The sequence below is a fragment of the Oncorhynchus gorbuscha genome, linkage group LG10 (assembly GCF_021184085.1).
Source record: "Oncorhynchus gorbuscha isolate QuinsamMale2020 ecotype Even-year linkage group LG10, OgorEven_v1.0, whole genome shotgun sequence".
In the NCBI taxonomy this organism is placed as follows: Eukaryota; Metazoa; Chordata; class Actinopteri; order Salmoniformes; family Salmonidae; genus Oncorhynchus; species Oncorhynchus gorbuscha.
This window is the reverse complement of record NC_060182.1, coordinates 59,303,671-59,364,800: the sequence shown is the minus strand read 5'-3', so window position 1 is coordinate 59,364,800 and position 61,130 is coordinate 59,303,671. Positions and strand designations below refer to the sequence as shown.

The window sequence follows — 61,130 nt, the reverse complement described above, 5'->3', positions numbered from 1 at the left end:
AGCTGGCTTGGGTAGCAACCTTAGATTTGTGTCGGGACTATATCTCGTGAAAGGATGAAATAGTATGAATAAATTACATTTTATGACAATAATGTCAATCATCATTTAAACATGTTGGTAACCCATTGTATAAATGTGATAATGCACTTGAAGCCAGTGTTTGGAGGAAGTATTGGCACGGTTTGCCAGCCCTCAGTTTTGTCTCGGGCCTAACATAACCCGTACCAATATATCCTCCAAACACCGGCTTCTAGGGCAATATCACTTAAATAAACTGGTTATCGACGCAATTAAAACAGTAAAGAAGTATATATATATATATATGCCATTTAGCAGACGCTTTTATCCAAAGCGACTTACAGTCATGTGTGCATACATTTTACATATGGGTGGTCCCGGGGATCGAACCCACTACCCTGGCGTTACAAGCGCCATGCTCTACCAACTGAGCTACAGAAGGACCATGGTATATTGTCTGATATACCACAGCTTTCAGCCAACCAGCATCCAGGACCCAAACGCCCTGGTTAATCAATAGCTACTGTGTTGAACTTTTTTTTAAATGACGAATGGCATTTTGCTTTCAGTGTCGATGGCGCATTATGAATACGTAGGATTACCCAACTGAGTACATTTCACTATCAAATGTTCACTCATCAACAGCCTGGTTGGAGATTAAATCATTTTATTTTTCAATTTCTGAATTACAGTTCATATTGATTGGCCTATTATACAATTTAATCAGTGACTGTGTCAAATTCCATTCTGGTCAGGAAATTTATTTCAGAATTGTAGGCCTATTTTTATTTTGTTTTGCTATAGTATGGACCAATATCAATACATGGAAAGAAATGTGTTTATTGTAGGAGAGCACTAACATTGATCAGCATAGCACTAGTATGGAAGGAAATATCTAATGTTTTAGAACAGAAAGAAGAATATGAAGAAAGGAAAAGAAGGAAAGAAAATGAAGCTTTACTTGATGCAGGTATTCAGCTTCAGTAGCAACAGAGGTAAGCCTATAGGTCTGCTTAATATAATAGGTTTCTATCAAGGAACTAACTATTGTCCCATTAAGAATCTCCAGATCTGATGAGACAAAAGTCAATAAATGATTGCAACAGACTGTAGTAAACAGAGACATTATGTCAGTCCCAAGGGAACCCATCCTCATAGTGATCCAGTGAGCAATCTTATCAGGGGTGGGGATTTAAGTTATCCCAATACACATTTACTGCACATTTAGGCTACAGTAGAACTACAACACACTGGGGCAGCAGGTAGCCTAGTGGTTAGAGCATTGGGCCAGTAACCGGAAGGTTGCTAGATTGAATCCCCGAGCTGACAAGGTAAAATTCTGTAATTCTGAACAAGGCAGTCCACTGTTTCTAGGCCGTCATTGTAAATAAGAATTTATTCTTAGCTGACTTGCCTAGTTAAATAAAGGTAAAACCCTCCAAAAATAACATTGACAGCAAACTGAAATGGATGGAGAACAATAGCATATAACTTGAAGCTACAGTAGTTGCCTCTTAAAATTGGAATGGTTGTATGGCAACAAACCTGATCCAGATACTGAAACATCATTCTGTATCATGCAAAGTCATCATTTTGTATTTATTTGAGATACATTATAAACACAGAGCGATGTAACACACTGCAATTCATACATTTCCTACACTTCAATCAAAGTGCTAAATTCCAAATGCTACATGAAAGTGCAAATAAGCATCTTGGTTGGTGAATAGAAAATATAAACAAATTTGGATAACAGGGTATATAAGAAAATTCAAACAAAACAGGGGACACAAAAAGTTATTATTATCTCGTGGGATAGTGAGTGATTAAATAGTTGTCCTTGTAGAGTAGCTGTGTTGTGTAATTTTACTACTAATTAAAGGTACTCAAACGCCTCAACATATAGCAGTAAAAGATTCCAACGTAACTTTTAGAATATCATAAATATTTAAGTGTAAAGTGCAGTTATACAGGCGGAAACAATTTTTTATAAAAAAAACATACAGAAAATACATACAGAAGTGTAGCAATAACTGATTATAATGTGTGGATCACCAATCGAGCCGCATGTCAGCTTTGCTCCACACATATTTCCCTCCTCTCTTTAGGAACATCTTCTCGTCAAAGCCACTGAACTGAATGGCCTCTTCCACGCCAACATCAAGGATGGACTTGGATGGGTCTTTCCTCCCCTCTCGGCAATCCAGGAAACGCATCTAAAAATGCATTAAAAAAAAATCTAATTCATAAGCATTTAGAACACGAAGAATCATTTATAAAGAATTGTATAAGCATTTATAAAGGCTTAATCATGAAAGTTGTTATAAAGTGTTAACAACTGGTCATAGAAGAGCCTCTTGACAATCTAGTCCATTATTGAAATATCAATACTATGAAACCTCATACCTAATACTAATAAATATAAAATATCGACAAAACGGCATCTCATTTCATCCTTCTCAAAGCCTGTAAATCCCCTCTGATCAAGATTGAAGGCACACATTACTCTGGGACTTACTATGTGAAGGTACATGTCTATAAATCTCAATCGATGAGAAGCATTTAGACAGCTGTTCAATAGTTCTGATGGACGAGGACTGTCTCCTTTCAAGGGCATGCTAAGACTTGGAATGTAGAGTGAGTATCATGTAAAATAACAGACTGAAAAAAAGGACTTACATATTCATCCAGAATGAGGTAGGAATCTCTCATCTGACAAGAGAAGACAACAAGGAAACATGTTAATGTCAAAACTATTTTGTATTACAATATTGTCCACAGAGGGTTCTACATGCAAACCAAAGTATTGTTCTACCTGGAACCAAAACGGCTTCTCCTATAGGGACAGCAGAAGAACACGTTTGGAACCCTTTTTTCTAATAGTGTACTTTAAACTTTAGTAGCATTTGGAAACAACTTAAATAGAGTAGTTGTTGTTGAATCATCATAATATACTGTATATAACGGACAATAAAAAAATATAATATTGTGTTCTCTTTGTCTTAAGTCCAGTCCCATACCTTCTGATTGGACTCTGGTACGAGGCAGCTGATGCTGCTGTGCCTTTCCAGGAAGTCCTGAAACTGCTGATCACTGATGAGAAACCTCTCTGCCTCCCTCAGACTGTTCTCCCCAGCGTTCTCGCCATCGATCAGCAGACACTGGAACACCTATACAGCACACAGAGTGAAGTCAAGGCCATACAACTCATTTGTTACATCTATGGTATGAGAAGACACCTCTATTCACAGATACAGCATTACTGGTGTGTAATGTTAATGCATTGGAACACCCTAACCTTCCAGCGTACAGGGTTGAGTTCTGTGATGTTTTCTCTCATGTCTTCATCCACATTGAAGGTGTTGATCACAGAGTTGATTTTGAATGCCACTTTGTACTTCCGGCACCAGTCACGGACCTTGAAGAGGTTGTCCAGGTGGCTCTTCCTGCCCTGGGCTCTGCCAATAGTCTGGTTGGTGTCCTCGTCAAAGCTGTCACATGAAATGGCCAGAATGTCCAGGTATTCGCCTGTGAGGACAAGGAGAGTTTTGGACATCATCTCAAACAATTGTATTTTGAAACCCCAATGTATTGTACATGTATAGATATCCACACATTCATGTGACAGTTTAGATTTATTGAGATAAAATATCAACAAGTCTTTTTTTAAACACTTTGATGATCAAAGCGTGCCTTTTATGATGAGTCCTACATTTTGTAAGGAGTCAACTGTGAAGCTTTTCAAATAAAACGTGTGAAATGCTTCTCTGAGTTTACATTTTGTGACCTTATATCAAAAACTAACCCGGTGCTGACATCTAGTGTCAATCAAATGACCTTTTTTTCCCCCTGACTGCATGAGAATAATAAGGATTGTTTGTTTATGATGGGTGCTTTATGATGTTGGTTGGCCTACCATATTTTATTTTAACACAGAAATGAAAATGAAAACCATCTTACCATATGTTTGGAACCACTTTTCTCTGATCATGCTGCCATTGCTGACAATACTGACACTTGGGAGCTGGAGGTCGTGTTTGCAGTATTGGACTAATTTCCCCAAGAAATCACCCCTGTCGTGTATGAAAGGCTCTCCGCCAGAAAAGTTTATTTTTTCCAGTCCTTTTAAAAAATAATGAAATTCTGAATTGTAAACACTGAATATAACATTAAATGACATAGCAATAGGCTATAATAATACTGTCATAACATATCATGTGAATTTAAATATGGATTTGAAATAGCATAAATATAATATTTGGACAAACTTACCCGATTCCTTTAGAAGCTGTAAACCTCTCTTTGCTTCCTCAATAGGCAGGACAAAAGACGTTTTTGCAGTGTGGAAACAAAAACCGCACTTATAATTGCACTGTCGGGTAAAATGATAATTGACACTGCTTGGAGTTGCCGCAGCTTGAGAAATATCATTGTTCACCACCTTGATTGTAGCTGGGTTGACGTTTTCTGTAGAAGAGAACTGTGATGCGCGGTGCACCTGCTGTCCTCGCACACCGATCCAGGCCAGGACAGTGGCAAAGATGCACTGGAGGAAACGTATGCAGAGCTGTAGGAACATCTTCACAAACACGATTAGGGTAAATAACAATATTACTAGTCTTCACCTGGCCTGTCCAGTTGAAACGTCTGATGCAGGGCTCACTTGACTCTATGTATATGTATACCGCGATACACAACGCGTCGCCTGGCGTTGTAAAGTAACGTACGTTTCATCAAAACATAATCTGGGTTTCTATTTGCTAATAAGGAAACCGAAATGTCCACGTAGTTTCAACCACCCAAAATGTAACGTGATTATGTTGAATCCACGTGGATAACTGATTGGATTTGTAAAACGTGTTTTTGTTGTTGTCGGTTTCACATTTAATTCACGTTTGTTGACAACTCAACCAAATGTAGGCTAAACCAAACTAAACATTGAACTGACACCTGTGCCCAATGGCTACCAACTGTAGGAGTAGTGGTGCAATTAGGCATAATGGCCATCACTGCAGTGCTCTAAAAACGTGAAAATAAAAGTATGCCTTGATTAAAATTCAGTCCTATTACACGCCAACATGCTTAAGCGCTTTGAATAGGCCTTCATACCCTAGTAGTGCCATGCAAATTAGCTGACTCATTAGCGTAATGTAGGTGAGGACATGGGACAGGAGGTAACAGCCATAGTATGATAGGCCCACCGCTGCATTCCAAACGCTTAAAAGACACCCTATCCCCGCAGCCCTCAAATTAAGTGAAAACTTCTGATGACGTTTCATGACGTCTGACGAGAATACAGTACACTTGCAGGGCGAGAGAGGAAGGAAGTAAATATTGTGAAATGGACCGCCCTTGCATGGAAATTTAGCCACAGGTAGCTTGTGCGTGCTTTATATGCGCTACAGTCAATTATGATTGCATGTCTACTTATATTAACTATATAATGATTAATATACGCCTACTGTGTGATAGCTAGCAAATTAATTAGCTACCTAACGTTAGCCTGTCTGGCTGGAACTTCTGAAGAAGGAACATTTTTTATTTCTACAATTTCCAAAAGCTAACCAAACAAAAACATAATTACTTTTACAAGACTGTTTGTGCCATCGTTTGCATTAGTAGCACAATTTCTAAACTTTTTACGTTCGTTATTTTTAATTACACTTGTATATTGACTTATACATATTGATGTTAAGGTTTTATGTTTCGGCTGACTTTTCTCAGTAGATGTACAATCATCATGAATTGAATTATGGGCTGTTTCAGGCCCGAAGTTAGGCTGAGGAGCTTACATTGCGAACTTCCCTTGTTTGGCTAATCGTTTGGACCGATGTCCAAGATGGTGACAGGGATTCCCCCAATTGCATAAGGCGAGGGTAAGTGGACGAGGGTGTGTATTTACGAGATTGAAACGCAGCCCTTGTTCTCAGACAGTCAGGTGCACATTGCATCACTTTCGTTTTTGGTAATATGGCTCAAGTTTTGGTTTGCTTGTCAAGTGCGCCATAAGTTTCGTTTTCTCCTCAGTTTCCCAAATCAGGCGTGCTATTTTGTGATTTTAAACCTACATTGAACCACACTGCTAACCGTATGCCTATTTTATTTAAATTCTGACGAAAAAGCTCATTGTTATAAATTGTATTTTAATGCTTAAGGACTCTTGGAAGATTAGTCCAAATGAAGACTAAAAGCGATCCTAATAAAATACGCAGTGACACACTGGAATGACGTAATTTGTCGGTGAATATCTCTGCCTGCATTCCAAACACTTAAAATACACACCCTATCCCCTAAAATAAGTGGACACTTCTGATGACGTTTCATGACGTTTGACGAGTATACACTTGCAGGACAAGGGGCGACAGAGGAAGGAATTATTTTTAAATGGACTGCCCTTGCCCGGAAATTCGTCACTCGTTCATCCCTCGATGATTGTGTTTTCAGCCACCGGTAGCTTGTTGGTGCATTATATGCTCTACAGTCAATTATGATTGCATATATGCTTATATGAACTATATAATTATTAATATATGCCTACTGTCTGATAGCTAGCAAATTCATTAGCTAATTAACGTTAGCCTGCCTAGCTGGAACTTCTGAAGAATGACATTTTTTTTCTTCTACAATTTCCAAAAGCTAACCAAACAAAAACATTACTTTTACGAGACGTGTTTGTGCTGTCATTTGCGTTAGTAGCACGTTTTCTAATCTTTTTACAGTTGTTTTAACTTACACTTGTATGTTGACTTATCCATATTGATGTTGAGGTTTGAAGTTTTGGCAGACTTCTCTTAGCGGATGCACAATCATTGCTAATTGAATTATGGGGCGTTTCAGGCCCCGACCTGAACATAATTGTACACTCGCAAACTCCATTAAAAATGAGGACTGAGGGGCTTACGTTGCTTGGCCAATCATTTGGACCGACGACAAATATGACCGCGGGGATTCCCCCAAGGACATACTGCAAGGGTAAGAAGATGAGAGTGTGTCTTTTATGACTTTGAAATGCAGCCTCTGTTGACTTCTTCTACTTCTTCATGTGTCTTTCCGGCAGACTAGATACTGTGTGGCGTATTGCTGCCTTTCGCAGATCATGCGAATTGCACATTTTGGGACCCACCGAAAAAAGGGACAAGGGGAATGTGAAAAACTTAAATTGCACCATCTAACCCTGCACCTATACATTATTTCCCAAAACCCACCACCTCATCCCACTACTTTTAGGGTGTAGGCTCCCCTAATATATATATATATATATTCAGTGGCAGTTAAAAGTTTGGACACCAAGTGTATAGGTCTAACTTAATTTTATTATATTTAAGTAATTAAGGCAAAAGGAGTTGTGGTATATTGCCAGTATACCAAGGCTACGGGTTGTCCTTATGCACAACGCAACATGAAGTGCCTGGATACAGCCCTTAGCAGTGGTATATTGGCTATATACAACAAACCCCAGAGGTGCCTTATTGCTATTTAATATAATGGTTGGGTCTAATCCTGGATGCTGATTGGTTAAAACTGCATTCCAGCCAGTCTCTATTCCACAAACTATGACATTGACTATGACATTGACATTGACTTGATCTCCACTATAAAAAGCATCTAGACATTATTTCCCATTTCTTTTTTACTTGCATTTGGTTTTCAACAGCGGAGATTTGTATTTAACCTTGCTGCCTGTCTCTCCGATATTTGCAACATCGTTTCAATATGGAAATTGGATCTCCAGCTGTCCCATAGTAATGAACGTGTCGGGACAATACAGGCAGGCAGACAACTTTTCTCAGCCAGTCGAAATCATGAATCAGCTGGCATCATTTTTATGGATATACATAAAGAAATGTCAATAGAAAACAGCTTAAACAAACGCAAATGCAGCTAATTTGCTGTTATTCTGGCTGCACTGTTTGACGTAACTGTATGTTAGCTGTAGTTGGCTAGTTAGCAAGCAAGGGATAAGAACGTTGCCAGCCAGTATGGGCAATGGAACATTTAGAATTGAAAAGCTGATACTGAACAAAAATACTTAATGACTAGGTCACGTCTCTGGCAATCAAACTGAACGAACGACCAGCCAGTTTGGGTAGCACCCTTAGATTTGTGTTGGGTCCATATCTCATGAAAGGATGAAATAGTATGAATAAATTCAACAAAATAATGTTTTTTTATGAAAATGTGTCAATCGTTATTTGAATATGTTGGTGACCCGTTGTATAAAAGTGATAATGCCATCGAAGCCGATGTTTGGAGGATTGTCAGGATTTGGCCTGGGTTGTTCCGGTTTTTGGTCACTAGATGCCCCCATTGTGCCTTTTGACCTTTTGTTTTCCCTTTATCCCCATTATTATTTGCACCTGTGCCTCGTTTCCCCTGATTGTATTTAAACCCTTTGTTTTCCTCTGTTCTTTGCTCTGTGTTTGTATGTTAGCACCCAGCCCTAGTACTCTGAGAACTCTTGTTGATCCCGGTGGACTCTCTTGTGGAATTCTGTTTTTTTGTTCTTGTTTGTTTGTTTTTTGAGTATCTTTTGAGGCTTTTTGTGCTTTACCTTCCACCTTGTGGATTTACCTTTTTTGTCTTGGAGGATTACCTTTGTTCTTGTAGGATTCCTTTTGAGGTTGTGGAGTTACATGTTTTCCTGAAGAACTTCACTTTTTACTTCATTAAATACACCGTCTCAAGTACTGCTGTGTCTGCCTCATCTTCTGGGTTCTGCCGACTATTCGTGGCTCAGTTGGTTAAGTGACTGTTTCTCACTCCGGAGACCTGGGTTCGTAACCGGGTCCTGACAGAGGATATATTGGAACGGTTTGCCAACCCTCAAACACCCGTGCCAATATATCCTCCAAACACTGACTTTGTGTGCATTTTCACTTGAAGAAAACTGGTTATCAATGCAATTGAAACAGTAAACAAGTAATGTTGCATCATATCCGTGGTATATTGTCTAATATACCACAACTTTCAACCAACCAGCATCCAGGACCCAAACTACCCAGTTTATCAATAGCTACTGTGTTTAACTTTATCTAAATGACGAAAGGCGTCACTGGAATTTTGCTTTCAATGTCGATGGTGCATTATGGAGAGGATTACCCAACTGAGCAAATTTCACTATCAAATGTTCACTCGTCATCGGCCTGGTCGGAAATGAACTTATTGTATAATGCAATTTCTGAATTACATTTCCTATTGATTGGCCTATTACATTTTGAAGCAAATTACATTTTGATGTCTAATTCCATTGTGGTCAGGCGAATCATTTCAGAATTGTTTTTTCTTTTTTTTCAGCGATTCGTTGCATTCACCTGGACTTCAACACCTGTGTCATTACCTCCCCTATATTTGTCTGTTCCCCAGCTCTGTTCCCCACTTCCGCATTGATTGTCGTATGTCGTTTTGTTCCCCCGGTTCTGGAACTATTCCGGTCCTAAAATGTTCACTCTCCGTACTTGCTTTTCATCATCACCGTCGGTTCTTACAGAATGCGGAAGCCACCAAATGAAGCATCGGGGAGTGTTGGCTTTTCGGTGCCTTAGTTGGCTCGTTGGGCTTCCACACCCTAGCTGGCTCGAGACGTTTTTACGTCACGTTTTATTTTTTACGCCTCAGCCGGATCATCAGGCTCCCACTTCTCAGCTGGTTCATCAGGCTCCCACGTCCCAGCGGGATCATCAGGCTGTCACACCTCAACCAGATCGTCAGGCTGCCACGCCTCAGCTGGATCGTCGGGCTTCTATGCTCTCAGCCAGCTGGTCTAGCGCCCTGCCTCGGCCGGCCCGTCAGGCTCGTCCAAGTGGGATGCCAGGTGGCACCCCTAGAGGGGTGGGGGGGACTGTCATGCCTGCTCCTACTCACCCTCCCTGGCTGCCCAGTACTACGCACTCCTGCCACCATCATTATGCACACCTGCTTCCCTCATCACGCGCATCTGTGAGTCATTGCACTCACCTGGACTTAATCAGCTGTGTCATTACTTCCCCTATATCTGTCTGTTCCCCAGCTCTGTTCCCCGCTTCCGCATTGGTTGTCGTATCTCGTTTTGTTCCCCCGGTTCTGACGCTTTTCCTGTCCTGCTCCATGTCTGTGCAAGATTAAATGTTCACTCTCCTTACCTGCTTCTCATCCTCAGCGTTGGTTCTTACAGGAAGGAAATATCTCAGGGTTAGAACAGACAGAAGAACATGAAGGAAAACAAGGAAAGAAAATGAAGCTTTACTTGATGCTTGTATTCAGCTTCAGTAGCAATAGATGAAGGCTTATAGGCCTGCTTATTAATTTAAGGGGGACTGACTATTGTCCCATTAAGAATCTCCAGATATGATGAGACAAAGATCAAGAACTGATTACAACATACTGTAGTAAACAGAGACATTATGTCAGTCCCAAGGGAACCACTCCTCATAGTGATCCAGTGAGCAATCTTATTCGGGGTGGGGATTTGAGTTATCCCAATAGACATGTACTGCACATTTAGGCTACAGTAGAACTACAACCACTGAAATGGATGGAGAACAATAGCATATAACTTTAAGCTACAGTAGTTGCCTCTTAAAATGGGAATGGTTGTATGGCAACAAACCTGATCCAGATACTGAATAAATGTGCTTCCTGTAAATTGATTGTGATTAACAAACATCATTCTGTATCATGCAAAGTCATCTTTTTTTCCCCCGATACATTACATACAGAGACAGATGTAACACACTGCAAATAGTAGTAACTGTATTCATAAATTCCCCACATTTAAAAAAAAAAGTGCTAAATTCCAAATACTACACAAAAGTTCAAATAAGCCTCTTGGCTGGTGAATAGAACATGTAAAAAATTGGATAACAGGACATATAAGGAAAAACCAACAAATCTGGACATATAAAAAGCAAGTTATTATTATCCGGTGAGTGATTAAATAGTTGTCCCTGTAGAGTAGCTGTGTTGTGTAATTTTACTACTAATTAAAGGTACAGTACACAAACGCCTCAAGGTATAGCAGTAAAAGATTCCAACATAACTTTTAGAATATCATAAATATTTAAGTGTAAAGTGCTGTTATACAGGCGGAAACATTTTTTTTTATAAAAAAAAGTCTAATTCATAAGCATTTAGAACATGAATAATCATTTATAAAGAATTGTATAAGCATTTATAAAGGCTTAATCATGAAAGTTGTTATAAAGGGTCACCAACTGGTCATAGAAGAGCCTCTTGACAATCTAGACCATTATCAAAATATCACTGCCATGAAACCTCATACAATACTAATAAATATAAAATGTATGCAAAATGGCATCTTATTTCACCCTTAGTGCCTGTAAATCCACTCTGATCAAGGTACATGTCTATACAACTCAAAGCATTTAGACAGCTGTTAAATAGTTCTGATGGATGAGGACCGTCTCCTTTAAAGGGCATGCTAAGACTTGGAATGTAGAGAGAGTATCATGTAAAATAACTGTCACGCCTTGGTCATTATATTTTGTGTTTTTGGTATATGTTTGGGTAAGCCAGGGTGTGACATGGATTTATATGTTGTATTCGTATTGGGGTTTGTATTAATTGGGATTGTGTATGATTAGGGGTGTGTCTAGTTAGGCTTGGCTGCCTGAAGCGATTCTCAATTGGAGTCAGCTGCTTATTCGTTGTCTGATTGGGAACCGTATTTAGGCAGCCTGAGTTTGCGTTGTATTTTGTGGGTGTTTGTTCCTGTCTTAGTGTTGTAGTCACCAGATAGGCTGTAATTAGTTTCACTCGTTTGTTGTTTTCGTATTATCAGTTATTTCATGTACCGCTATTATCTTCATTAAAGTCATGAGTAACCTACACGCTGCATTTCGGTCTGACTCTCTTCTTACAACAGACGAACGACGTTACAATAACAGATTAATAAAAAGGACTGACATATTCATCCATGAGGTAGGAATCTCTCATCTGACAAGACAGGACAAAAATGAAATGTTTTAATGTCACAACAATGTTGTATTACAATGTTGTCCACAGAGGGTTATACATGCAACCCAAAAGAAGGTTCTACCTGGAACCAAAAATGGTTCTCCTATAGGGACAGCAGAAGAACACGTTTGGAACCCTTTTTTCTAATAGTGTACTTTAAACTTTAGTAGCATTTGGAAACAATTTTAATGGAGTAGTATTTGTTGAACCATCATAATATCATTAACAGACAATAAAAAAATATAATATTGTCTTAAGTCCAGTCCCATACCTTCTGATTGGCCTCTGGTACCAGGCAGCTAATGCTGCTGTGCCTTTCCAGGAAGACCTGAAAATGCTGGTCGCAGATGGCAAAATTCTCTGCCTCCCTCAGACTGTTCTCGCCATCGATCAGCAGACACTGGAACACCTATACAGCACACGCAGTGAAGTCAAGGCCATTGTCACATTCTGACCATAGTTCTTTTGTGTTTTCCTTGTTTTAGTGTCGGTCAGGACGTGAGCTGGGTGGGCATTCTATGTTGTGTGTCTAGTTTGTCCGTTTCTATGTATGGCCTGATATGGTTCTCAATCAGAGGCAGGTGTTAGTATTTGTCTCTGATTGGGAACCATATTTAGGTAGCTTGTTTTGTGTTGGGGTTTGTGGGCGGTTGTTTCCTGTCTTTGTGTTCTCTGCACCAGATAGGACTGTTTCGGGGTTTTGCCACGTTTGTTATTTTGTATTTGTGTAGTGTTCACGTTTTCGTCTTTTATTAAACATGTTGAACACGAACTACGCTGCATTTTGGTCCTCCTCTCCTTCGACGGAAGAAAACCGTTACAGCCATACAACTCATTTGTTACATATATGGTATGAGAAGACACCTCTATTCACAGATACAGCATTACTGGTGTGTAATGTTAATGCATTGGAACACCCTAACCTTCCAGCGTACAGTGTTGAGTTCTGTGATGTTTTCTCTCATGTCTTCATCCACATTGAAGGTGTTGATCACAGAGTTGATTTTGAACGCCACTTTGTACTTCCGGCACCAGTTACGGACCTTGAAGAGGTTGTCCAGGTGGCTCTTCCTGCCCTGGGCTCTGCCAAAAGTCTGGTTGGTGTCCCCGTCAAAGCTGTCACAGGAAATGGACAGAATGTCCTGGTATTCGCCAAGGAGAGTTTTGGTGATAAAACTGACATCATCTCTCGAAGAATGTTATTTTGAAACACCAATGAATTCCAAATGTATTCATATCCAGACATCCATGTGATGGTTTATATTTATAGAAGTGAAAATATCAACAAGTAGTTTTCAAATAAAAAGTGTGAAATGCTTCTCTGAGTTTGCTTTTAGTGACCTCATATCAAAACTAACCCGGTGCTGACATCTAGTGTAAATAACATTAACTTGTTTTTTTCCTGAGGTTCCTGTGGTTTATTTGTTTATGATGGGTGCTTTATGTATGATATAATGACAATCACCGGGGTAACGTTGGTTGGCCAACTATATTTTATTTTAACACAGAACCTAAAATGAAAACCATCGTATCATATGTTTGGAACCACTTCGTTGTGATCATGCTTCCCCAAGAAATCATCTTTATCTTGTATGACATTAATAAACACTGAATATAATATTAAATTAGATAGAAATAGGCTGTAATACTAATCTAATAACATATAATGTGAATTGAAATAGGGAATTTTAAATGCATAAATATAATCTTGGGGCAAATTTACCAGATTCATTGAGAAGCTTTAAACCTCCCTTTGCTTCCTCAATGAGTAGGACCAAATATAATTGACACTTGGGTTGATTTTTCCTGTAGAAGAGAACTGTGATGCGACGTGCACCTGCTGTCCTCGCACATTGATCCATGCCAGGCCAGGACAGTTGCAAAGATACACTGGAGGAAACTTATGCAGAACTGTAGGAACATCTTCACAAACACGACTTGAGTTGAGATCAATATTTACTAGTCTTCAGCTGTCCTGTCCTGTTGAAACTTCTGATGCAGGGCTAACTCGACTCCGCAATAAATGAAGCGTCTCCTGGCGTTGTATTGTAACTGATCTTCATAACGTCACCTGAGCAGTTTCTATTCCAAAATTGAATAGGCCTCCCACAAAAACGAGTTGAATCCACGCCATTTCAACCAAACAATTAAATGTGATCATGTTGAATCAACGTGGATAACTGGTTGGATTTTCAAAAATTGCTTTGAACCTAAATCCAATGTCATGGTCATTTTTTGTTGTTGATTTCACTTTTAATTCACCTTTGTTGACGACTCAACCAAATGTAGACTAAATCAAAACTAGACGTTGACTGACGTCTGTGCCCAGTGGGCTACCTACTGTATGAGTAGTGGTGCACTCGGCTAAATGACCATCACTGCAGCGCTCTAAAATACTTGAAAATAAAATGAACAATAATGTATTTATTCAAATGCAGTCCTATTACATGCCTACATACGTTAGTGCTTATAATAAAACGCCTGCGTTTGGAATAGGCCTTCATACCGTAATAGTGCTAAACAAATTTGCTGACTCATTTGTGTAATTTAGGTGAGGCCATGGGACAGTAGGTAACAGCCATATTATGATAGGCACGTCTTATCACTTTCGTTTTTGGTATTATCAAGTGGCTCGAGTTTCGGTTTGCTTGTCGAGCGCCATAAGTTTCGTACCCCCCCCCCCTCCCCCCGGCAGGCGTGCCTGTCAGTTGTGATTCAGCTGAAAGTGCATTTCGTTCGTGGTTTGATTCAAGATGGCAAGACGAATGATGTCCCGATTGGGCCAGTGGTCTTCTTATGTTTTTGCAGTGGACTTCGATACGAATTCTGAACCAATCTACTTCGCCCTAGCAAGCAAGCAGAGCGAGCGGCCACAAGTGTTCAGAAATGTCCTCGCTGATGAAATGTGCTACTCGCTCCATGTGCAGAGCGATGACAGAATTGAAAGAGCAAAGTTTTATGGAGGACTGAAAAAAAAACTTTCAAACGAGTTACCTCCAGAATGTGCGATTTTGGAAATGTCCATATTTCAGCCCAATGTCAAAGATTCTGTCATCAAAGGATATTTTATAAAAGACGCATCTAAGTCCTCAGCGACTGAACGAGTATTAGGCGAGTTGCTTCGCAATGACCCAGTCTATGTGTGCTCCTACTTGTGCGGGGGAGAGGACAGACAGTGGTCGCAACACCTGTGGTCCAATACAGAAGACGGTTGGGTGGAGGTGTTGGAGAAATACTGCGTAGTACCTGCTGAAAAGCCAGTGCATCATCCTTCAACTCTCAACATTATCAACTATGACGTGTTCTATAGTTTTGAGGATGCCTACAAAGTTCTGCAACAGGTTTGAATAGTGACACTTTTATGTTTCAAATCAGTTGACACGTGTAGCTGTGTATTTGTGCAGTTGTCATTATGTGTATAGAGCTGGCGGGTTTGTAATCCTAAAACCCTCGAAATTAGTTACATCTGGTTTGCGTAGGATTTTGGGTAGGGTAGTGATGCACCAATTTGACATTTTTGGCCAATACTCATATCCGTTATTTTCCTTGTATAAAAAAAGACACCAATAACCGATATTTACAATTTTAGCCGCTTTTTAAGCATTCTAGTACAGTTAGATAGTTAACACATGGACGCAGGCAGTCTAAGGCACTGCATCTCAGTGCAAGAGGCGTCACTACAGTCCCTGGTTCGAATCCAGGCTGTATCACATCCGGCCGTGATTGGGAGTCCCATATGGCGGCGCACAATTGGCCCAGCGTTGGCCGGGGTAGGCCGTCATTGTAAATAAAAATGTGTTCTTAACTGACTTGCCTAGTTAAATAAAGGTTACACACACACACCACACTGACCAAAAATATATTTTGTTGGCATTTACATATGTCCCCATTATCAGTAAAACATAATCAGAACCTATTTCTTTCACCTACTTGCTGTGCTGCTTTGTTGTTCATTTAATTCAGTCTTTTCAGGATTTCTATGGGATGCCGTTTGGGTCTTTGCTAAGGAACCCTGTTTGGGTCTTTGCGTGTCAAAAAAGAAACAATGACCAGGCGACAACACTATTTGACGTGTCAAATAAGCTTGTTGACCAATCAGGACCTGAATATGACTGCACGTCACATAATAATTTAACGCATTCATACATTTTTTACATAGTTATTACACATTGATTACACTACGATTCATCTATGCTATGATGCTGGTAAAGTTGTCTTGCTCACCTACAGTGCTGTTTCAGTAGAAATAGCTAGCTAACTATATAGCTAGGTGTCATCTAAAATAGCCCTAAGTTATAAATCAGTTTGTATTTGATTGAAGGGGGTCGGACCCATCTTTGTGAAGCTAGCCACAATAAGGATTAGCCACAGTAGTGGACTTAACTGATAGTCTTAAAAAAAAGTATGGCATAATTATACTGATTGTATTCAATTGCATCGCTGTCAATGACACTTTTATTTTGAAGGCAAACCCCAAATTCCACTATTGTGCCTAATCTTTATTGTGGCTAGCTTCACAACACATAACCAACTCCGGTCGAGTCTCATTAGCCAGATGAAGCTAGCTGGCTGTTCATAATGTTAGCTTTGGGCAACAGGGTTAAGTAGCTGGCTAGTTATTTATTTTCATGAACTGAAGCTACATTTCAATAGGCGAACAACAAGGGGCAACCTCACTAATACTTACTCACAAGGATTCCTAAGAATAATGACTGCAGTTTCTACTGGTCTTTGTTTACAGGCTAGTTGTATTGGTTCTAGCTAGGTACCAAGCTAAAGCTAGCTACCCCAGAAGTTGCTGTTGAGCAAATTATGCTTTATTACCAATGCAGTTTTGTAAACACATCGTTCGTGGCCGGTGTTTGCTTGTTTGCACACTTTTTGTACAGCTTTCACAGTGCTACTGTATCTTTTTTTGACATGCGAAGACCCAAATTGCGTTCCATAGTATGTATGTCGTGAAGCTAATAGCAGTGACGCTATTACTGTGTAACTTCGGTAGGGTAACATCTGAAAAATTGCACATTTGGTAGTATGTGCCGGTGCCGACCAGTTGGACAAAGCCAACATCACCCATGACAGAACGGTTGATTGTCAAGGGCTTTAAATGACATTATCTAGGCTTTAATGGATTTTGTATTTTGAGTTGTGTGAGTGAAATTTTCTTACTCTTTCAAATGACTGCTCGACTTGTTGACTGCTTGATCCACACAACAGACATTGTGGGCTAGGCTAGTTTTAGCTAATATCGTCCAATTCCGATATGTTCACCGATACATCGTGCATCCCTAGTTTTGGGATAAATGCCGAAAATATGTGCTTTCGTAAATTCTCTCTGGGTATCTACTCCGATTTCAGAGCACTCTCGACTGAGTTTGCCAGAGCGCAGAATAACTGATGACTATACGAACGCACAACGAACTGGGTCAGTAAACATCTAAAAAACAACAACACCAGAGTGAATTTACAAACAAAAGTAAATTCGGTTTGGCTATGTACCAGTTTCAGAGCAGTCTCTCGTTTGAGTGTGCCAGAGCTCAGAATAACTGATTAATGAATGAATGTGCAACACCCGTTGAATATGACAGGTGTCAGTAAAGGTTGACAACCAAATAAAATAATTCAGTTGTTAGTGTAACTGGTGTGAAATGGCTAGCTAGTTAGTGGGTTGCGCACTAATAGCATTTCAATCGGCGACGTTACTCGCACTGAGACCTTGAAGTAGTTGTTTCCCTAGCTCTGCAAGGCCGATTCTTTTGTGGAGCGGTGGATAATGGTGCTTCGAGGGTGACTGTTGTCGATGTGTGCAGAGGGTCCCTGGTTCGAGCCCGGGAAGGGGCGAGAAGAGGGACGGAAGCAACACTGTTACACTTATATATCCGTGAACATATCGGATGTCTAGTTTAAAGCCGATGTCAAAAACCGATGTCAAAGATACCGCGCATACATATATAACATAGGTACATGACATAATAACGCCATGTAAAATGTTGCGCTAGACGTGCAACACAGCATTTCTAACCTAACCCACACAATGACTGCTGTGTGGATCGAGCAGTCAACAGGTCGAGCAGTCATTTGAAAGAGTAAGAACATTTCAGAGAGACAACTTAAAGGCAAAATCAATCAAAGCGAAGATACTGGAATTCATTGCCCTTGACAATCAATCATTCTCTGGTGTTGGTGATGTTGGCTTTTGCCGACTGGTCGAGCACCGGTTAACACTACCAAGTCCGCTATTTTTCAGATGTTGCCCTACTGGAGTTACTACTGGAGTTACACAGTAATACCATCACTGCAATTAGCTTCAAGACATACATACTATGGAACGCCAATTGGGTCTTTGCATGTCAAAAAAGATACAGTAGCACTGTCAAAGCTGTACAAAAACGTCTGCAAACACCGGCCACGAACGATGTGTTTACAATACTGCATTGGTAATAAAGCATCATTTGTTCGACCGCAACTTCTGCGGTAGCTAGCTTTAGCTTGGTACCTAGCTATCACCAATACAACCAGCCTGAAAACAATAACCAGTTGAAACTGTAGTCATGTTCCTTATTCTTAGCAATGTATTTCACTGAAAGAATAAATGTTTTGTTTTCGAAATGATAGTTTCCAGATTTGACCATTTTAATGACCTAAGGCTCGTATTTATGTGTGTTTATTATACTATAATTAAGTATTTGATAGAGCAGTCTGACTGAGCGGTGGTAGGCAGTAGCAGGCTCGTAAGCATTCATTCAAACAGCACTTTCTTGCGTTTGCCAGCAGCTCTTCGCTGTGCTTCAAGCATTGCGCTGTTTATGACTTCAAGCCTATCAACTCCTGAGATTAGGCTGGCAATACTAAAGTTGTCATGTTTTGTCATTGATTATCATGCCTTGTCCCTGTTCTTCTCCTTCTATTCGTTTCCCTCTGCTGGTCTTATTAGGTTCTTTCCCTCTTTCTATCCCTCTCTCTCCCCCTCCCTCTCTCACTCTCCCGCTCTCTCTTCTCTCTATCGTTCCGTTCCTGCTCCCAGCTGTTCCTATTCCCCTAATCAATCATTTAGTCTTCCCACACCTGTTCCCGATCCTTTTCCCTGATTAGAGTCCCTATTTCTCTCCTTGTTATTCGTTTCTGCCCTGTCGGTTCCTTGTCTAGAATTCACCGTGCTGTGTTTGTGTATCGCCCTGTCGTGTCGTGTTTTCCTCAGATGCTGCGTGGTGAGCAGGTGTCTGAGTCTGTTTGGTTCAAGTGCCTTCCCGAGGCAACCTGCTGTTCACCTGCTGTTCAAGATCGAGTCTCCAGTTTGTCCTCGTCATTTCGAGTGAAAGTTGTGTTTTTTGATTGTATTTACTTTACTGGATTAAAGACTCTGTTTTCGCCAAGTCGCTTTTGGGTCCTCTTTCACCTGCATGACAGAAGGAACCGACCAAGGAATGGACCCAGCGACTTCAGACGCTCGTTACACTGCCGTCGAGATCCAAGGAGCCATGCTCGGCAGACACGAGCAGGAATTGTCTGCTGCTCGCCATGCCGTGGAGAACCTGGCCGCTCAGGTTTCCGACCTCTCTGGACAGTTCCAGAGTCTTCGTCTCGTGCCACCTGTTACTTCCTGGCCTGCCGAGCCTCCAGAACCTAGGGTTAATAACCCACCTTGCTACTCCGGGCAGCCCACTGAGTGCCGCTCCTTTCTCACGCAGTGTGAGATTGTGTTCTCTCTCCAACCCAACACATACTCTAGAGAGAGAGCTCGGGTTGCTTACGTCATTTCACTCCTTACTGGCCGGGCTCGAGAATGGGGCACAGCTATCTGGGAGGCAAGGGCTGATTGCTCTAACAAGTACCAGAACTTTAAAGAGGAGATGATTCGGGTTTTGACCGTTCAGTTTTTGGTAGGGAGGCTTCTAGGGCCCTGGCTTCCCTATGCCAAGGTGAACGGTCCATAACGGATTATTCTATTGAGTTTCGCACTCTTGCTGCCTCTAGTGAGTGGAACGAGCCGGCGCTGCTCGCTCGTTTTCTGGAGGGACTCCACGCAGTGGTTAAGGATGAGATTCTCTCCCGGGAGGTTCCTTCAGATGTGGACTCTTTGATTGCTCTCGCCATCCGCATAGAACGACGGGTAGATCTTCGTCACCGGGCTCGTGGAAGAGAGCTCGCATCAACGGTGTTTCCCTGCTCCGCATCGCAACCATCTCCTCCTCTGGCTCAGAGACTGAGCCCATGCAGCTGGGAGGGATTCGCATCTCGACTAAGGAGAGGGAACGGAGGATCACCAACCGCCTGTGCCTCTATTGCGGAGTTGCTGGACATTTTGTTAATTCATGTCCAGTAAAAGCCAGAGCTCATCAGTAAGCGGAGGGCTACAGGTGAGCGCAACTACTCAAGTCTCTCCATCAAAATCCTGTACTACTTTGTCGGTCCATCTACGCTGGACCGGTTCGGGTGCTACATGTAGTGCCTTGATAGACTCTGGGGCTGAGGGTTGTTTCATGGACGAAGCATGGGTTCGGAAACATGACATTCCTTTCAGAGAGTTAGAGAAGCCTACGCCCATGTTCGCCTTAGATGGTAGTCATCTTCCCAGTATCAGATTTGAGACACTACCTTTAACCCTCACAGTATCTGGTAACCACAGTGAGACTATTTCTTTTTTGATTTTTCGTTCACCGTTTACACCTGTTGTTTTGGGTCATCCCTGGCTAGTATGTCATAATCCTTCTATTAATTGGTCTAGTAATTCTATCCTATCCTGGAACGTTTCTTGTCATGTGAAGTGTTTAATGTCTGCCATCCCTCCCGTTTCTTCTGTCCCTACTTCTCAGGAGGAACCTGGCGATTTGACAGGAGTGCCGGAGGAATATCATGATCTGCGCACGGTCTTCAGTCGGTCCCGAGCCAACTCCCTTCCTCCTCACCGGTCGTATGATTGTAGTATTGATCTCCTTCCGGGGACCACTCCTCCTCGGGGTAGACTATACTCTCTGTCGGCTCCCGAACGTAAGGCTCTCGAGGATTATTTGTCTGTGTCTCTTGACGCCGGTACCATAGTGCCTTCTTCCTCTCCGGCCGGGGCGGGGTTCTTTTTTGTTAAGAAGAAGGACGGTACTCTGCGCCCCTGCGTGGATTATCGAGGGCTGAATGACATAACGGTTAAGAATCGTTATCCGCTTCCCCTTATGTCATCAGCCTTCGAGATTCTGCAGGGAGCCAGGTGCTTTACTAAGTTGGACCTTCGTAACGCTTACCATCTCGTGCGCATCAGAGAGGGGGACGAGTGGAAAACGGCGTTTAACACTCCGTTAGGGCATTTTGAGTACCGGGTTCTGCCGTTTGGTCTCGCCAATGCGCCAGCTGTTTTTCAGGCATTAGTTAATGATGTTCTGAGAGACATGCTGAACATCTTTGTTTTTGTCTATCTTGACGATATCCTGATTTTTTCTCCGTCACTCGAGATTCATGTTCAGCACGTTCGACGTGTTCTACAGCGCCTTTTAGAGAATTGTCTCTACGTAAAGGCTGAGAAGTGCTCTTTTCATGTCTCCTCCGTTACTTTTCTCGGTTCCGTTATTTCCGCTGAAGGCATTCAGATGGATTCCGCTAAGGTCCAAGCTGTCAGTGATTGGCCCGTTCCAAGGTCACGTGTCGAGTTGCAGCGCTTTTTAGGTTTCGCTAATTTCTATCGGCGTTTCATTCGTAATTTCGGTCAAGTTGCTGCCCCTCTCACAGCTCTTACTTCTGTCAAGACGTGTTTTAAGTGGTCCGGTTCCGCCCAGGGAGCTTTTGATCTTCTAAAAGAACGTTTACGTCCGCTCCTATCCTCGTTACTCCTGACGTCACTAGACAATTCATTGTCGAGGTTGACGCTTCAGAGGTAGGCGTGGGAGCCATTCTATCCCAGCGCTTCCAGTCTGACGATAAGGTTCATCCTTGCGCTTATTTTTCTCATCGCCTGTCGCCATCTGAGCGCAACTATGATGTGGGTAACCGTGAACTGCTCGCCATCCGCTTAGCCCTAGGCGAATGGCGACAGTGGTTGGAGGGGGCACGTTCCTTTTGTCGTTTGGACAGACCATAAGAACCTTGAGTACATCCGTTCTGCCAAACGACTTAATGCCCGTCAAGCTCGTTGGGCGTTATTTTTCGCTCGTTTCGAGTTTGTGATTTCTTACCGTCCGGGTAGCAAGAACACCAAGCCTGATGCCTTATCCCGTCTGTTTAGTTCTTCTGTGGCTTCTACTGATCCCGAGGGGATTCTTCCTTATGGGCGTGTTGTCGGGTTAACAGTCTGGGGAATTGAAAGACAGGTTAAGCAAGCACTCACGCACACTGCGTCGCCGCGCGCTTGTCCTAGTAACCTCCTTTTCGTTCCTGTTTCCACTCGTCTGGCTGTTCTTCAGTGGGCTCACTCTGCCAAGTTAGCTGGTCATCCCGGTGTTCGAGGCACTCTTGCGTCTATTCGCCAGCGCTTTTGGTGGCCGACTCAGGAGCGTGACACGCGCCGTTTCGTGGCTGCTTGTTCGGACTGCGCGCAGACTAAGTCGGGTAACTCTCCTCCTGCCGGTCGTCTCAGACCGCTCCCCATTCCTTCTCGACCATGGTCTCACATCGCCCTAGACTTCATTACCGGTCTGCCTTTGTCTGCGGGGAAGACTGTGATTCTTACGGTTGTCGATAGGTTCTCTAAGGCGGCACATTTCATTCCCCTCGCTAAACTTCCTTCCGCTAAGGAGACGGCACAAATCATTATCGAGAATGTATTCAGAATTCATGGCCTCCCGTTAGACGCCGTTTCAGACAGAGGCCCGCAATTCACGTCACAGTTTTGGAGGGAGTTCTGTCGTTTGATTGGTGCGTCCGTCAGTCTCTCTTCCGGGTTTCATCCCCAGTCTAACGGTCAAGCAGAGAGGGCCAATCAGACGATTGGTCGCATACTACGCAGCCTTTCTTTCAGAAACCCTGCGTCTTGGGCAGAACAGCTCCCCTGGGCGGAATACGCTCACAATTCGCTTCCTTCGTCTGCTACCGGGTTATCTCCGTTTCAGAGTAGTCTGGGTTACCAGCCTCCTCTGTTCTCATCCCAGCTTGCCGAGTCCAGCGTTCCCTCCGCTCAAGCGTTTGTCCAACGTTGTGAGCGCACCTGGAGGAGGGTGAGGTCTGCACTTTGCCGTTACAGGGCACAGACTGTGAGAGCCGCCAATAAACGCAGGATTAAGAGTCCAAGGTATTGTTGCGGCCAGAGAGTGTGGCTTTCCACTCGCAACCTTCCTCTTACGACAGCTTCTCGTAAGTTGACTCCGCGGTTCATTGGTCCGTTCCGTGTCTCCCAGGTCGTCAATCCTGTCGCTGTGCGACTGCTTCTTCCGCGACATCTTCGTCGCGTCCATCCTGTCTTCCATGTCTCCTGTGTCAAGCCCTTTCTTCGCACTCCCGTTCGTCTTCCCTCCCCCCCCTCCCGTCCTTGTCGAGAGCGCACCTATTTACAAGGTACATAAGATCATGGACATGCGTTCTCGGGGACGGGGTCACCAATACTTAGTGGATTGGGAGGGTTACGGTCCTGAGGAGAGGAGTTGGGTTCCGTCTCGGGACGTGCTGGACCGTTCACTCATTGATGATTTCCTCCGTTGCCGCCAGGATTCCTCCTCGAGTGCGCCAGGAGGCGCTCGGTGAGTGGGGGGGTACTGTCATGTTTTGTCATTGATTATCATGCCTTGTCCCTGTTCTTCTCCTTCTATTCGTTTCCCTCTGCTGGTCTTATTAGGTTCTTTCCCTCTTTCTATCCCTCTCTCTCCCCTCCCTCTCTCACTCTCCCGCTCTCTCTTCTCTCTATCGTTCCGTTCCTGCTCCCAGCTGTTCTTATTCCCCTAATCAATCATTTAGTCTTCCCACACCTGTTCCCGATCCTTTTCCCTGATTAGAGTCCCTATTTCTCTCCTTGTTATTCGTTTCTGCCCTGTCGGTTCCTTGTCTAGAATTCACCGTGCTGTGTTTGTGTATCGCCCTGTCGTGTCGTGTTTTCCTCAGATGCTGCGTGGTGAGCAGGTGTCTGAGTCTGTTTGGTTCAAGTGCCTTCCCGAGGCAACCTGCTGTTCACCTGCTGTTCAAGATCGAGTCTCCAGTTTGTCCTCGTCATTTCGAGTGAAAGTTGTGTTTTTTGATTGTATTTACTTTACTGGATTAAAGACTCTGTTTTCGCCAAGTCGCTTTTGGGTCCTCTTTCACCTGCATGACAAAAGTGCCTATAAGAACATCCAACAGTCAAAGGTATATGAAATACAAATTATGTAGAGAGAAATAGTCCTATAATTCCTATAATAACTACAACCTAAAACGTCTTAACTGGGAATATTGAAGACTCATGCTAAAAGGAACCACCAGCTTTCATATGTTCTCATGTTCTGAGCAAGGAATTTAAACGTTAGCTTTCTTACATAGCACATATTGCACTTTTACTTTCTTCTCCAACACTGTTTTTACATTATTTAAACCAAATTGACCATGTTCATTATTTGCGACTAAATTGATTTTATTTATGTTTTATATTAAGTTAAAGTAAAAGTGTTCATTTAGTATTGTTGTAATTGTCATTATTACAAATATATGTATAAAAAAAAATCAGCTGATTAATCAGTATCAGCTTTTTTTTTGGTACTCCAATAATCAGGATCAGTATCGGCATTGAAAAATCATAATCGGTCGACCTCTAATAGAAATCCTGGTTGAAAAGGAAACGACTAAAATTAACAATGAAACAGCACAGCAAGTAAGTGAAAGAAATAGGTTTTGATGATGTTTTACTGGTAATGGGGACATACGTAAATGCCACCAAAATATATTTTTGGTCTGTGTGTGTGTGTGTGTGACCTTTATTTAACTAAGCAAGTCAGTTAAGAACAAATTCTTATTTACAATGACGACGCTGGGCCAATTGTGCGCCGCCCTATGGGGCTCCCAATCACGGCCGGAGGTGATACAGCCTGGATTCGAACCAGGGACTACAGTGACGCCTCTTGCACTGAGATGTAGTGCCTTAGACTGCTGCATCCATGTGTGCATGTTAACTATTTAACTGTACTAGAATGCTAAAAAGGCAGCAAAAATGTTAAATATCAGATATCAGTATTGGCCAAAAGTTTAATGTCAATGCATCACTAGTTACACTAGCAGCACAGTTACAGTCACTAACACTAGTGAGGTTTTCTCTCATTTGTGTCTGGAAATATCTCGCAAGCTAGCCAACTTGAGCCAGTTAGCTTTGGTGCTTGACTGCTGTTGTGAGGTCAGAACGCTCGGATCAACCCTACTCCACGACCAGAGTCCAGTGTGTGCTCTGAAGGCTCCAAGAGAGAAATGCTCTGAATTTATGAACTGACAATCTGACAACGGTCTGAATTTACAGACAGGGCCACCACTGGACGTTCTGCCGCACTGCAGCCCCCCCTCCTATCCCAGCTAAACTGTGTACAGCAGGGGTCGGCAATAGGTTTTGCTTTGGCCCAACTGTCTTCTCAGCTGAAAGTCTCAGGAACTGCACATAATAGCGGCCCAATTCATAGGCTTATGCTGCAAATGAAACAACATTTTTAACACATCTGGGTAATAGGCTATGTAAACAGTTAAATGTCAATGACATAGCCTAATATAGATTATGTTGATGAAATCACCAATGACTCTATTAAGTTCATTTTTTATATTTCTTTGTGTGTTGATTAGGGAAAAAACAGCTTGCAAATCAAGAGAAAATGCTGCGCTGAAAAAGTCTCAAAAGAAAGGTGGATAGTGAAAATGGGGAAGAATGGACAGAGAAATAGGCATTCTTACCATATTTTTCCCATGTCAAACCAGAGTCTCTTGTTTGCAACGCTGTTTTTCAAATAATTCATTCTTAGACATCCTTATGAATCTAAGCATGGCACTTTCAAAAGTTACCTTTCCACCCAGACAGAGGCTCTATCGATACAGAAAAATGTAAGCTTCAACTGCTGGCTACTTGTCTATTGCATAACCCAGCAACAGAAGTGCTTCCCTAAAAGCTTCCTGGGTTTAAGCAAACAGCTTCTCTTTTCAGAAAGTGAAAAGCTCAATTAATAGGGACAGTTCTTTTTTTAATCTCCTCGAATATTATAAGCTGCAGCTCATCCTCAGAATGTCATAGAGAGTAATCAATATAACCCTTTTTTTTTTACATCGGAGTCACGTCCTTCGCTGGGCATTTTAAAACTAGTTTCTACCATAAGGCATCATCGAGTTAAGCATTGTTATAGAACGCTTTATTCAATCTGGATACTTTTTATGTATTTATTTCAAAATATAAAGCAAACAATAGATATCCTTTTTGCTCTTTGGGATACCCTCACTCAATTCGAGCCCTGGTTTTTAAGGATTGCATGTGACAGTATTGGAGGATTTGGCTATACCGACATCTATGGATATCATAACTGTGTCTGTTAAAAGGTAGGCCCACCACATATTTTTTTAATAGAAAAATATAGGCTCCAATTATCTATGTAATTCTATGATTAGCCTGGTAGAAAATGTTGGCGCGCGCGTGCACATATAGCAGGTCCCTTACCGGGCCGAAGGGAATTTTACTTTAACATCTGCAGTGGAGCGTTACAATGTTGCAATCACTATGCAGCCAGCTGCCTGTAGTAGGAAACATAGTTTCTTACTGATAATATGCCACCTGTTATCTATCACACATGGTACCATCCCACAATTGTTACAATTACAATGCAAATGACACTTTTATTCAACATATAGTTTAATATTCCTGTAGAACTGTAAAAAGAGTGAGATCATTTGAGCTTTCATAAATGCGTGGCGGGCCTCGTTTCATTGAAGCAGTGTTAAATAAGGCCTTGTGTCATTGGAGCAGTGTTAAATAAGGCCTCGTGTCAATGGAGCAGTGTTAAATAAGGCCTTGTGTCAATGGAGCAGTGTTAAATAAGGCCTCGTGTCAATGGAGCAGTGTTTAATAAGGCCTCGTGTCAATGGAGCAGTGTTAAATAAGGCCTCGTGTCAATGGAGCAGTGTTAAATAAGGCCTCGTGTCATTGGAGCAGTGTTAAATAAGGCCTCGTGTCAATGGAGCAGTGTTAAATAAGGCCTCGTGTCAATGGAGCAGTGTTAAATAAGGCCTCGTGTCATTGGAGCAGTGTTAAATAAGGCCTCGTGTCAATGGAGCAGTGTTAAATAAGGCCTCGTGTCAATGGAGCAGTGTTAAATAAGGCCTCGTGTCAATGGAGCAGTGTTAAATAAGGCCTCGTGTCAATGGAGCAGTCAATGGAGCAGTGTTAAATAAGGCCTCGTGTCAATGGAGCAGTGTTAAATAAGGCCTTGGAGCAGTGTTAAATAAGGCCTTGTGTCAATGGAGCAGTGTTAAATAAGGCCTCGTGTCATTGGAGCAGTGTTAAATAAGGCCTCGTGTCAATGGAGCAGTGTTAAATAAGGCCTCGTGTCAATGGAGCAGTGTTAAATAAGGCCTCGTGTCATTGGAGCAGTGTTAAATAAGGCCTCGTGTCAATGGAGCAGTGTTAAATAAGGCCTCGTGTCAATGGAGCAGTGTTAAATAAGGCCTCGTGTCAATGGAGCAGTGTTAAATAAGGCCTGTGTCAATGGAGCAGTGTTAAATAAGGCCTTGTGTCAATGGAGCAGTGTTAAATAAGGCCTCGTGTCAATGGAGCAGTGTTAAATAAGGCCTTGTGTCAATGGAGCAGTGTTAAATAAGGCCTTGTGTCATTGGAGCAGTGTTAAATAAGGCCTTGTGTCAATGGAGCAGTGTTAAATAAGGCCTCGTGTCATTGGAGCAGTGTTAAATAAGGCCTTGTGTCAATGGAGCAGTGTTAAATAAGGCCTCGTGTCAATGGAGCAGTGTTAAATAAGGCCTTGTGTCAATGGAGCAGTGTTAAATAAGGCCTGTGTCAATGGAGCAGTGTTAAATAAGGCCTTGTGTCAATGGAGCAGTGTTAAATAAGGCCTCGTGTCATTGGAGCAGTGTTAAATAAGGCCTCGTGTCAATGGAGCAGTGTTAAATAAGGCCTTGTGTCAATGGAGCAGTGTTAAATAAGGCCTCGTGTCATTGGAGCAGTGTTAAATAAGGCCTTGTGTCAATGGAGCAGTGTTAAATAAGGCCTCGTGTCATTGGAGCAGTGTTAAATAAGGCCTCAATGTCAATGGAGCAGTGTTAAATAAGGCCTGTGTCAATGGAACAGTGTCAATGGAGCAGTGTTAAATAAGGCCTCGTGTCAATGGAGCAGTGTTAAATAAGGCCTCGTGTCATTGGAGCAGTGTTAAATAAGGCCTCGTGTCAATGGAGCAGTGTTAAATAAGGCCTCGTGTCAATGGAGCAGTGTTAAATAAGGCCTCGTGTCAATGGAGCAGTGTTAAATAAGGCCTCGTGTCAATGGAGCAGTGTTAAATAAGGCCTCGTGTCAATGGAGCAGTGTTAAATAAGGCCTTGTGTCAATGGAGCAGTGTTAAATAAGGCCTTGTGTCATTGGAGCAGTGTTAAATAAGGCCTTGTGTCAATGGAGCAGTGTTAAATAAGGCCTTGTGTCAATGGAGCAGTGTTAAATAAGGCCTTGTGTCAATGGAGCAGTGTTAAATAAGGCCTTGTGTCAATGGAGCAGTGTTAAATAAGGCCTTGTGTCATTGGAGCAGTGTTAAATAAGGCCTTGTGTCAATGGAGCAGTGTTAAATAAGGCCTTGTGTCAATGGCCCTTGTGTCAATGGAGCAGTGTCATTGGAGCAGTGTTAAATAAGGCCTCGTGTCATTGGAGCAGTGTTAAATAAGGCCTCGTGTCAATGGAGCAGTGTTAAATAAGGCCTGTGTCAATGGAGCAGTGTTAAATAAGGCCTCGTGTCAATGGAGCAGTGTTAAATAAGGCCTGTGTTATTGACCCAGGCTTAACTCATTTAGTTTATTTACATCTCAAATTTTATTGTCCGACATTAGTTTCAGCATTTCTTTATTTCCTCTTTTCTCTGCAATGGTGCTGCATTGGGGTCAGCAATGTTTCCTCTCTGTTTATTCATTTATTAAATTCTACATTTAGTACTGCCTAGTTAAATAAAGGTTCCATTTTTGTGATGTGACGTGAAGCTTCAGCTAGACATTTGTAGTTCTGTATGATAGCCACATTCGCAGCTAATTAGCATTTCATGATTGGGTGGTAAATACAGGCGAATGAATTGATAAAAGTCACCTTGTCTGAGGCCTCCAGAGTGGCGAAGCGTTCTAAGGCACTGCACCTCAGTACTGCCGCGTCACTACAGCCTGGGATCGAACCAAGGCAGTGTCACAACCAGCCATGACTGGGAGTCCCATAGGGCGGCGCACAATTGGCCCAGTGCCGTCCGGGTTAGGGGAGGGTTTGGCCGGGGAGCTTTAGCTGGCTCATTGTGCTCTAGCAACTTCTTGTGGCGGGCCGGGAGCCTGCAGGCTGACATCGGTTGTTAGTTAAACGGCGTATCCTCCGACACATTGGTGCGGCTGGCTTCCAGGTTAAGCGAGCGGGTGTTAAGGAGCGAGGCTTGGCGGGTCATGTTTCGGAGGAGGCATGACTCGACCTTCTCCTCTCGCCAGCCCGTGGTGGAGTTCCAGCGACGAGACAAGATCATAATCACGAAAAAGGGGGTAAAAATGTCACCTTGTCCGAGAGGGATTTACACAGTTATCAAAATGTCGCGCCAGGGTAAACCTACACGAAACACAGAGCTTATTTGAAGTGTTTCTAAAATCCACAATGGTTAAAATGAATGGTGAAAAAACGATTGGAACCAGTTCCGTGTTTGAGTATGGGTATTATGACTCATGCTGTGGTAAACTATATAAACCTGTGTAATACTGTGTGCAGTCAGGGACAAAATAAAAACCTAGCAATGTCACACTCCAGTGGTGGAGAAAGGAATAACATGATATTCACACAGGCCAACTACAACTTCATCTCATCTCCATCTACTTTGCTCCTCATCTGTAGTGTGTTGACATCATCCCGGAGTCCAAGGCAGTGCTGGAGCTTGTGGACCAGCGACTCGAGTCTAAGGAGAAAACGGACTTTCCTGTTATTGTCATAGAGGGATTGGATGCTACAGGTTAACACCATCACTACTTCACTATTGTCCTTGCCAATTCAATGTAGCCGATTGTATACGGCCAGGAGTTTTCCTTTCCTTTCGGTCAGGAAAAACTCAGGTCATACAAACCTGAATTCTCTTTCAGTCAGTTACAATGCTTTCAAAATTCTCTCCTTTTTTTCCTTCTCTAATTTCTCTCTATTCCCACTACTGCTCAGGGAAAACCACTCTGACTGAGTCCCTGACGGAGGCACTGGGGGCCACTCTCCTGAAGTCCCCTCCGCAGTGTCTGTCCCCATGGAGGGCCCGCTTCGACACTGAGCCCCCCCCTCATCCGCAGGGCCTTCTACGCCCTTGGGAATTACCTGACAGCAGGACAGATAGGCCAGGAGGCCAGACAAGCACCTGTCATTGTAGACAGGTAAGGGCAGGATGAAATAGCTTTGGTGTTGTAGCAAGTTTGATGAGTTGGGATATGTCATCCCTTCTGAATGTATGGCTGTGTCTGAAATCTGTTTTACCTACTTCTTACTAAAACTACACACCGTGTACTAACCCCCAGTGGCTGTCGGTGCTGTTTAAGATGAGGGCGGACAATCTTCTTCTTTTTTTAGGGGCGTGAACTTGTTTTTATTACAGCATATTGGATGATTCATATTCCATTCACCCAGCTCACTGTAACATCCATAGGTTTAGGCTGCTACATGATACTCAACTTCTCCCTATACCCATCATGAGGGGACTGCACCCTAGCCTACGAATGAAAGTTCATAATTGTTCTTTTTCATTTTTATGAGCGTTTACAGTATGCTTACACCAGAAATCTGTATATGATGATGAGATGCACGCCTCCGCCCTAACAATGGGAGTCGTTGTCCCAAAGACGGGAAGGCAGGCGACAAGCTTAGGTCCAAAATAAATATCCCATACTATAAAACGTTCTATTTTCACATACCCAAACAGCCTACTGTTTAGAAAGCAAGTAGGGGTATTCGGACACGGCATTGTATGGTGAAAATCGTATGTGTAACTGCCTTAGTAGGCTATGCCACTTTAATGTCATAAAAAAAGCACAGCAAAGGTTCCAATTTTCAACATAGCTGTGAATGAACCACCAAACAACACCAGCAGACCAGACATAGTCTCTGGTCTTTGAGGCTGACAACTACCCACTATCTCCCTATACTCTCCATTCATCCCAGGTACTGGCACAGCACAGCAGCCTACGCCATTGCCACGGCGGTGGGTGGTAAGCTGGGTAACCTGCCCCAGGCTGGCAGTGAGGTGTATGGCTGGCCAGGGGACCTCCTGAGGCCCAGCCTGGTGCTGATGCTCAGCCTCAGCTCACAGGAGAGGATGAGGAGACTACAGGTCAGAGGTCAGGACAAGACCATGGAGGAGGAGGAGCTGGAGGCCAATCACCTGTTCAGACAGAAGTAAGATTTCTTGTTCTGCGCAGAGCCTGTGGTCTAGTGGGAACACACCTGTCTCAAGCGCACATGTCGACTGCAGAGGCCGAGGTTTGATCTCTGTGTTCAACCTTCCTACAGTGTCTCCCCTTCATCTATCCCCCCTCTACTTTGACCAAAAAAGTAAGATGATTGAAATTCAGACGAAACTATACTTCAAGTTTACCACTGTATTAGAATGATACAGCTCACAATACTGAAGTGAGTAGATATATAGTAGTACATATTACATGTTCTACTCCAACATATTGACAGCACCTACTGTTACTTTATACATACTCGGTGTATGTATAAAGACGTGGGGAACGCACACACTTTGCAGCGGTTTATTAACAGACCTTACACACTGCTGAATTGAAGTGGTCAGATCAGCATCACTAACTGTGATCTGCACGCACACACACACACACACACACACACACACACACACACACACACACACACACACACACACACACACACACACACACACACACACACACACACACACACACACACACACACACACACACACACACACACACACACACACACAGGCTGGATGGGAATGTTTAAATCAAATCAAATGTATTTATATAGCCCTTCGTACATCAGCTGATATCTCAAAGTGCTGTACAGAAACCCAGCCTAAAACCCCAAACAGCAAGCAATGCAGGTGTAGAAGCAAGGATTAACCAACCTTGGGGGCACATACAATTGATTCCCATTGAAAATCCTACATTCCTCAACCTAACTTCTAATTCTAACCATAAACCCCCTAGAATGAACCCTTTTCCTTGTAGGGACTGACAAAATGTCCCCAGCTGGTTAAATGTTGGTTTGTTTACTATTCTGGTTCCCACAAGTTTAGTCAAACATGTCCACACCCTATACACACACACACACGCACACGCACGTGCACGCGCACGCGCACGCACACACACACACACACACACACACACACACACACACACACACACACACACACACACACACACACACACACACACACACACACACACACACACACACACACACACTACTGTACCTAATTGAGTGGACATCAGGTCCTACTCCGTCTTAGTCTGTCTGACCCATCAAACACTTAACAATCAGTTCCCATCCCGAGGGAACCATCTGATGAGGAAAGAACAAGTGATTTGTTGCTGAGTTGGTCTGCTCCATTACGCACTGCTAGTAGTCTGACTGGTCGATGGCAACTTTTGTTCATTCTACCCGCTGACATCCTGGGCTTTGTCCCAAATGGCACCCTATTCCCTACATAGTGCACTACCTTTGACCTGGGCTCTGGTCAAAAGTAGTGCCCCATATATGGAATAGGGTGCCATTTGGGATGAATGCTTTTCACATGGGCTCACCAGATATTCAACGAGCAGTCATTATCCTCAAGGAAGACAGCTGTTGATCACTGTTGACAGTCTGGACTCTGGCTCTCAGTCCATCACCTGTCCAACCTCTGGCATGATGATTGTGTGCTGTCAGTTGTTGTTTTTTAATCTTCTAGACCATTGTTCTTACTACTGCTCAATGTCCACTATGGCCGTATGTTTTGGTACTTATTATGTGAAATATATTACGGTATATGGATGAACCAGGCAAAGGCATAGCAATTTGCAGTCTAAAATTGACATACAACTATCAAAAACCATTGTGATCATTATTTTATAGCTTTACTCATCCTTATGGCCCTTAGCTTTTTCCTGGTTAGTTCATGTGATCAGGAAAAGCAATTAATTTGGTATACCATCTCAAAGGTACTGCTGACCCAGATTTTAAGTGCTTTGTTAATTTGTGGGACATAATTACTTATTCTCTTTGTCTGCAGAGTGGAGGAGGCTTACCAGCGGATTGAGGGCCCGGCCTGCGTCACTGTGGATGCCAGTCCTTCTCCAGACCAAGTGCTCCAACAAGTGCTACTTTTAATTAGGGGAAAATGCCACTTGTAAACAGCTCCTCTCCTCCTCTCCCAGTCTTGCCCCAGATGGCTAATATTCCGTTGTGGTCCACTAGGTGGTAGTAGAGTGCCATTGATTTGACAGAGGCAGGGCTAGTGAGAAGAGGGCAGGGTGTAGTAGAGGATCTGGACTGTGGATAAGCCTCATATGGCAAAGGGCCAGTACTACACACTCACACACACACACACACACACACACACACACACACACACACACACACACACACACACACACACACACACACACACACACACACACACACACACACACACACACACACACACACACACACACACAATCATGCATGCACACAGTAGCACACAGTCTCTCTCCTTCACACACACACGCACACAGATAGAACCAAGACCCCGACCAGTGCATGTCACAACATGTCCTATTCTATATGACTGCCATCAGTGAGATGAGGAGAAACGTTATTATGAATGCCATTGTGTTCTGTCAGTAGTGATGCTTAGGGATATGCAGCCAGACAGCCCGCGGTGACAACCATTTTTATTAGGCCTGAGCTTCAGGAAATGAAAGGGAGGGTTTGTATAGTCATCAGTCACTTCTATTTCATTGAAACGTATGGGCCAGCAGCTAACTCTACATTTTCCTTTTGAAGTAGCTAAATGGACCCAGGGATTAAAACGCACACACAGAGCAATATGATACATTTCACATTACAATAACACTGCTCATTTGTTTGAGTACTATTTCAAATTAAAGGAAACATATTGAATATACCAGGCGTCTGGCTCTGAGCTGTTCTTGTCCGAGTGTCTTATATAAGGAGCATTATACAGTGCAATGTCAGTGTTTTCTTTATTCACAGGTACTCTGATGCTTTGATGCAGGTCGTTGTCAACTACAGTGTAAGTGAGTGAGCTGTGCATTTGAAAAGCACACCTCACCCCTGTGACAGATGCCATGTATTGCGCCACTGAGAATGACTGCATATGAAGGCAGTGAAAGCAGTGTACATTATGTGCTTATGAAAATGCAAACTGTGCACTCATGCACATACACACACGTGCACACACACACACACAATGTACACAAAAACATATGCACATTCTCTCCTCTCCCTCTTCGCTCTCTGTTATCTCTCCCTTCCCTCTATCACCAATGCACGCACACACACACCCACACCCACACTTGAACATATACATAAACTCATTTATGTTGTAGGAAGCTGTATTTGGTCAGTGATGGGAAGATTAATTAGAGGTTTTAGTTCATATGATCTTGGCAAGACTGTGGGCCGGAGAAGACAGAGTGACCCATCTCTTTTACAGTGATGCATCAGCAGAGGCAACCTCTTCTTCCAATTACGGCGCTCAGTGTTTTCAATGGCCGGAGAGATGCTATCATTTTGAATACTAACATCCAGAATTATTTTTGTAACATATATTGCTGGGAATTATATTATGTTTGTTGAAATTATTCAGGTAGGGCAAGTCTTTGCAGGATAATCCGAAACAATTGGTGTTACAAGGAGTGAAAATCGCATTGCTTTGGGTTAAAAAACCTGAGGTGCTGAAATGTATCAGCCTCCAGACATTTTATACGTTACCAGGGCGTTAGTCCGGGGCCATTTCCAATTGTTTACTGCAAGTCTGACTAAAAATGTATTGGATTTCAGCAGTTACTCAGAGAAAAAGCTCTGCTCATGTTTATAGATATTCCTTTCAAATCTAAAATGTAAAACTGAGTAGCACAGCTTCTGTCTCAAGAGTACACTAAAGTTCTGCGGTGGGAGAGCAGAACAACTGGAGCCAGTAATGCCACAGGCCAATCGACTTTGGCGTCGTGTGTCATAGGCTCAAGGCAGAACTGTATAGTTATGTGGTAGTAGCATGATGTCTAACACATTTCGTAGATGTTGTTCATTTCTCGTCATTCAAGAGTGATGTTACTGAATGTTCTACCCCAAGGCTTAATGTAGTCCTGAGCAATGTACGTTACATCCAAACAAGATGGCGCTATCACACAATGATCCCACTTTTGTTTTCGGAAAAAAAAAGTGAATAACTAAATTCAAGGGAACATTTCAGTCCGTAAACGTACACTTTCGGAAATATAGGTTTAGTTTTGTTCCAAAAAGGGGTACAACCGCTTGTCATTAGCGTGCAACACTGTAAGGTCCTTCTTTTTTACTTTTAGTTAAAGGTACATAATTGTACCCCAGTTAAAGGTACATAATTGTACTCCAGTTATAGGTACATAATTATACCCCAGTTCATACCTCAGATAGTACCTTTCTCCACAGGTACAAAAGTATAATCTTTGCTTTTATATAGTACCACCACAGTAACAAAGCCATTTGTTCCTTGTATGTGGCAAACATTTACCGTGCACCACTTAAACTGGTACAACACTGCTTACCAATCCCTTACTGCTTAGGCTTGCAAAACAACCCTAACAACCCTAACGCTAACCAGGTCTGTGCTGCCATTGACTGGAACGAAATGCAAAAATCACTGAAGTTGGAGACTTATATCTCCCCGACTAACTTCAAGCATCAGAGCAGCTTACCGATCGCTGCAGCTGTACACAGCCCATCTGTAAATAGCCCATCCAACCAACTACCTACCTCATCCCCATATTTGTTTTTGTTTTTCTGCTCTTTTGCACACCAGTATTTCTACTTGCACATCCTCATCTGCACATCTATCACTTCAGTGGTAATTGCTAAATTGTAATTACTTCGCCACTATGGCCTATTTTATTGCCTTACCTCCTTACTTCATTTGCACACCCTGTATATAGATATTTCTATTGTGTTATTGACTGTACGTTTGTTTATTCCATGTGTAACACTGTGTTGTTGTTTTTGTCGCACTGCTATGCTTTATCTTGGCCAGGTCGCAGTTGTAAATGAGAACTTGTTCTCAACTGGCCTACCTGGTTAAATAAAGGTGGGAGAAAAAAACCCGAACTGCAAGTCACATTATGCTGGCTTGCTAAGTGATTTGTAATTCCTATTGGAATACAGCCAGAGTTAGCATATCCAACAGTCTGAATTTTTATTCAACCGCAACCTGCATTCATAATGACTGTCAGGGCTAGAAACATTGTGTGCAGACTACCTAGGCCATTTAAAGTGGAACAACCATTTCCATAATGGGTACAAAAAAATCTAACTAACCAATTGGATTTGTTTAGAAAAACGTATGTTATTTATCTTTGTGTAGTATAAGATAAATCAATCAATCAATGTGGGTGTCACACCCTGACCTTAGTATTTGTTTTCCTTGTTATTTTGGTTAGGTCAGGGTGTGACATGGGTGATGTATGTGTTTTTTTGTCTTATCTAGGGGTTTTGTATGTTTATGGGGCTGTTTCCTTTCCAGGTAAACTGTATGTCTATGGTTGCCTAGATTGGTTTTCAATTAGAGGCAGCTGTCTATCGTTGTCTCTGATTGGGAACCATATTTAGGCAGCCATATTCTGTGGGTACATGGTGGGTGATTATCTATGTCTATGTTAGTTGTGGGTGTCAGCACAGTTCTTATAGCTTCACGGTAGTTTTTTTTCAGTTTATTGTTTTGTATTCGGTGTTCGGTGCTTTCTTTAATTAAAATATCACCATGAACACACACCACGCTGCATTTTGGTCCGCTTCTTACCACGATCGTGACAGTAGGTCTACATGCAAAAAACACATATATTAAAAACTCAACAACAATAAAAGGATACTGGGAAATATGATGATGATAATAATTATGGTACAAATTTGCCTTTTTAGGGTACCGCCCCAGTGATGAAGCCATTCGTTTTAGGTGACAAATGTGAATAATTGTTGAAATTAAGGATATTGAGGATACACTAAATGCATTGGTACCCTGGGAAACAGAAATATACCTTCACATTGTACCCCTTTTCTTGAGAGTGAGAGTGTGATGATTGTACCTACGGACGTGGATGTCGATTAAGGCAGGCCCCCCTGCACCTCTCTGACTCAGAGGGGTTGGGTTAAATGCGCAAGACACATTTCAGTTGAACGCATTCAGTTGGACAACTGACTAGGTGTCCACCTTCCCTCTCCTTTCCCTTACAGTATATATTCAAAATATGGAGTGCAAAAATGTACGATCATTCTCTTTCATTCATTCTCTTTATCCACACATGTACCCTAAAAGATAGCCATGTGAGTGTATTACGTTGTACCTCTGAGTGTACTTTGTGCATTGTGATTATAGTATACCCCAGGGGACGACACCGTACCCTTACTTCCCAGAGTGTAGCACACTGAAGGTTCAGTGGAAAAAAAGTCAACCCCAGTGGCCTGCTGGATAAAGGAAGGAGTGGTCTGTCTGAGAAGAACAGGTATAGTACAGCAATGGGGACCCTTTCCACTACACTACTCCCGTCAACATCTCATCAGCACAACAGAGACCCAGCCGTAGAAAAAAACCTCCATTCAAATAACGAAAGATCCAGGCGGGACGCAGCAGCAAAGCAACCCCGGTCCCATTCTAAGTAATAGATCAAATGAAAGCTGTCCCTCGGAATAATGAATAATGAGCGTGGTGTGGAGAGGAGGGATTGGGGCCGTGATGTGAGGGGAGTGGTGAAGGCATGGGGGGTGGGGGTGGGGATGGTAGTAGGGGAGGGAGAGGGGGGAGTCTGGTGCCCTGGCATGGACCCTTCCACCGGGCTCGGCTGCCAGATATAGCAGTATGGGGACTGACTCATTTGGTGGTGGTGGGGCCGAGTTGGCCCGTGCAGACAGGCAGGGATGGGTTCTGTCTGTCTGGGAAAGGGGAGGCTGGGACAAGGAGGGGGAGATTCCTTGGGCCCCATCATGGCCCTTCAGTGGCTGCACAATCCTTCAGCCCCCCTCAGAATCCTCCAGCTGGCAGGTAGGCCCTGCCTCCCCCTTCTCCGCTCTGCCCTCTAGACACAGTGGGAGGGTGGCAGCAGCCCCCACTGGCCCAGCACCATCATCATCTCGGTGGAGGATTAGTGGGGAAGAAACTTCAGTTTTCGATCTGGAGAAGACAACAGTGAGGAACAGGTTTAATTTGATCAAGAGACAGTGTTTTTACATTGATGTATACAGGGGATAGAAGGATTCAAATAAGTGCGTCTTGATATTGTACTGTAAATGACAGAATTATCTTGATTTTATAGATTCTGGTCATACTTTACATTCATAGACTCTTTATGACACTGTACTAACACTGTAGATAGTCAATATTTAGGGTAATATTCAAATCAAATCAAATTGTATTTGTCGCATGCATCGAATAAATCAAATCAAATTTATTTATATAGCCCTTCGTACATCAGCTGATATCTCAAAGTGCGTTACAGAAACCCAGCCTAAAACCCCAAACAGCAAGCAATGCAGGTGTAGAAGCACGGTGGCTAGGAAAAACTCCCTAGAAAGGCCAAAACCTAGGAAAAAACCTAGAGAGGAACCAGGCTATGTGGGGTGGCCAGTCCTCTTCTGGCTGTGCCGGGTGGAGATTATAACAGAACATGGCCAAGATGTTCAAATGTTCATAAATGACCAGCATGGTCGAATAATAACAAGGCAGAACAGTTTAAACTGGAGCAGCAGCACAGTCAGGTGGACCGGGGACAGCAAGGAGTCATCATGTCAGGTAGTCCTGGGGCACGGTCCTAGGGCTCAGTCCTCTTTTGGCTGTGCCGGGTGGAGATTATAACAGAACATGGTCAAGATGGTCCTTCTGTAGCTCAGTTGGTAGAGCATGGCGCTTGTAACGCCAGGGTAGTGTGTTCGATTCCCGGGACCACCCATACGTAGAATGTATGCACACATGACTGTAAGTCGCTTTGGATAAAAGCGTCTGCTAAATGGCATATATTATTATTATAAGATGTTCAAATGTTCATAAATGACCAGCATGGTCGAATAATAGTAAGGCAGAACAGTTGAAACTGGAGCAGCAGCATGGCCAGGTGGACTGGGGACAGCAAGGAGTCATCATGTCAGATGGTCCTAGGGCTCAGGTCCTCCGAGAGAGAGAAAGAAAGAGAGAAGGAGAAAATTTGAGAACGCACACTTAGATTCACACAGGACACCGAATAGGACAGGAGAAGTACTCCAGATATAACAAACTGACCCTAGCCCCCCGACACATAAACTACTGCAGCATAAATACTGGAGGCTGAGACAGGAGGGGTCAGGAGACACTGTGGCCCCATCCGAGGACACCCCCGGACAGGGCCAAACAGGAAGGATATAACCCCACCCACTTTGCCAAAGCACAGACCCCACACCACTAGTGTACAACAGGTGTAGACCTTACAGTGAAATGCTTACTTACAAGCCCTTAACCAACAATACAGTTTTAAGAAAAATAAGTGTTAGGAAAGTATTTACTAAAATAAACAGAAACAAAATAATTAAAAAATAAAATAGAAAATAATAAAATAGAAAAATGACAAATAACTAAAGAGCAACAATAAAATAACAGTAGCGAGGCTACAGTATATACAGAGTCAATGTGGCTAGTTAAGGCACAGGCTAGTTAAGGTAATTGAGGTAATATGTACATATAGGTAGAGAGAGGTAAAGTGACTATGCAGGAATAATAAACAGAGAGTAGCAGCAGCGTAAAAATGTGTGTGCGTGGGGGGAGGGAGGGGGGGGTAGCCATTTGATTAGCTGTTCAGGAGTCTTACGGCTTGGGCGTAGAAGCTGTGAAGAAGCCTTTTGGACCTAGACTTGGCGCTCCATTACTGCTTGCCTTGCGGTTGCAAGTCTATGACTAGGGTGGTTGGAGTCTTTGGCAATTGTTTTGGGCCCTTCCTCTGACACCGCCTGGTATAGAGTTCCTGGATGGCAGGAGGCTTGACCCCAGTGATGTACTGGGCCGTACACACTACTCTCTGTAGTGCCTTGAGGTTGGAGGCTGAGCAGTTGCCATACATTGCAGTGATGCAACCAATCACGACGTTCTCAATGTTGCAGCTGTAGCACGTTTTGAGGATCTGAGGACCCATGCCAAATCTTTACAGTCTACTAAGGGGGAATATTCAGTGAACTGTCCTTTTTTAGGGGAATATTCAGTGGACTTTACAATACAGACTCTTTATGACACTGTAGATAGTTTTTAGGGACATCTTCTGTGAAGAGTAGGCCATTAAGTAGGCCACTAAACATGTGTTGTAAATGTTTAACAGCACAGCATTATGACAGCATTTTTCTAAACTGCAGAGGGGGTTCATGCTATTATTTTGTAGGTTTCCTATCCCATTATCTTCTGTAGAATGCATTTATTAAAGCCCTCTTCATCAACATTTGAATACCTTTCAATTTAAAAAGCTAATTTGATATTTCTGAATGCATAATTCATCACTTTACTTAAAGCTCTGTGTACATATAATTTCTCAGGTAGAGGGTTGGTGCATATGATAAATGCCAATCTCATTTCCAGACGTAGTCTAGTCTAGATATTTCGGGGGGGATGGATGATGTGGGGTGATGGAATGAAACCTCCCCGGTTGGCTTCCCTGGCGGCTGTCAGAGAGGCTACACCAGGCATTGTTAAATATTTAAACACGCTGTGAGATCTCATTAAAAGCGGCACAACGGCCCACGTTAAGCCCGACACACACAGCGTTCCCTCACACACACACACATACACATGCATCCTAGTGCCTAGTTCAGTAAAGGTTCAATAAAAATATATAAAATAAATATAGACATGCACACACGGCTCACACACACACACACACACACACACACACACACACACACACACACACACACACACACACACACACACACACACACACACACACACACACACACACACACACACACACACACACACACACACACACACACACACACACACACACACACACACACACACACACACACACACACAAATGCTTGCACACAGATAGACAGGAAGGCATAAACACACAGACATAGACACACACCCGCACACACACGCACACAAACACACACTGTAACCCAGTTATAACTCAGTGGAGTGTGACAAAACACTTATTGCCTATTGCCGTCTCTTGCTCGTGATAAATCCTCATTTCCTGTCAAATAAGGCAGTCTTCAACTGTTCGTCATCATATCTGCGAGATGATTGAGCTTCAGCGGAGCTCTGACAGTGGCAGACAATAAGAAAAACACAAGCCCAAAACATGACAGGCCGACTAGACTAATATTTCCATAACACCGACACAAAAACAAGACGGTAGAACAAACCTTGGCTCTCTGGAGTCTCTTCTCCGTCTTCTCTCACTCTCTCTACAAAATCTGGGCAATTCATTCCGTGTATAGTTAGGGACTCCCTATTTTTATTCTGGACTTCCCTCTCAAATAAATTGATTTCCTGTGGTGAGCTTAGAATGTTCCTTGTGTGCTGTGGCCTTTGTTTTTCTCCTTTCCACACATGCATACCATCCTGCCTGTCCCTGAGGGATAAATCAAAGACAACGCTGCTGACTTCTTTCCTCCGCAGCTGTGTGTGTGTGTCTCCATTTATACTTGGAGATGGTTTATTTTTGTTTCAGTGCCATTAATGCTTAGGCAACTTCGTCAGTGTCACCCGTCACCAGGAAGCAGAGGAGCTCGCTACTTGTTTGGATAGTGTTCATCCTTTTCATTCTCTTTTTTTTTTAAAGAAAAAAAAGAGAGGTTTCTTTTTCACTTCTCTCTCTCTCTCTCTCTCTCTCTCTCTCTCTCTCTCTCTCTCTCTCTCTCTCTCTCTCTCTCTCTCTCTCTCTCTCTCTCTGTGTGTGTGTCTGTGAGACAAGCCACGCTGTGTTGAGTTTCGTGCTCCCTGTCACAGAACTGATGGCGAGGTCAAAACAAACTAAGCTCTCAGATAGCGAAAATATTTAAACATCCATTGCTACACAAATAAAAGTTGAGCAACTTCATCTCATATTCGTGTAACAGTGTCAGGGGAGAGACTCTTCTTTGATGAACACTACCAAAGAGAGATGCTGATACTACCACAGTGGTTGGGGGGCCAGACTCTGATTTCAGGAAGAGAGGAGAAGAAATTAGAATGCACAGTGTGTCAAAGCTCCAGAGAATAGTGCAGAATATGAATGATTGACTAGAGCTAATGTTTGCTCGACTTCACGAAGACCACACAGCAAAACTTCACGACATAATCAAACTCATCTTAATTATTACACTATTACTTTCATACGGTGAGGCAGCATGTTTACTGGCTGACGAGGTGCTGAGCTGCATGTCAATGTTTTACGAGTACAATTTCTCATTCCAAATGACCTGGGATTGTGCGTATAGATCACATTTCCATCTCGCTCTCTCACTGCCTTTTTTGTGGAATGTGGAAACTGCGAGAGAGTGAGAAAGAGAGAGAGAGAGAGGGAGAGTGAGCACGAGGGAGGGAGGGAGGGATGGAGGGAGGGAGGGAGGGAGGGGGGGGAGCGCGAGAGTCTCAAATAGAAAACTGAAGAAAATGAACAACAATGACAAATGGTTTGATGAAGAATGCAAAAATCTGAGAAAGAAATTGAGAAACCTGTCCAACCAAAAACATAGAGACCCGGAAAACCTGAGTCTACGCCTTCACTATGATGAATCACTAAAACAATACAGAAATACACTAAGGAAAAAGAAGGGACAGCACGTCAGAAATCAGCTCAATGTAATTGAAGAATCTATAGACTCGAACCACTTCTGGGAAAATTGGAAAACACTAAACAAACAACAACACGAAGAATTATCTATCCAAAATGGAGATGTATGGGTAAACCACTTCTCCAATCTTTTTGGCTCTATAACAAAGAATAAAGAGCAAAAACATATACATGATCAAATACAAATCTTAGAATCAACTATTAAAGACTACCAGAACCCACTGGATTCTCCAATTACCTGGAATGAGTTACAAACATCAGCCCCCGAGGTAATTTCCACAAAGCTGTGAACAATCTGAGAGACAAGGCAAGAAGAGCATTCTATGCCATCAAAAGGAACATAAATTTCAACATACCAATTAGGATTTGGCTAACAATACTTGAATCAGTCATAGAGCCCATTGCCCTTTATGGTTATGAGGTCTGGGGTCCGCTCACCAACCAAGACTTCACAAAATGGGACAAACAGCAAATTGAGACTCTGCATGCAGAATTCTGCAAAAAATATCCTCTGTGTGCAACGTAGGACACCAAATAATGCATGCAGAGCAGAATTAGGCCGATACCCACTAATTATCAAAATCCAGAAAAGAGCCTTTAAATTCTACAACCACTTTAAAGGAAGGGATTCCCAAACCTTCCATAACAAAGCCATCACCTACAGAGAGATGAACCTGGAGAAGAGTCCCCTAAGCAAGCTGGTCCAGGACAACAGCACAATTAGATCCAACCAAATCATGAGAAAATAACAAGATAATTACTTGACATATTTGAAAGAATTAACAAAAAAACAGAGCAAACTAGAATGATATTTGGCCTTAAACAGAGAGTACACAGTGCAGAATACCTGGCCACTGTGACTGACCCAAAATTAAGGAAAGCTTTGACTATGTACAGACTCAGTGAGCATAGCCTTGCTATTGAGAAAGGCCGCTGTAGGCAGACATGGCTCTCAAGAGAAGACAGGCTATGTGCTCACTGCCCACAAAATGAGGTGGAAACTGAGCTGCACTTCCTAACCTCCTGCCCAATGTATGACCATATTAGAGACATATTTTCCTCAGATTACACAGATCCACAAAGAATTTGAAAACAAATCCAATTTTGATAAACTCCCATATCGACTGGGTGAAATTCCACAGTGTGCCATCACAGCAGCAAGATTTGTGACCTGATAACACAAGAAAAGGGCAACCAATGAAGAACAAACACCATTGTAAATACAACCCATATTTATGCTTATTTATTTTCCCTTGTGTACTTTAACCATTTGTACATTGTTACAACACTATATCTGTATGTGTAATGTTTACTGTTCATTTTTATTGTTTATTTCACTTTTGTATATTATATACCTCACTTGCTTTGGCAATGTTAGCACATGTTTCCCATGCCAATAAAGCCCTTGAATTGAATTGAATTGAGAGAGAGAGAGAGAGAACGAGAGAGAGAGAGAGAGAGAGAGAGAGAGAGAGAGAGAGAGAGAGAGAGAGAGAGAGAGAGAGAGAGAGAGAGAGAGAGAGAGAGAGAGAGAACGAGAGAACGAGAGAGAAGCCCCAGGGTTGTGGAGTGAAGAAAAACTTGACTGCTAGATCCTAGTTCCTTAACCTAACTAATCCATATGAATCCACTACACCCATTTTACTGGCTCGCTCTGTGGCAGTGGTGGAAAAAGTATTCAAAAGGGGATTAACAGAAAATGACGAATAAAAGTGAAAGTCACCCAGTAGAATATTACTTGAAAAGTCTAAAAGTATCTGATTTGAAAGGTACTTAAGTACTGCCTGGTATAGAGTGAAAAGAAAAAGTAAAAGTAAATGCTATACATCATATTCCTTAAATAACAGATTCACTAGGCAGAAATCCCTCTGCCATTTCCTAATTTCAGATTATGTGACAAAACAAGCAAGTACAATGTAGAGAATAATTGTACCATCTAAACCGCTATGAAATATATTTTCTATAAACAAAATATTGTATTTTCAGCTGTTTGAAGCTGGTGTACAAAACCAAAAGTTAAAGATACGAAGATGACACTTAGGAATGGGAAGCTTATAAATAGCACACATAGATCAGATCTACTGGATCTTAGACTTGCTTTCAATGAGAATGACAGATCTATAACACATATTTCTATGTGCATTTGGTCGTGTCACCCCAAAAGTTATAAATTGCTGTTTTATGCAAACCAGACGCCACGATTTATATTTCTTTCTTTATTTAAATTACGGACAGAGAGGGACACACTCCCACACTCAGACATAATTTACAAACGCAGTATTTTTGATTAGTGAGTCTGCCAGATCATAGGCAGTAGGAATGACTACGTGTTGTATTGATAGGTACACAATATAAGTTACTCCACTACATTCCACTACATTCCGAAATAAAATAATGTACTTTTTATTCCATACATTTCCCCTGACACCCAAAAGTACTCGTTACATTTTAAATTATCAGGCATAACAGGAAATGTTCCAATACACTCACCTATCAATGTAACACGAGTATTGGAACATTTCCAATACACGTGTTAACAGGAACACAAACATTTCCTGTTATTCTTTTCTTTCGGAATGTAGTGGAGTAAAAGGAAAAAGGAAAGTACATATACATATAAGTAAGTAAAGTACATATACCTCAAAAAACTACTATTTTCATCTAAGTACTTCACACCACTGCTCTGTGGCTCTCCGGCGCAAGAAAGCAGCTGTTTTCCTACTTCACAGTCCTCTCACCTTTGCTATAAAAATATTGAGTTGATAGTGGTTAATCTCAATAATCAACAGCTCTATGTACCCACTAGCCTTTACATCTGGGAGCTTGGTCAAAATAATCAGTTTCCCCCTACTCTTCCTGGCGCACAAGTCATCGGGTTTTCAGAAGCAACAGTCAAGAAGTGAACAGCTCATGGAGGAGTTCTAGGTGTTCTCGAAAAATATACCTCCCCCGACTCTAACTCCCTCTGTGCATTGCGATGAGTCCTGTCAATCCATTCATTTCCCAGATAAGCCTGTAGCCAAAAACAACCTAGAATAACAAACAAGAGCTATCAACCTGGTATTACACTGTAAATCTCATAAACACAGTAGCTTTTCATGCAACAGCCAACACATGGACTTCAACAACACCCGCTACGGTGTGTTCACCCGTAAAACAAACAAAAAAAAACTCCCCAACTTGCCTTCCAAACATCCTCTAACATCAGTGATAGAGCGTTTATCCACATCGCCTCGCCAGTGCACTGTCAGAGTTACAGAGATACTGCACGCGCCCGTGGCAGGTGTAATCAATATGGATTCCGGTGGGAGATTGTGTACCAGAGGCAAGTCGTTTCCTCTATCACCGGCTGGCTCTCCAGGGTAATAATGCCAGTCAGGCAGGCAGGGTTTGTCTGATGTCTCCTGGCAGAGCTATCCCATGCCAAGCCCACTGATTAATCTTACTGTGAAATAATGCATAATGCAGCATCATGTTTATATTATAGGAGCTGTACTACTATATCAGGCTGGGATGGTTCATTGTTGTGTTAGAGAAAGAGAAAAGGGGAATCAGATTGGTGTGTGGGTGTGTACAATTACCTGAGAAGGAAAAGCCGAGCCCAAGGTTTTTAGAAGTTGGTGAAGTTATTAGCCACTTATGTGTTACTACACTGGAAAAAAATGATGATTCTTAAATGGTTCTTCCTCAGCTCTGAAGGTTCCTTGGAGAACTCTTCCCCGATAAAGAACCTTTGAGTGTGGGTTTCGTGACGTGGCATCTACGGTTCTTCAGAATTCTAAAAGTTTATTGAAATGTATGGAACCCTGCAAACGTGTCCCTTTCATAGGACACAGCAAATTGGGCAGTGTTTAACTAGTGTCGATTTTTCACGATAAAACTTCTAGTGTTGATTCAAGACTTAAATGAATTCTTCGGTGCTAGCATGCAAATACCCATAGACTTCCAGTCATTGCACTAATCCTAATTAGCATTGGCTCAAAAAACGACCTCTAACTTCCTTCACACTCGACACAGAGACAGACAAATTCACAGGTTCATATGACTCTGGGAAAGTAGATTGTCAAAATCCTGAAGTATCGCTTTAATAACCAGAGTTTGAATTGTTTGTTTCAATATCTATGTTTTTGAGTCCACATTGTTTGTAACATTCTCTGTTGCACAGAAACATGGCTCACTCTGGATATGTCGTCAGAGTTGGCACAGCCACCTGGTTTCTTCATGCTTCACACCAACAGAAACAAACATCTCTCTGGTAAGAAGAAGGGCGGGTGTCACGTTCTGACCATAGTTCTTTTGTGTTTTCTTTGTTTTAGTGTTGGTCAGGACGTGAGCTGAGTGGGTATTCTATGTTGTGTGTCTAGTTTTCCCGTTTCTATGTTTGGCCTGATATGGTTCTCAATCAGAGGCAGGTGTTAGTCATTGTCTCTGATTGGGAACCATATTTAGGTAGCCTGTTTTGTGTTGGGTTTTGTGGGTGGTTGTTTCCTGTTTTCTGTCTTTGTGTCTTTGCACCAGATAGGACTGTTTCGGTTTTTCACATTGTTGTTTTGTATTTTGTAGTGTTCACGTTTATCGTCTTTATTAAACATGTTGAACACTAACCACGCTGCACTTTGGTCCGATCCTTCGTCCACAGAAGAAAGTCATTACAGCGGGGGTGTATGCCTTATGATTAACGACTCATGGTGTAATCATAACAACATACAGGAACTCAAGTCCTTTTGTTCACCTGACCTAGATTTCCTTACAATCAAATGCCGACAGCATTATCTTCCTAGAGAACTCTCTTTGAAGATAGTCACAGCTATCCACCCCAAGCAGATACCGCGACAGCCCTGAAAGGACTTCAGTGGACTCTATGGAAACTGGAAACAATATAAACTGAGGCTGCATTTATTGTAGCTGGGGATTTTAGCAAAGCTAATCTGAGAACAATTCTTCCTAAATTCTATCAGCATATCGAATGCGCAACACGATTTGGTAGCACTCTGGATCATTGCTACTCTAACTTCCGCGATGCATACAAAGCCGTCCACCATACCCCATTTCACAAATCTGATCATGGCTCCATTTATTTCTCCCCTGCTATAAGCAAAAGCTAAAAGAGGAAATGCCTGTGCTCAGGTCCATCCAACGCTGGTCTGACCAAATGGATTCCACGCTATACCAGTCACGTGGGCTGGTATATGTTCTGCATAGCCTTGGGAAATAATATTGATGTGTATGCTGACCGGTGAGCGAGTTTATTAGCAAGTGCATCAGAGATGTGGTACCCACTCTGACTATTAAAACATTTCCTAACCAGAAACAGTGGATTGATGACAGCATTCGCGCTAAACTGAAAGCGCGAACCACCGCTTTTAAACATGGCAAGGCGACTTGAAACATGATCGAATACAAAGAGTGTAGCTATTCCCTTCGCAAAGCAATCAAACAAGCAAAGCGTCAGTATAGTCAAAGTAGAGTCGCAATTCAACGGCTTGCCACGTACGAGACGTACGTGGCAAGGTCTACAGTCAATCACGGATTACAAAAAGATAAACAGCCCTGCCGTGGAAACCAACGTCTTGCCCCCAGACAAATTAAACAACATCTTTGCTCGCTTTGAGGACAATACAGTGCCACTGACACGGCCTGTTACCAAAGCCTGTGGGCTCTCCTTCTCCGTGGCCAACGTGAGTAAAACATTTAAACGAGTTAACCCTCACAAGGCCGCCGGACCAGACGGCATCCATATTCGAGGCCTCAAAGCATGCGCAAACCAGCTGGCTGATGTGTTTCAGGATATATTCAACCAATCCCTATCCCAGTCTACTGTCCCCATATGCTTCAAGATGGCCACCATTGTTACTGTTCCCAAGAAAGCTAAGGTAACTGATCTAAATCAGTTAAATAATAATAATAATAATAATAATAATAATAATAATAATCAGTTAAAATAAAGCTAACTCTCTCTCCTCTGCTCTCATCCTTCTAGACCTATCGGCTGCCTTCGATACTGTGAACCATCAGATCCTCCTCTCCACCCTCTCCGAGTTGGGCATCTCCGGCGCGGCCCACGCTTGGATTGCGTCCTACCTGACAGGTCGCTCCTACCAGGTGGCGTGGCGAGAATCTGTCTCCTCACCACGCGCTCTCACCACTGGTGTCCCCCAGGGCTCTGTTCTAGGCCCTCTCCTATTCTCGCTATACACCAAGTCACTTGGCTCTGTCATAACCTCACATGGTCTCTCCTATCATTGCTATGCAGACGACACACAATTAATCTTCTCCTTTCCCCCTTCTGATGACCAGGTGGCGAATCGCATCTCTGCATGTCTGGCAGACATATCAGTGTGGATGACGGATCACCACCTCAAGCTGAACTTCGGCAAGACGGAGCTGCTCTTCCTCCCGGGGAAGGACTGCCCGTTCCATGATCTCGCCATCACGGTTGACAACTCCATTGTGTCCTCCTCCCAGAGCGCTAAGAACCTTGGCGTGATCCTGGACAACAAACTGTCGTTCTCAACTAACATCAAGGCGGTGGCCCGTTCCTGTAGGTTCATGCTCTACAACATCCGCAGAGTACGACCCTGCCTCACACAGGAAGCGGCGCAGGTCCTAATCCAGGCACTTGTCATCTCCCGTCTGGATTACTGCAACTCGCTGTTGGCTGGGCTCCCTGCCTGTGCCATTAAACCCCTACAACTCATCCAGAACGCCGCAGCCCGTCTAGTGTTCAACCTTCCCAAGTTCTCTCACGTCACCCCGCTCCTCCGCTCTCTCCACTGGCTTCCAGTTGAAGCTCGCATCCGCTACAAGACCATGGTGCTTGCCTACGGAGCTGTGAGGGGAACGGCACCTCAGTACCTCCAGGCTCTGATCAGGCCCTACACCCAAATAAGGGCACTGCGTTCATCCACCTCTGGCCTGCTCGCCTCCCTACCACTGAGGAAGTACAGTTCCCGCTCAGCTCAGTCAAAACTGTTCGCTGCTCTGGCTCCCCAATGGTGGAACAAACTCCCTCACGACGCCAGGACAGCGGAGTCAATCACCACCTTCCGGAGACACCTGAAACCCCACCTCTTTAAGGAATACCTAGGATAGGATAAAGTAATCCTTCTCACCCCCACTCCCCCTCTCCTTAAAATATTTAGATGCACTATTGTAAAGTGGTTGTTCCACTGGATGTCATAAGGTGAATGCACCAATTTGTAAGTCGCTCTGGATAAGAGCGTCTGCTAAATGACTTAAATGTAAAAATGTAAATGTAAATGATAATAATCGCCCCCGTTGCACTCACCGCTGTCATCATGAAGTGCTTTGAGAGACTAGTCAAGGATCACATCACCTCCAGCTTACCTGATACCCTAGACCCAATAGGTCCACTGATGATGCAATCGCCATCACACTGTGCACTGCCCTATCTCATCTGGACAAGAGGAGTACCTAAGTAAGAATGCTGTTCATTGACTACAGCTCAGCATTTAACAGCATTGTGTCAAAAACTGAAAAGCAGCTGGGTTTTTCCCTGTGTGTATCAAGAGTGGTCCACCATCCATCAAGGACATCCAGTCAACTTGACACAACTGTGGGATGCAATGGAGTCAACGTGGGCCAGCATCCCCGTGGAACCCTTTGGACAACGGTTCTATTTCTAAATCCGTTTTCTAAATCCTATCTATTGTTCTTCAGAGACCCTAAAATGATTCCTCAATGGCGTCGCTCTCAAGAACCTTATTTGTTTCCAACTTGCACCTTTATTTTTTTTTAAGTGTACGTGGACTACATGAATCTTGTTTGAGTAACCCAGTGGTGATGATGTTAAATGGGCTTTGCACACACTCTACTCACCCCCCGTGGGTGTACACTTCCTCGTGTCATTTAAAAGAACCTGCGAGCATAGCAATAGAAGAACAAATAAACAGCCAATGGAAGATTATCTCCTATTTTAATGACTTGTTGTTTTGAAATTTTTTAAGGGTATTTGTGGAGGGGTAATTCAAATGCTGAGATAACGTTTGCCTCCGAACTGAAAATGACATGCATTTGCATGGTGCACAGTAATAGCAGTATAATGGCGATTTGATAAGCTTGAAAAAGTTGGAATTTGTTTTTATGATTCGATTCAAACCTCAATGACAAAGGGACATTGCAGTTTGTCTCGCAATTGATTTTTGACTTTGATTTACCTTTATGTTCGGAAGCATGATATGAGAATATATTGTCTGAACAACGTGGACACAATCTTGAACATTCCATATACATTACATCCTGTTGAGATAACTATAATCAACTGATAACCATTCATTCACAGTATTTCTCAACTGATGCATTCACAGACACTCTCCCCCCAAAAAGAGACACCCCAACTGGCAAATCTCAAAAACACCTGACGAACTGTGACCCATAGATCCTCCCCCTCCTTAAGAAGAGTAGGAGACAAAAGCTGCAAACGTAATTACAAGGTTATCCTACACAGCACTAATGAGTCAGTGGGAGCCCAACACAAACCATGACATCAATAACATTCTTGAGACTGAGTGAGGAGGTAAAGAAGTACAAAGACAATATAAGAGCTGAGCTCCCCAAACACAAGCGCCACTTGAGTGGAATAGTTGGCTGACTTGTGTGATGAATATGTGCAGTGTAACATTGTAATGTGAAAAGTCAACTCGGCTCTTCCTACTGCACGCTGTTCTGTTGGCCTATCTCTGTTACACTGACTGACTTTTCCCGGGACAACACTGCTCTCAGAGAATCTGACACTGCATTTCTGGCCAAGACACGCTGTGGCTCTCTCTCTCTCTCTTTTCCCTTTTTTTCCAAAACTCTGTCTCTTCTCTCTTTTTCACCTTTTCTCTATTCTCTCTCTTTTTTCTCTCTCTGTCTTTAATTGCCTCCTATTCCCCTCCCTCTCCTCTTTTCTCTCCTCCTCTCTCTCTCCGCTGTGCGAGCTTGTGAAGGTGTCAGCAGGAACACCCAGCCAAAAGAAAGTGGATTTACAGCCTGCCTGCAAAGCGCTGAGAGAGAGAAACGAGAGACGAGAAGACAAGTGTGGCCACATGGACAGGGAGGACAGGTTGGCTGAGACCACCCCTCTGTCTCTTTTTTTCTTTATTTTCTCTCTCTCTCTCTCTCTCTCTCTCTCTCTCTCTCTCTCTCTCTCTCTCTCTCTCTCTCTCTCTCTCTCTCTCTCTCTCTCTCTCTCTCTCTCTCTCTCTCTCTCTCTATGTCTTGTCCCTACGCCATGTCATGCGCTGACTACTTCAGCCACTCTTCCTCTCACTGAGTTCTTCTAACTAGAGTGACAGCTCAGGAAATCACCTAGGAAATGAGAAAGAGTGGATGGACATCCAAAGTGGATGGATGGAATGGGAGACTGTAGCCTGCCCCCTGCCACCCACCAAGGATTCATGGCAGCACTTCCTACAAATACCATCCTCATAATGGGATATAAGCACATTATAACACCCTACGAGCTGTGACATAGGCGAACTATGACATAGGCGAATTGTGGATACATTTTAAATTGTCTTACAGGTCACTTGGATGCATCAGGTGATATTCAAGTTGTTATGATAATGTAGGGAAATGTAGACCACAAGTTGGTAAGATACTGTAGGGTTGAAGCAGAGCAGCAATGTGTTATATTTTACAGCGAAGGCTGCAGCAGAAGCAAACAAAAGTTAGTTTCAATGTATCTTTTTTTCTCAATTGGAGTTCAGGCTGGCGGGGGAGGACTTTGAGGCGGGCGCGTGTCTAAAACCCTTAGATTGGTCACTTACACTTGAGTGATGGATGAACTAACAAATGCTTTCCCTTGGCCAGTCCAGTGTTGTGTGATTGGTTGAGTCTTCTTGGGTGCCCGACATCAAACAGATGCGCTTCAGAGCCGTCTGTTTAGCTTGCTACCCGGCTTGAACAGGAAGCGCCACATGACTTGAGAAACGCAGCTTTGACTTGATACATAAGCATATACCTTGAGTTGAGTGGAATCTACTTGCTAAAGTTAGCTAGCTAATTACTTGTTAGCCAGCAACATTTGTTCGTCTGTGAGATGACAAGCAGACGGTCAGCTATAGCTAAGTAACACCACAGACCACCACTAGCTATTTGTTTTTCTTCACCTTTCCACAAAGTGTCTGGTATGCCTTTGCTTGATATGAGGGAGTTAACCCCAATGTATCAAAGAATAGGTGGATTGTGGACATAATGTCGTTGTGATCTAACAAGTTCATCCATCATACACTAGGTACACTCAACATCAACAAAACTAAGGAAATGATTGTGGACTTGAGGGAACACCCCCCTATCCACATCAATGGAACAGTAGTGGAGAGGGTAGTAAGTTTTAAGTTCCTCGGCATACACATCACAGACACACTGAATTGGTCCACTCACACAGACAGCATCGTGAAGAAGGCGCAGCAGCGCCTCTTCAACCTCAGGAGGCTGAAGAAATTTGGCTTGTCACCAAAAGCACTCACAAACTTCTACAGATGCACAATCGAGAGCATCCTGGCGGGCTGTATCACCGCCTGGTACGGCAACTGCTCCGCCCATAACCGTAAGGCTCTCCAGAGGGTAGTGAGGTCTGCACAACGCATCACCGGGGGCAAACTACCTGCCCTCCAGGACACCTACACCACCCGATGTTACAGGAAGGCCATAAAGATCATCAAGGACAACAACCACCCGAGCCACTGCCTGTTCACCCCGCTATCATCCAGAAGGCGAGGTCAGTACAGGTGCATCAAAGCTGGGACCGAGAGACTGAAAAACAGCTTTTATCTCAAGACCATCAGACTGTTAAACAGCCACCATTAACTTTGATTGGCTGCTGCCAACACACTGACACTGACTCAACTCCAGCCACTTTAATAATGGGAATTGATGGGAAATGATGTAAAATATATCACTAGCCACTTTAAACAATGCTACCTAATATAATGTTACATACCCTACATTATTTATCTCATATGCATACGTATATACTGTACTCTATATCATCTACTGCATCCTTATGTAATACATGTATCACTAGCCACTTTAACTATGCCACTTTGTTTACTTTGTCTACATACTCATCTCATATGTATATACTGTACTCGATACCATCTACTGTATCTTGCCTATGCTGCTCTGTACCATCACTCATTCATATATCTTTATGTACATATTCTTTATCCCCTCACACTGTGTATAAGACAGTAGTTTTGGAATTGTTAGTTAGATTACTTGTTGGTTATTACTGCATTGTCGGAACTAGAAGCACAAGCATTTCGCTACACTCGCATTAACATCTGCTAACCATGTGTATGTGACAAATAAAATTAGATTAGATTTGATTGGATTTGGAGGTACTGTAGATCATTTAATATAGCTAAATATAATGACTCCATTGCTGGGAATAACATATGGGCACACACATATCAATGGCGTATTTGACAATAGCATTGAAAGAAAGGAAGGACCATGGCTAGTTAAGAGAACGCGCAAGAATTGAGATGAAGGCAGGATCCAATATTTAGGATATTTATTAAGTTCAAGGGCATACACACACAGCATTATGGTGAATTTGAATTATATGGAGAAACTGAAGGGGAGAACCTAATGTAAACTGACATTAATATGATTAACCAGCTAAATTCAGGTTAACGTGTCATCATGGTATACACGCATTCAAAGAAGGACTAAGGACATAGCAATGGCATGCATTCCACAAACATTTAACTGAGAAAAACAGATTTGTTTCTATCGTAATTTATCAAGGCACAAGACGAGACACAGATGCAGACACAGGAGGGGGACGGTTGGAGGCTTACAATGTTTATTCATCCAAAAAGGGGTAAGCAAGAGAATGGTTGTGTGCAGGCAAAAAGGTCAAAACCAGTTCAGAGTCCAATAGGTACCGAAGGGCAGGCAGATTCAAGGTCAGGGCAGGCAGGATGATCAGGCAGGCGGGAATGTAGTCCAGAGTCAGGCAGGAGTCAAAACCGGGAAGACTATCAAAAAGAGAATAGCAAAAGGAGTACAGGGAAAAACACGCTGGTTGACTTGACTAAACGTACAAGACTAACTGGCACAGCGAGACAGGAAACACAGGGATAAATACACTGTGGAAAATAAGCTACACCTGGAGGGGGTGGAGACAATAACATGAACAGGTGAAACAAATCAGGGCGTGACAGTAATTGTCTGATTGGGAAATACCATTGTTTATGAAATTACAGTGCCAATTTATTTCAATTTGGCATTGGACATTTTTTTGAGTACAGGCAGTAATAAAGTCGTATAGGGAGTCTCATCAGATCAGATGTTATGAGCAAGCCAGAGCCATCTGTGGAAAGAGCACAAGTAGAACAAAGATATACAGTACCAGTTAAAAGTTTGGACACACTTTCTCATTTAAGGGTTTTTCTTTATCCTCCACAATCACCCAACCTCAACCCGATTGAGATGATTAGGACCGCAGAGTGAAGGAAAAGCAGCAAACAAGTGCTCAGCATATGTGGGAACTCCTTCAAGACCGTTGGAAAAGCATTCCAGGTGAAGCTGGTTGAGATAATGCTAAGAGTGTGCGAAGCTGTCCTCAAGGCAAAGGGTGGCTAATTTGAAGAATCTAACATCTAAAATATATTTTGATTTGTTTAACACTTTTTGGGTTATTTCATAGTTTTGATGTACTCACTATTATTCCACAATGTAGAAAATAGTACAAATAATGAAAACCCCTTGAATGAGGAGGTGAGTCCAAATTTTTGACTGGTGATGTATGTGCAAATCAACAACATAAGACTCCACCTAAAACAATGACATGAACTCTGTCCCAATTAATCTCAGCTGATCTTCTCACTTCACTTCTACTCGCATCCTTCTCAAAGCCCATTGGAGGTCCTTCTTGTAACGCCAGGATAGTGGGTTCGATCCCCGGGACCACCCATACGTAGAATGTATGCACACATGACTGTAAGTCGCTTTGGATAAAAGCGTCTGCTAAATGGCATATATTATTATTATTATAGGTCTAACGGGAGGAACCTTGGGCCATCCATTCTGATAGGGTTTTAGAAGGAGGCACAGATAAAGGATGCAAGGAATCAAGTAAAGGTAAAAGGGCACGGAGCTGTTGCATGTTTGCCTCAATATGAAATGGGTCTGAGCAGAGGTATACAAATCCACACCGTTCATATTATTGAGCCATAAGAAACCTTCCTTAGACCTTTAGTTATTAAGGAACACATACATGGGCATACAATATGTTGAAAGATGTTAAGCAGTCATACATGACTTCTGGGAGTGCTGTTGAATCAGAACTGACAAGCTAAAGATGAAGTTACAGCAGTTGTCTGTGGAGACGATCTGGCTGTTCTCCAAACAGCTGTAATGCTGGAACGTTTCCCAGGCACTGTTGGTGGCCACGTCACCTCCCTCAGACCCAGCAAAGATCTCCAGATTCTTACAGTGGGGCATCAGCACAATCTACAGACACGACAGAAAGATACAGAGGATGGAACTAGATTGAGTAGAGTAGAATGCTGAATCCCGACTTAAAATCCTTGTAGCACCAATTTTTATGCAGGTGACGTCAATGCACGAACCCAGTTGTGTCTCGATGTAAAACAGTGTGTGTGGGTGGGAAATAACTGACTTGATGAGTGTGTATGGGGACTGGACATCACGGAGTGCAGAGTGGAGGGGCAATCTCAGATGAACAGTGTAGTCCGTCCTGCCTCAAAACAATGGTCTGGGGAGCACCACATATCTAAGGAGACGAGCGAGAGAGGAATGTCACAAAACACACAGCAAAATCACACATAAGAAAAGTGTGTGAAAACAAAACGCAGGCATGTAATAGAGGGTGTATCCGGACTCAGAGGAGACTCATATGCACAAAACATATATCCTACACTGTACACACACACACTTGCATACACAGGACCCATTATCTCACTCGCTCACATGCAGCAAACATACACACAGAGAGAGACTGGGTGTGTGTTTACAGTGATCCAGGGTGAAGGCATATTATCTGGCTGTCATCGTCAGGTGTTGGCACAGCGGCTGTTTGTCGAGATCACACCGGGACGCATCACTGTCATCAACAACTCCTCCCACTGGTACGGTAACTACGCCAACAGACCAGGTACGTGCTGTACACATTGGAGTTTGATACCCCTGGTCAGGACCCCCCGCCGAGGAAGGTGGCGTGATACATATTGTAAATGTAAAAGTGTTAACCAGATAGACGACTCATCTTCATGTCTGTGACAGCATGGGCAACGCCGTTGAGGCTTTGCAACCCATAGGAATTCCCGCCCAGTTGACTATCAGCGAGAAGTCATTTTCAAAAAACAAAAGGTGATATTGATACACTCTTTCATAGGGTTAGGGTTAGGGTTAGTGTTCCCACATGGCCATATCTTCATATTCCAGTTTACGGGAAAAAGACGGAAGACAGAGGCGAACACCTGTGCTCCAAACACCTGTGTGTAAGCGGAAGGGTAAGGAAGTGTAGCGGAAGTCAAGTGTAGTTTCGTCTGATGTATGGACCTGTGCGAAACTGCCACAGTAAGTATTTTTATTTTCTTTATTTTAAAGATTCATTCTATCTGATGAAAGATAAGGGTTTCGAAAGCCGTAGTGCAAGCGATGATTATTGACTTTCGTAAATGTTACAATAGAGCATTGGAATTGTAGTTCAGATGAGCCAGTAGTGGGTGAAGCTGACTGCTGAAAACAGTAGGGAGTATGCAAAATGACAACAAGAGTTTTCGAGAGCTAGGATAGCCTAGGCCATTGCACAAACACCCAATGATATTTGTATTATTCAGGACACAGCGTAGCACATTCAACAAAAAGTTAGGCTAAACAAAAATACACTTAAGCCTGTAGGGTAGAGAAGACCATCACTAGTTGTTATGATACTGTAGGGTAGAGTAGACCATCACTAGTTGTTATGATACTGTAGGGTAGAGTAGACCATTACTAGTTGTTATGATACTGTAGGGTAGAGTACATTACATTTACATTTAAGTCATTTAGCAGACGCTCTTATCCAGAGCGACTTACAAATTGGTGCATTCACCTTATGACATCCAGTGGGACAGTCACTTAACAATAGTGCATCTAAAACTTAGGGGGGGTGGGGTGAGAGGGATTACTTAACCTATCCTAGGTATTCCTTAAAGAGGTGGGGTTTCAGGTGTCTCCGGAAGGTGGTGATTGACTCCGCTGTCCTGGCGTCGTGAGGGAGTTTGTTCCACCATTGGGGGGCCAGGGCAGCGAACAGTTTTGACTGGGCTGAGCGGGAGCTGTACTTCCTCAGTGGTAGGGAGGCGAGCAGGCCAGAGGTGGATGAACGCAGTGCCCTTGTTTGGGTGTAGGGCCTGATCAGAGCCTGGAGGTAAAGGTGCCGTTCCCTCACAGCTCCGTAGGCAAGCACCATGGTCTTGTAGCGGATGCGAGCTTCAACTGGAAGCCAGTGGAGAGAACGGAGGAGCGGGGTGACGTCTTGGGAAGGTTGAACACCAGACGGGCTGCGGCGTTCTGGATGAGTTGAAGGGGTTTAATGGCACAGGCAGGGAGCCCAGCCAACAGCGAGTTGCAGTAATCCAGACGGGAGATGACAAGTGCCTGGATTAGGACCTGCGCCGCTTCCTGTGTGAGGCAGGGTCGTACTCTGCGGATGTTGTAGAGCATGAACCTACAGGAACGGGCCACCGCCTTGATGTTAGTTGAGAACGACAGGGTGTTGTCCAGGATCACGCCAAGGTTCTTGGCGCTCTGGGAGGAGGACACAATGGAGTTGTCAACCGTGATGGCGAGATCATGGAACGGGCAGTCCTTCCCCGGGAGGAAGAGCAGCTCAGTCTTGCCGAGGTTCAGCTTGAGGTGGTGATCCGTCATCCACACTGATATGTCTGCCAGACATGCAGAGATGCGATTCGCCACCTGGTCATCAGAAGGGGGAAAGGAGAAGATTAATTGTGTGTCATCTGCATAGCAATGATAAGAGAGACCATGTGAGGTTATGACAGAGCCAAGTGACTTGGTGTATAGCGAGAATAGGAGAGGGCCAAGAACAGAGCCCTGGGGGACACCAGTGGTGAGAGCGCGTGGTGAGGAGACAGATTCTCGCCACGCCACCTGGTAGGAGCGACCTGTCAGGTAGGACGCAATCCAAGCGTGGGCCGCGCCGAGATGCCCAACTCGGAGAGGGTGGAGAGGAGGATCTGATGGTTCACAGTATCGAAGGCAGCCGATAGATCTAGAAGGATGAGAGCAGAGGAGAGAGAGTTAGCTTTAGCAGTGCGGAGCGCCTCCGTGATACAGAGGAGAGCAGTCTCAGTTGAATGACTAGTCTTGAAACCTGACTGATTTGGATCAATAAGGTCATTCAGAGAGAGATAGCGGGAGAGCTGGCCAAGGACAGCACGTTCAAGAGTTTTGGAGAGAAAAGAAAGAAGGGATACTGGTCTGTAATTGTTGACATCGGAGGGATCGAGTGTAGGTTTTTTCAGAAGGGGTGCAACTCTCGCTCTCTTGAAGACGGAAGGGACGTAGCCAACGGTCAGGGATGAGTTGATGAGCGAGGTGAGGTAAGGGAGAAGGTCTCCGGAAATGGTCTGGAGAAGAGAGGAGGGGATAGGGTCAAGCGGGCAGGTTGTTGGGCGGCCGGCCGTCACAAGACGCGAGATTTCATCTGGAGAGAGAGGGGAGAAAGAGGTCAGAGCACAGGGTAGGGCAGTGTGAGCAGAACCAGCAGTGTCGTTTGACTTAGCAAACGAGGATCGGATGTCGTCGACCTTCTTTTCAAAATGGTTGACGAAGTCATCTGCAGAGAGGGAGGAGGGGGGAGGGGGCGGAGGATTCAGGAGAGAGGAGAAGGTGGCAAAGAGCTTCCTAGGGTTAGAGGCAGCAGCTTGGAATTTAGCGTGGTAGAAAGTGGCTTTAGCAGCAGAGACAGAGGAGGAAAATGTAGAGAGGAGGGAGTGAAAGGATGCCAGGTCCGCAGGGAGGCGAGTTTTCCTCCATTTCCGCTCGGCTGCCCGGAGCCCTGTTCTGTGAGCTCGCAATGAGTCATCGAGCCACGGAGCGGGAGGGGAGGACCGAGCCGGCCTGGAGGATAGGGGACATAGAGAGTCAAGGGATGCAGAGAGGGAGGAGAGGAGGGTTGAGGAGGCAGAATCAGGAGATAGGTGGGAGAAGGTTTGAGCGGAGGGAAGAGATGATAGGATGGAAGAGGAGAGAGTAGCGGGGGAGAGAGAGCGAAGGTTGGGACGGCGCGATACCATCCGAGTAGGGGCAGTGTGGGAGGTGTTGGATGAGAGCGAGAGGGAAAAGGGTACAAGGCAGTGGTCGGAGACTTGGAGGGGAGTTGCAATGAGGTTAGTGGAAGAACAGCATCTAGTAAAGATGAGGTCGAGCGTATTGCCTGCCTTGTGAGTAGGGGGGGAAGGTGAGAGGGTGAGGTCAAAAGAGGAGAGGAGTGGAAAGAAGGAGGCAGAGAGGAAAGAGTCAAAGGTAGACGTGGGGAGGTTAAAGTCGCCCAGAACTGTGAGAGGTGAGCCGTCCTCAGGAAAGGAGCTTATCAAGGCATCAAGCTCATTGATAAGGATGTTAAGCTTGAAAGGGCTAGTAACTGTGACAGCATGGAATTCAAAGGAGGCGATAGACAGATGGGTAAGGGGAGAAAGAGAGAATGACCACTTGGGAGAGATGAGGATCCCGGTGCCACCACCCCGCTGACCAGACGCTCTCGGGGTGTGCGAGAACACGTGGGCGGACGAAGAGAGAGCAGTAGGAGTAGCAGTGTTGTCTGTGGTGATCCATGTTTCCGTCAGGGCCAAGAAGTCGAGGGACTGGAGGGAGGCATAGGCTGAGATGAACTCTGCCTTGTTGACCGCAGATTGGCAGTTCCAGAGGCTACCGGAGACCTGGAACTCCACGTGGGTCGTGCGCGCTGGGACCACCAAAGTAGGGTGGCCGCGGCCACGCGGTGAGGAGCGTTTGTATGGTCTGTGCAGAGAGGAGAGAACAGGGATAAACCGACACAT

General features: G+C 43.5%; 2 protein-coding genes across 3 annotated transcripts; one reads left to right on the top strand and one right to left on the bottom strand.

Moving 5' to 3' along the window:
• Window positions 1-1,589: 1,589 nt before the first annotated feature.
• On the bottom strand, window positions 1,590-25,898 carry rsad2 (radical S-adenosyl methionine domain containing 2). Of its 2 annotated transcripts, none has more exons than XM_046366491.1 (8): window positions 25,783-25,898; window positions 12,242-12,379; window positions 4,291-4,597; window positions 3,979-4,140; window positions 3,317-3,546; window positions 3,039-3,188; window positions 2,698-2,730; window positions 1,590-2,234 (listed from the first exon to the last, which is right to left on the bottom strand). In XM_046366491.1, the coding sequence occupies exons 1-8, from the start codon at window positions 25,783-25,785 to the stop codon at window positions 2,070-2,072; spliced, it is 1,188 nt and encodes a 395-aa protein (XP_046222447.1). In that variant the 5' UTR covers window positions 25,786-25,898; the 3' UTR covers window positions 1,590-2,069. The 2 variants fall into 2 exon arrangements, with proteins under 2 accessions (XP_046222447.1, XP_046222446.1); XM_046366490.1 differs by lacking the exon at window positions 25,783-25,898 and adding an exon at window positions 15,901-16,001.
• cmpk2 (cytidine monophosphate (UMP-CMP) kinase 2, mitochondrial) lies at window positions 14,671-34,213 on the top strand. The gene is given in 6 exon segments (XM_046366489.1): window positions 14,671-15,311; window positions 29,942-30,056; window positions 30,257-30,360; window positions 30,362-30,459; window positions 31,241-31,474; window positions 33,333-34,213. Coding segments are annotated over 6 exon segments (1,260 nt in total). The 5' UTR covers window positions 14,671-14,723; the 3' UTR covers window positions 33,454-34,213.
• Window positions 34,214-61,130: the final 26,917 nt, after the last annotated feature.

What these genes read in the sequence shown, in the direction of transcription:
- rsad2 (XM_046366490.1), bottom strand. Translation starts at nt 15,924, where the DNA reads ATGAACAACAAAGCAGCACAGCAA. An exon ending in ACAACAAAGCAGCACAGCAA is followed by an intron (nt 12,380 to 15,900) that starts GTAGGTGAAAGA and finishes TGTGCTGTATAG; the next exon opens with GTGTTCCAGTGTCTGCTGAT. An exon ending in TACCAGAGGCCAATCAGAAG is followed by an intron (nt 4,598 to 12,241) that starts GTATGGGACTGG and finishes GTGTTTGTGAAG; the next exon opens with ATGTTCCTACAGCTCTGCAT.